The following is a 72,089-nucleotide window of genomic DNA, read 5'->3' on the forward strand; positions in this document are numbered from 1 at the left end:
GGATTTGGTACCCAGATTGTACTCTGAAATTACTTAATAAGAAAACCCTCAGATCGTTGCATCAGTTTTCCTACATTGGGTTTTCTCGGGGACATTGGTCCAAAAATAATGGTGTCATTTTGTGTGTTTGTATATGGTTCCTTCAGTTGATGATCTGTAATGTGTTGAGCATGCAATAGTGTTTATTTTAGTATTTACATTGTAAATAACTTGTTAAGTAACAAAACAAGTAGGTAGGAATAATCAGTAAAGTGCATGGAGGGTTTCTAACTGGTAGACTTAGAAACTTCAACAGTTAGAGTACATTTTGCATAAAACATTGCAAGGATTGTAAATTAGTCAAATTTTGAAAGATTTCATTGTAAAATTCTTAAGAGAAATTGACTAGAGCCAAGTGCAAAGCTCAGTCATTTTTCTTCTCCAACAACTATACAAGGGTCAAGGCCAAGCCCCAATTTGCGTGGCATGTTTCATGTGACGTGTTGTTCATCTCTTTCTTGTGCTTGATTCTTTTTGGTGCAAAGCTTCAAACCTACAATGTCGAAGTTACTTAATCATTTCTCTGATTCTGATAAGCTTGAAGGGGTAAAATCATACAAGATATGGAAACGTCTCATTGAAAGCACTCTAATATATAATGAATTGTTGCAAGACATATGTGATGGATACATTAAGCCTAATAAACCTACAGATGTAACTTCACTTGCAAAATGGGAAGTTAAAAATGTCAAGGCACTAGCTCTTATAAAGTCTTCAGTTAATGATGAGATGTATATTCATATTGAAAATGCCTTAGATGCATGGTTTGCTTTGCGTACTTTCAAAGATCTATTTGATACACAACCTGAATCAAAAAAGGTTGATCTACAACTTAAGTTGCTTAAAAAAAAACTAACTAAAGGAGGAGATGTCCTTGAGTATATCTCTAGGCTTTAAAATATTAAGAAAGAAATAGTAAAAGCCGGATTTCCAACAGTAGATGACAGTTTCATGACCACAATTCTAATTGCTAGATTGCCTTCTTCTTACACGCATTTTTTGGAAACTCTACAAGTGACCAGAAAGTTAGATAAATTAAAGTTTGATGAGCTAAGTGAGATGTTGGCTCAACATGACAAAACTTTTGGGAAGAAGAAACAAGGGGAAGATGTCTTCTTCACAGAGGCCAGCACAAGTAAATCATCAACTGACAATTCTAGAGGAAGAGGACATTTCAATCAACATCCAGCAGCACATAGTGGACAAGGTCGTGGAAGAAGCCAAAATAGAGGAAACTTTCAAGGAAGAGGAAACAGTCAAGGTAGAGGAAACTTTCAAAACAGAGGCAACTTTCAAGGTAGAGGAAACAATCAAGGAAGAGGTCAAAGTCAAGGCAGAGGGCAAACTCAAAGCAGAGGTCAAAGCAGAGGCAAAGGACAGTATCAAGGAAGAGGCAGAGACTTGAATCAAATTGTCTGTAGAAGATGTAACAGAGCGGCCATTTTGCAAAAGATTGTAGAACTTCCATTGATAAAATTACAAAGTTCCATCAAAACACAGCTCAATTTGCCACTGATCAAGACAATGATGGTTCAAAATATGTCTTCACATCAAGTCAAAGCTCAGAATCAGCAGCATTAGTTTCCACTTTTCTTAAAAGTGATTATGAAGATGCATGGATTTTAGATACAGGGGAAACTCAACACATGACTTTTCGACAAGACTTATTTTGGGACTTCCAACCATGCCACCTTAGTTCAATCTTTCTTGCTGATGATACAAAACATACTCCTTATGGAAAAGGTGTTGTTAAGGTTTATCTTCCTAACATTGGAGAAAGATTGATTTCAAATGTATGGTATGTACCCACCTTTAAAAAGAATTTGTTGTCTTTAGTCTTGATCCAACAAGCTAGACATCAAGTGGATTTGGAGGATGGCCTAGTTAAAATTAATTTAATCAAACAGAATATGAAAACAGTGATGACAGGATATGAAGATGGAAAACTGTTACGAATGAAAGGAACAGTTATTCCAAGGAATTCTGATTTTGCAGGGGCAACAAGCACAAACATTTCACCTACCAGATTATGACATGTGAGATATGAACATCTAAACTTTGACAATCTCTCTCAACTGCAAAAACAAGGAATGGTTAAGGGACTTCCTACCTTCAAGAAAGAAAATGCAAGATGTGAAGCTTGCATTTATGGAAAACAAAGTCGAGAGACTTTCCCGACAAGTTCATGGCGAGCAAACAGGCGTTTGCAATTAGTACATAGTGACATTTGTGGACCCTTGCAAGCTATTAAACTTTTCAGGAGGTTGCAAATATTTCTTACTCTTTATTGATGATTTCAGCAGAATGACATGGGTTTACTTCTTGAAGCATAAGTCAGAGGCATTTGAAAAGTTTAAAACTTTTCGTCAACTTGTTGAAAATGAAGTCAAAGAAAAGATTGGCACTCTTAGAACTGACAATGGAGGAGAATTCACTTCAAATGAATTCCAAAGTTATTGAAGAGACAATGGGATCAAACAACATCTTACAAATGTCTACACTCCACAACAAAATGGAGTAGTAGAAAGAATGAATCGCACTTTGTTAGGAATGGCGAGATCTATGTTAACTTTTAAAAAGTTAAGTCCTATTTATTGGGCAGAAGCAATCCATACAACTGTTTACTTAAGGAACAGGTCTCCCACTACTTCTTTGGATGGAATATATTACACCGTATGAAGCATGGTTTGGTTTCAACCTAAAGTTAAACACCTTAGAGTTTTTGGTTCCGTGTGTTATGCCTTAGTTCCAAAAGAAAAATGAGCTAAGCTTGACTCACAAAGTTTGAAATGCACAATGATTGGATATTTGGATGAGAAGAAAGGGTACATGCTTCTGTCAAATGGGAAATTTATTGTCAGCAGAGATGTAATTTTTGATGAAACTAAGAGTAAGAGTGCTGAAGAAATAGAACATCTTCTTCAAAAATTGGAAACAAAAGGAGATAAAAAGAAAGGAAACATTCAAAGTCAACCAAATTCACAAAATTGGTATGAACTTGATTTTCCATCCTCTGAAGATGATTCATCCAGTCCATCTACTTCACCAACATAGTTTGGGTCTTCTGGCAGTTCATCAGAATCTCCTAGTAGCAGTAGTTCTTCTGACAATGATTCTTTGCCCCCAGAATCTACAGTCGATCAATGTACCTCTCTTTACATTAATCCTCTTTATAATGATGCTGACTTTTCAAAATCTCAAACAAGTGAACATCAATTGCCAAAATGGGTTGTTCAACTTTTGAAAGATGTAAGGCTTGATGAGAAAAATAAAAAAGGAACAAAAGGGTCAACCGGGAATGAAGGAAATTTTGCCTTGATCACGAATGATTTTACTGAACCCTCCACGTACAAAGAGGCAGTAAAATATAAAGAATGGCAACAAGCTATGGTTGAAGAATATAAGGCAGTTCAAGACAACAATACTTGGAAAATTGTTGATTGTCCTCAAAGTGTTAAACCCATAGGATGCAAATGGGTTTACAGAATTAAGTACAACTAAAATGGAGAATACGACAAGTACAAAGCTAGACTTGTGGCTAAGGGTTTTGCGCAATAGGAAGGCATTGATTATGAGGAAACTTTTTCTCCTATAGCAAAATGGAACACCATCCACTTAACACTCGCATTAGCAGCACAAAAAGGATGGAAAGTTCATTAGATGGATGTAAAGAGTGCTTTCCTCAATGAAGATTTACAGGAAGATGTATATATGACACAACTGCCAGGTTTTGAAATTGAAGGGCAAGAACATAAAGTCTGTAAACTGATTAAGGCTTTATATGGGTTAAAACAAGCTCCACGAGCTTGGTATGCCAAAATGGATGAATACCTTTGGAAAGTTGGCTTTCAACGAAGTGAATCTGATGATACTTTGTATGTACGTCAATAGGGTAAAAATATGGTGATTCTTGTTATGTATGTAGATGATTTGATCATTACTAGAAACAATGATGATCATATTATACAGGTGAAAAAGGAGTTACATGCAGGATTTAAGATGACAAATTTGGGACTACTTCACTACTATCTTGGAGTTGAAGTATTCCAACGTCCACATCATATTTTCATTTCTCAGAGTAAGTATGTAGCAAAAGTTCTTCAACGATTTGGAATGCAGGATTGCAAGCTAGTTCTTACCCGCATATAAAAAAACTTGAATCCTTCAAAATTTGAAGGGGGGAAAGGTGGACAACACTAGTTATAGACAGTTGATTGGCAGCCTGATTTATCTGACAACGACTCGACTAGATCTATCTTATGCAGTTAGTATTCTTTCATGCTTTATGCAGGAACCACGAGACAACCACTGGAATGCAGCCAAAAGGGTTCTATGATATATCCAAGGAACAAAAGATTTTAGTCTTCTTTACAAACAGACTAAAAACTTTGTAGTTGGCAGATTTTCAGATGCAGACTTTGTTGGCAGTATTGATGATCGAGCATCAACCTGCGGTTATTTAATGCACATGGGGTCAGCTGCAGTATCTTGGAGTTGCAAGAAACAAGCTACATTGGCCACTTCTTCAGTCGAAGCAGAATACATATCAGCATGGGAAGCAGTGTGTGAAATAGTTTGGTTGCGCAAAGTTTTGCAGGATTTGAGCATTCCTCAAGCAGAAGCTACATCATTATTCATCAACAGCCAGTCAACCATAAAGCTTGCCAAGAATCCAGTTTTTCATTCCAAAACAAAACATGTGGACACCAAATATCATCACATTAGATCGGTCATTGCCAAGGACGTCATCAAGCCAATTTATTGTCCTTCAGAAGATCAGGTCTCCGATATTTTCACAAAACCACTTGGCAAGATCAAATTTACTAAGTTCAGAGATGAACTTGGTATTTGTTGTAATGTATCTTTGGATCATAGGGGGGAATGTTAAATGATCCAAAATACAAAATTCATAGTTCACAAAGTTAGGATAGAATATTTATTTATTTAGAATATTTAATTAAATATTGGAGACACTTAGAAATAGAATATTGTTGTAAAAGATATGACATCTAGAATAACGTCGTATCTTAGGCTCCAATTTAGGAGTAGAGTTAGTAGATTGGTTAGAATTGCATTTATTGTAAATGGATACTTGTTAATTTAATAAGTAGTCCATAACTAGAATAGGTTAGGAAATTAAGCTTATATATAGTTCATTCGCCTGATTGCAAGAGTGTTGGAGTGTGTGTGTAAACTCTTGCAAAATTATTATGTAATTTCTTTTCTGATTAATAAAATTGTGTTTCATTCGCCTGATTGCAAGAGTGTTGGAGTGTGTGTGTAAACTCTTGCAAAATTATTATGTAATTTCTTTTTTGATTAATAAAATTGTGTCTGAGGACACTTCTGCCATTAATTTCTTTCAGCTGTTGATCTGTAGATGGTTGAGACTGTATTGTGTCTATTTCAATGTTTTTATGGTTAAATAACTTGTTAGTAATTAAACAAGTAGGCGAAATAAAACAAAGAATATAGATAAAATTTCTAACAGGTAATACTTAGAAATTTCAACACGACCATTATCTAATCACAATAGATGGCTAAGATCATCTTGACCGATTCAAGTCACTTTTCTAGAAGTGACTAGAGAGAAATCGAGTTTTCTTAATTAATGCTGATTAATTAACACATTTCCCTAAGTTAGACTTGTGAAAATAATTAAAACTGGTTAATAAATCTAATTAAAACATTTTCCCTTCATAAAATATACTGCACTTGGAGATAATTAATCAATTTGTGTTCCTAGCCTCATAGAGACCACTTGAGACTAGAACACTTGTCCGAGCTACACAAACTAACAAGATATAGCCTGAAAATCCATCTTCCCTTATTTCATGATCCTTTGTAATAAAAGTTCCATTGGTGGATAATTATTTTTTTAAACAAAGCACATTCAGATTTCTAACATCGACACGTAAGCTTATCGCTTTGTTTTTATACCTTACAACTACAATATTAGGCACATAGGTTGGATGTTTCATGGGGGCAATAATATTGGTTGCCAGGATCTTTTGCAATTGCATTTGAATGAAAGGTGCCAATTTTGGATTTTTTGTCTTTTAACTGAAACTCTACTGTCTCCATATCCTTTTACTTAAAATTTCAACATTGTCATTAATTTCTTTAGGATATTTGGGAGTGGTCCCAACCTCATGGGATTTCATAGGGAGATAGTTGAATTTTAGATCCCATTCAGAATTCAGCAGAGTTAACAATTTTTAGGATTTCAGGATTGGCATGATTGCAATGTTTCCATTGGCTTTTGTCATGTATAAGGGTATGGAACTGGCATAAATCAGCAGCTCCAAGCCCTATATGTACCTTGATGTTGGTGGTATTGCTTGTTGTTCTCTTCTGTCATGACACTAGTAAAAATGTACCCTTCACTCAAACAAAATCATTGATTAGGCATGTTAAGTTTTTTTATGTTTTATTTTAATGTTTAGAGAGTGACACTGGTATTGAGGATCCCGACAGAGGCAATACTTTTGATGATATGTAGTTATTTGTTCTAGCATGTTGTTTTTGGACCCTAGAGATAATTTAGAACCTCTTTTGTTGATATATTTTGGTTCAGAGATGGATTGCACTTGGTTCTACTTTGGTTATATTCACCTTTGCTATATAGTATATACACGTGAAACTTTGCATATTTGTGTATAATGATTTGGATTCATATGGATGCACTTGAATATATATGTTTTTTTCAAGAATTGAATATTTTGTGTGTTTTTTGGTTAACTGGTTTTTTGGTCCATCTATTTTTTCTGGTTCCAGCCCGGTTCATGGTTTTGGGGCCCACCAGTCCTATTTTTTTTTAGTTTTTTTTGGTTCTGGTCCATTTCAGGTTTTTGGGGTCATCTGGTCCTGTCCAGTTTTGATAACATTAGTCCTGGGTACTCTCTGGAGGATGTCATAAGTCTTTCTGTTGCTTCCTTCACAATGATAGATGGAGACGAGGACACCTCGTCTCTCATCTTCCTCTACTTGTATTTCTAGTTATGACACTGATGTTGAGCTTGGGCCTCTTAGTGTTTTACTCCTTTTCTGTACCAAGATCTAGCTACTCTCTCTTTTGTGGTCAATTAAATTTTTTCTTTTTGTTAGCTTTCTAGCATCTAGGAGTGTTCTGGACACTCCCGTAATCTACTGGCACTGGTTGTACTCTATAGCCCTGTTGACGTATTTCTTGGTCATTATTAAAATTATCATGTCCACAACTAAGTGGTTAAGTATTAATACTTTAACTTCAATTCTGTGAGTACTATCTTTGTCAGAAGTTGGCTGTCTGGCAAGCTGTTAGTGCTTATATTTGGGTTGGGAAGGATGTTTCAGTGATAGCTGAAAGAGAACATTTATTTTATCTTATTGTTTCATTTGGTTTTCATATTAATTCTTAGCTTCTTAGTTAAATAGTTTTCATGACTACACAATGAGCTATTTTTTAGTTGATTGGCATATTTTCAATAATATTTTTTCAGCATCAAATTTTTGAATCATTATATTCCTCGTATTTTGATGTGCCAGTCTAGCAAATATTTCGAGAGGGTGGAAGGCTCCAGACTTACAAGTGAGGTACTATCAGGTCCTGTTGCTTGCTCTCAGGTTTCTTCTGAATTGGAAAATTTAGCAAGCATGCAAAGAAAGGAGGACGAAAGAAGACAGACACGAAAGAAGAAGACAGTTTGGCAGGTCTCATGTCAAAATGGCGAAGGTTTGGAAGTTCCTTGCCCTTCTGGCAAATGTGGCCAACTTTCAGGAGAGGTTTTACCTAGCAACAGGAGTGAGTTATGTAAAAGATCAGGAACTGATGATTTTTCTTTAGAGTGTAATGATGGAGTAATCAGCGCAATAAGTGTAGGGAATGGAGTGGAATCAATGTCAGATCTAGCAGATCAGAATGAAATAAAGCTGGCACCTACATTGAAGAAGGATGATATTGCCAGAGATAAATTGTCTCCTGCAGCAATAGATAGACAAATGGCAGAAGAAAGTCTTTCTGCTTCCATGAAAGGTAGGCAGAATTATAAGGTGACACTTGTGGAAGCAATTAGGGAAATTGAATTTTGGAAAGAGAAGGCATTAGCCGCTGAACTTGCACAGGAAGAGGCAAGCAATCTATCAAATATTGTTCATGCTGAAAATGTTAGGCTTGAACATGATCTGGCATTTCTCAAGGCAGTTCTGGAAGATACTCAAAAGGTATGGGAAACTATGATTCCATTAGAAAAATAATGAAATCTTTTTCCATGACTCTTTAGAAGCATTTTCTTTCTAACCTGTGACACTTCCCCTACAGGAACTGCATACAACAAGAGGTTTTCTTCAAGCGGATAGGAAGAGAGCATTTCAACTTCAGGTAACTTGATAATCATTTAGATTGACTTCTAATTTGATAGCCAGTGTAAACGTGTTATTTCATTAATGATTAATGGACATTGTTGAGGTAAACAGGGAAAATATTAAATCAATGGAGAGTTAACAGTGAGCAAGGCTTAATGATTGCAATGCAGGTTAGATTTCCTTCTTTTTCTATGCAGACAGGTCAAAGTTGAGCTTGAGTTCAACTTGCTGGATACTGTGTGGAATCTGTTTTGTATAACCTTTTCAAACATTGCAAGGCATGTCCATGGGAAAAGCAATGACTGTAATTGTTGTCAAAACTCAGAAAATCCTACTACATTGCTTTACAATTGATCTAATGAACCACATTGTACTCTTCGTGGGACTTGTCCCAGGCAATGATAAGACTTTTTTGTGTTCAAACTTCAGAGACTTTGAATATTGTTTAGGCTGTGTTATCACCAAAAGTGGGTGGCCCCTAGCAGAATTTTTTCTTCTATTCATCTCTTCCATCCTGCAGCCCCTGAGAGCCACCTTGTAGCCAATGTGACATGGCATTCATATCTCCGCCACCTGCATCAATCATATGTCTCTTTGCCCATTTACCAAGAGCAAATGTTGGAAGGTGGGCTTTTGATCAAAAGGTACTTTGTTCATTTTGCATTTGGGTGGTTATGCTTGTTTATATTTGGGCATTTTGGCATGGATTATGGGATAGCTTGGAAGAGAGAAGGGTCTTGGTTGTGTATTCAAAACCGGCCAGTTCGAACTGTAAAGCAGTCAAACCGGCCGGTTCATTAGCCTAGGCCATCAAACTGGTCGAAAAACCTGGTTATCTAAGAAGCCTCAGTTATTTTTTTGGTCTAACCAGCCGGTTTATTGCCAGGGCAGCGACAGACCCCACATAATGTAGTTTTGAAGCTGTTTTGAGGGAAATTTTGTGAAAATTTCAAAACTGAAATCCTATTACAGCAACTGGAATTTATTTTTCTAATTGTTAAGTATTTAACAATTTATCTACTATGACGAATATCAAATAAATCACACTGCAACTTTCACAAATAAAATACAGCAGAAATAATAGCGCTAGAAACTGAGAAAATACTAGCACACACAATAAATTGACACTGTTATTTTTGGACAATTGTACCCGAAAAAACCCAATCTGGTAAAACCGGTGCAACAACGAGGGTTTTATTATTATGCAATAGTGAAAATCTAAGTACAATCTTTGGATGCTGAACTGACAATCCAAACAGCAAGAAAATCTGGGCAAAATTATTTTAAGGGAATTACCCTTCTTCCACAAGCAATCCCGACACAACTTCCTTAAGAAAACTCAACCTCCTAGACCCTCTGTGTTTGCCTTTGTGTTGTTCTGCAGACCCTATGACGTCAAGCCTCCAACCTACCTTTGATGAAGTCGTTCTGCCTGTCTCTATTGAGGAAATCTCCTCTGTGGCACTCTAGACCCTCTGCCTGACCTTTGGAACTGAGAACGAATTTTTCTCCAATAAATTGAACTGCCTTTCTAAAGCAACTACACAGTCCTCTGCGTTGCCTCACTGGAATAACTCAGCCCTCTTGCTTCTGCCTCTCCGGATCTAGAAAACTTCATCCGGATCACTTTCTCTACCCCTCACTATCTCTGCCCCTCACTATCTTTGTTGCCTCACTGAAGCTCGAACTCTCTGGCAACTGACTATTGCTAATCTAGAAAATCGAATTCTCCAAGTGATTTTGGTGCATCCTCCATCACCACATCAATCCCTTCTTATATCCTCCTGTTGGGACTCCAATGACCAAGATTAAATCTTAACTGATGGATCAGATCATTTCTGGATCGATTCGTGTGAGCTTCTAGAGAATTCTCACCCTAACTTAATTAATTCTGACTAATTAGCCATATTCCCTAAGTTTAGACTTACGAAATATTTAAAAATTGGCTAATAATCTAATTAAGCCATCTCTAGGTGGAATTTCTAGAAACGATTTATGTTTTTTGGAGATCTCATGTATTCTAGCCTGTCCACCAAATTTCGTGGCTAGAACACATCTGATGCTACAAAAACTAATACTCCATCTTAGCGATGAATGTGTTCTGGTGCTGCACATCCTACCACAATACCCTATCTCTGTATCACCTCCTGTCACGTTGCTGATGTCTGGCTACTATGATTGCCTGCCACTGCCCACCAACCACTGCGCAACTCTAATGCTGCATCTGTGCTACTGCTGACCCTGCTGTACTATTGCCAACACTACATCTGCACTCCAACTTTGTTGTTGCTGCAATTGAAAAGCATCCAAAATAGTGAATCAACTGTGTTCAGTATGATATATTTTTCTCCCAAGTTCTGATTGCTACTAGCCTCTGCACTGTCTCCGAATAATCTGCGTTGCTGCTGACTCTGCACTACTGCTAACTCTGCATTGCGCTCTCCAACATCTGACTACAACTAGTCTACAACTGTCTTTATGGAATTCTAACTGCACCTTTGACACTGATCCATACTGCTACTGAATATTGTGGGCTCGTAGCCAAGTAATGATCCATGAGGTGGACTCCTCAAGGACCCTACCCAGTCTTTGTAGCTCTCTGTGTGAAAATTTCTGAATAGAAATCCAACTGCAGTGATTAATATTATTTCTTCTACTTATTAATTCAGAAATAAGTTATTCAAAGTGTTTCTACAACAAATATCGAAATAAATTCTACTGCAACCTTCATAATTAAAATATTGTTGAAAGTAAATGCAAGGAAAAATACAAGCACAAGTATAATCACAATGACAAAGTTATTTTTGGATAGTTGTCCCTGGAAAAACCCAATGTGGGAAAATTGGTGCAGCAAATGAGGGTTTCTTTATTGATCTTCTGCAAAAATCTCATGTACAAGATACAACTAGAATAATAGAAGAGGAATTTTTGTGATAAATTTTACAGACAATATTCTCACGCTTCTCGGCGAGATTCTGACTCTAGAGAGGACCTGCTTCCCCCTCTGCGTCTCACTGCATCAACTTCTGCGCAGGGACTGCGCAGTCCCAGCGTCACAGCCTTTGAGTTGCCTCTCCTTTGCTCTGCATCTTCTTTCTGCTCTTGCACTCCCGACTGATGTTGATGCCCTCTCTCCTTCTCACCTGCAACTCTCTCTTTGATTCGATTTTCTCTTACCGAACTGCGACCAGTGAGAAAATCGATCTTGCTTGGGTAACTGAGTATCTGCCTGGTGTGATTTCCAAATGCCCATTGAAGTCCTTCTATAATCCTCTAGTTGAGCAATCAACAACCCAGATTAGATTCTAATCAATGACCCAAATCATATTGACTTGATCCTCGTCTTCTTCTGGAAGTTTCACCCTCATTTTAATTAACGCACTTTTGGTGGTGGAATGAAGTCAATCCGACGAACGGTTTGCAAGATATCGATTGGCCTAGTTTGAAGTTGGAAACTGCTGAAACTGAAGCTGCAACTATAGAAGTAAAGATTGACCTGCGTGGCCTAGAAGATCTCCTCATCTGAACTGCGCTGTAGGTTCATCTGAACCTCCACTGAAAGCCGCAACTTTTGGTGGTGGAATGAAGTCAATCTGACGAACGATTTGCAAGATATCGACTGCCCTATTTTGAAGCCGGAAACTGCTGAAACTGAAGCTGCAACTGCAGAAGTAAAGATTGACTTGCGTGGCCTAGAAGATCTCCTCATCTGAACTACGTTGTAGGTTCATCTGAACCTCCTCTGGAAGCCACAACTTTTGGTGGTGGAATCATGCTGATTCGATGGTCGGTTTGTGAGATATCGTCTGCCCTAGTTTGATGATGAAGCCACTAATGCTGATGATACTGATCTAGGGTTTGCTACTGTTGATATAAATCAGATTTATTGTACTATTTCTCTCTGCTGAATTATTGAAGATAAAAGAATATTTGATCAAAGGGTTTCCCCACACATTGTGGGGTTTGTCCCTGGCTAGCCGCCACATCTTGTGTCTCTTGTCTTGGCTTGTTTTCTGTCGATCGTTTAATGTTCTATCTGCACTTTACTTTATGTACATGTGATTGCTAATCTGTGGAATATAATAAGAAAAAGAAGTAAACTGTTATAAGCATAGAACATACCATAACTTAACATACTGCCAAGGATATTCTCTGTTGGGTGAGCCATATTTGGCACCCTAGTTGTATTCAGGAAATTTGCTTAATAATGCAAACCCTCTATATGATCCAAATGGATCCAAGAACACTCTCTAAGTCTTGAAATCTCTTAAAATCATGCCAAAGATCAAAATAATCATGTATGAAGAACCCTTAGTATAGCGGAAAAACACTATCGGGAGGCCAAAAACACGTGAAAATAGAAAAAAACAGAGTATTGGAGGTTTGAACAAGTGAATGCACAGTAGCCGTCAGATCTGATCGATCAATGGTCCAGATCTGATCGGTGAATCACAATCGGCGGTGGCAATCAGTGGATATCGGCGCAGACTACATAACACTTGCAACAACGACCGACGAAGTTAACTAGGACCGTCGATCAAGCGCGCAGATCGACAGCCCATGTTGCATCGCAGGATCGCTATCGAAGATTACAAGAGCGCTTACAACGGCCCGGGGTTATCGCGATGTGCAATTGTGATCAATCGCATCGTGATATCGCAATCGGGGCTACATAGAGGAGTGGGCCTATAAACATACACATCTGCGATCTGATGAACCAGACTCGACGGATTTATAAATATTATTTCATAAGATTTGAGATCCGCAAAAAAGGCATTTTTAATGTATTTTGCGTATTTCGTTCATTAAACGAAATACATGGGGTGAAGCGCCGATGCGATAAGCCAGACCTGAAAGGGTTCCTTAAGGCTATTATATATTGTTTCAAGTCCGGAGAAAAGCCATTTCTAATGCATTTTCATAGTTTTAACGTATTTCTAAAATACAAAGGGGAACCTTGGAGCAAGGCCAAAGCGACTTGCGATAGTGATTGAGGATGGACCCGATAGAGGAATAGACCATATTTAAGGACTTTTGAAGTCCGAAATGAACTGTGTTTTGGCAGAATTTCACAGTCATGAATGCATTTTCCTGTGTTAGTAGAAAACGACCGCGTTTGGGATTCCGAAGGATTTCAAGGGCCCGAGGCACTCTTACGTTGCAGAATAGGTGGCCACCTCCCCTTTAGGCGTTATGCAATGATTGTGTAACGCTAGAAGAGGGATTCGAGCGGACAGAGGCCGGGGAGACAGAAAGCCGAGAAGGAGAAATGAACAGGCAGCCCAAATTTGCTTTAAAGCCATAGACAAAGAGCAAACAAAGGAAGTAGTATTGAAAGCAGTGCCGAGACAGAGCTAAGACAGAGACAGAGAGTGATTAGAGAGTCTGTGTACTCAGAGAAAGCTTGAGAGGTTCAAGTAAACTCTTACTGTTATATTTGTTGTGTATTGAGTCTCCATGTGAGCTCATACTGTTGTAAAAACTCTGCTTGAAAACATAATAGAGAGGCCACCACTGAAGGCTGGACCAGGAGTATTGGGTGAACTCCTCATTAAATTCGCTTTGTTGTGTGTTGTCTATTATGTTTTTGTTTACTGCTTCATTTTCTGTGTATTTCGCAATCTGATCGATCCATTGCATAAAATAACATAGGCAAATCCATGCACATGAGTCTATAATACCTTATTATTTGTCTTAGATCTCATTATCAGATCAAGTGGTATCGGAGCTTTAGGTTGCTAAGGTTAGACAAGCTTGTGCTGGATTGGTGAATGATAACTAGGTCAAAGCTAAAATTAGGAGAAGGAGAACTGATTGAAGCTAACCCAGAAATTGGTAGAGTCTATTCTAGGAGGAAAATGGTAGAAGAAAATCCCTTGGAATCAGACTCTTAGTTCATGGATAGTTTCATGACCATGAGAGCCATGGTAGAAGAGATGTACCGAGAATTTAAGAAAGGTAGAGGTGAAGATTCTTCAACCTCCAAAAAAGACAAAGGAACAGAAGAATCTCTTCTAGATTGCCATTCTGAAGGCAAAGGGAAAGGAAAAGAGGCTCCTCTATCCACGCCTCCTGATAGCCCTGAAAATAAAAGGAAGAAAACATCTTTGATTAAATTAGATGTTAAATTTGATTTTCCAATATATGATGGAGAATTAAATTCAGAGAAGTTAGATAACTGGATTAGACAGATTTATGTGTATTGTAGGGTGCAGAATATTGATTCAGACAGGAATAAAATTCAGCTGGCTAGCCTACACCTTGGAGGAACTGCCTTGGTATGGTGGGAACACAAGACACAAGCTGACTTGAAGAAGCATGGTAAAAGTCTTTCTGTCTGGAGTGAATTTGTTTCTGCAATTAAAAAACAATTCTATCCACTAACTTATATGTAGCAAGCTATGATGAATTGGCAAACTCTTCGCTAGTTAAAGGGGCAAAGTGTACAAAGCTACACCCAAGAATTTAGAAAAAGGGCTTTGATTCTAGGCATATCTTTAGACTCACCTGAAACTTTGCTGAAGTATATAGGTGGTCTACACAGCTATTTGAGGCACACCATTCTCATGTTTAACCCTACTAGCATAGATGAGGTATCTGTTCAGGTTACCCATCTAGAGGCTAGAGGCAAGAATGTGAACCCAGAGATTAGGGGATCATCAAAACCCACTGCAAGCAAGAACAAGGAAAATAGGAAGCAGAAATGGAAAGAGAGGAAGGCAATGCTGTACAAAAGGCCAAACCTTCATGCTCTCACTGCAATAAGGATGGACATGATGATGAACATTGCTGGTCTTTGCATTCGGAGCTGAAACCCAAGAAGTTCGATGGCAAGAAGAAGAAGGCTTCTGTTGCTGTACAAAAGGATTTGGGGTCAGACTCAGGTGATGAAATAACAATCGCAGCCACAGGTATAAAAGATAAAAATTCTGAAGCATCTACTAGTAATTCTGCACAAACTATTGATAGTGAAGAAAATGAGAGGAAAAGACATGAGCTTTTTCATATTAGAGTTATTTCCAAGCATCAAAAGATTGATACTTTGTTTGATAGTGGCTCACAAGTAAACTTAATTTCTGAAGCAATTGTAAAGAAGCTGGGATTACTAACCACACCTCACAAGAAGCCATATCCATTAGGTTGGGTATGTGATAAAGCAAAGCTACAAGTGACTAGACAATGTAAACTTAGGTTTGCCATTGGTTCAGCATTTGTAGATGAGGTTGAGTTAGATGTAATTCCCTTGGATATATGTGGAATTGTTTTAGGAAGTCCTTACTTGTATGATAGAAAAGCCATTTTCTATAGAGCAGAAAATAAGTAACAACTAACCAAAGATGGAATAGAATATATTGTAAGAGCTCACAAACTCAAAGATAATTATACTCTCATAAACTCAGGGCAGATGAAAAGGATTGTAAATTCATCCAAGCAATTTTTACTAATGGTTGTAAAGGAAAAGAGACTTGATAAAACCAATGTATTTGAGGGTTGTGATGTTAAACAGAAAGCTAATTTAGAAAGAGTTGTTTCAGAATATGATATCTTATTTCAAGAACCTAAAGGTCTACCACCAAAAAGGGAAATTGTACATGATATTCATTTGCAGCAAGATGCTCCATTGCCTAACATCGGAATGTACTGATTATCCGCTTTAGAGAATGCAAAAATCAAGAAGCAGGTACAAGAGCTGCTCAAAAAAGGGTTCATAAGACCAAGCACATCGCCATGCGGGTCTCCAATAGTGGAGAAAGAAGGATGGTCTGTGGAGGATGTGCATTGACTATAGAGCACTGAATAAAAATAATGATCAAGAATCGTTATCCCCTTCCTCGCATTGATGATCTATTGGATCAGCTGAAAGAGGTTGTTTACTTTTCCAAGTTGGACTTGCATAGTGGTTACCATTAGGTTAGAGTAGCAGAGCAAGATGCATGGAACACTACTTTCAAAACAAAGCAAGGGATGTATGAATGGCTAGTTATGCCTTTTGGCTTAACTAATGCTCCTGCCACTTTCATGAGAGTTATGAATGATGTACTCAGGCCTTTTACTGATGATTTTGTAATTGTATATCTAGATGACATTCCTGTATTCAATAAAACATGGGAACAACATTTAAAGCATGTAAAGCAGACTCTGGATGTTTTGAAAAAAGAAAATCTCTATGTTAAATTATCAAAATGTGAATTTGGCGAAACATCTTTGAATTATTTGGGTCATATTGTAGGGGGTGGTGAATTGGAAAATCTCTATGTTAAATTATCAAAATGTGAATTTGGAAAAACATATTTGAATTATTTGGGTCATATTGTAGGGGGTGGTGAATTGAAGATAGATCCCTCTAAGGTTGCAGTCATTGTAAACTGGCTTAAACCCAAGTCTGCTACAAAAGTTAGAAGCTTCCTAGGAGCAGCACAATATTGGAGAAAGTTTATTGCTAACTTTTCCTTAATTGCAGCTCCCTTACATGCTTTAACAGGATTGAACAAGGTGTTTTAGTGGGGAGGCAAATAGCAGAAAGCCTTCAACACCTTGAAAGAAAAAATTAGTACAACACTAATACTAGCATTGCCAAATCTTCAACAACCATTTGAGATCGAAACAAATCCCAGTGACTATGCCATGGGAGCAGTGTTGACGCAACATGGTAAACCCATATGCTACCATTTTGAGACTTTTAATTCTACAGTAGTTAATTACCCTACATATGATAAAGAATTGTATGCATTAGTCCAGAGTGTGAAAAAGTGGAAACATTACTTAATGGGCAAAGAAACAATCATACATACTGATCATCAGCCACTTCAGTATTTGCACTCACAAACTAAACTGCAACAATCAAGACACTATAGGTGGATGGGTTTCCTACAATAGTTTCATTTAGTCATTAGATATAAAAAGGGCATACACAATAAATTTGCAAATATTGTATCCAGACCAATTATAAATGCATATACTATACTTAAGAATAACTCAGTAATGCATGAAAGCTACATTGAACAGCATGCTCAAGATATAGACTTTAAAGATGTATATGCAGATTTAAGTAATGGAAAAAAGGTAGAAGAATTGGATTACTATGTTAAGGACCAACTCTTGTATCATTTGGGAAAGCTATGCATCCCACAAATTGAAAGAGTTAACATAATTAGGGAGGCACATACTTCTCTGATATCAGGTCATTTTGGTGTAAGTAAAACAGTTGCACAACTGCAAAGATACTGCTATTGGCCAAAAATGCATGAAACAGTTTCTAGATATGTAAGAGGGTATACCATGTGTGCCAAAAGCAAGCCCAGCAATAGAAAACTAGGCTTGTACACTCCACTTTCAGTTCCTTCTTGTCCTTGGGAAATTTTTTCCATGGACTTTGTTGGGGGATTGCCGAAATCTAGAAAAGGTCATGACTATTTATATGTTATTGTGGTCAGGTTCAACAAAATGTGTATTTTAATAATTTGTAATAAGTAGATTACAGCTGAAAAAACAACGAAATTGTTCTTTCAGCATGTCTAGGTACATTTTGGGTTACCCACTTCCATAGTATCTAATCGAGACTCCTGATTTGTTGGGAAGTTTTGGTTGAGTTTGTGGCAATTGATGGACACTAGACTGAAGAAGGGCACAACCTTTCATCCACAATAGATGGCCAAATAGAGGTAGTCAACAGGACAATGATCCAGTTGCTCAGGGGTTATTGCAGCAAGCATCCCAAGCTTTGGGACAAACATTTATGTTATGTGCAACATGCTTACAACCGTGCTAAACATTCTTCTACACAGAGATCTCTTTTTGAGACCTGTTTTGGTTTTATACCAAGGTATCCCTTGGATTTTGTCTTTGAAGAAGACATAGTAGTTGCTGGACACAGTGATGTGGACAAAGCAACCAAATTCATTGAACAGATCCAAGAAATTCACCAGGCAGTGCAGGAACATCTGGAAAAGAGCCAAGCCAGGTACAAGGCAAGGCATGATAAGCATCGGGTGGAGCACAGCTTCCGAGTTGGTGATCAAGTCTAGTTGTATATTAGCAAGGATAGAATGCAAGGTGAAGGAAAGAAGCTGAAGCCAATAAGGTATGGGCCTTTTAAGGTACTTAAGAAAATTGGTGAGAATGCTTTCCGCCTTGATTTGCCAGTTTACATGCACATCTATTTAGTAGTAAATGTAGAAAACTTAAGACTGTTTGAACCTTCATTAATTGAAGATCCCGAAGAGCAAAGTCAATTGCCTTCCATTGATGATCTGTTCCCTAAATACCTCAATGAGCTGTTGGAAGATACAGTTCTGGACAGGAAGGTGAGGACTACACGCAGAGGGGACATGGAGTACCTTAGGATCGGGCTCAAAGGTTCAAAACCCAACAGTGCAAAATGGATAGAGATTGGGCAAGTGAGGCAGCTATACCCTCACTTGAGCGATGCTTGAAAACCAAATTTTGGTGGCCCAAAAGCCTTTTTCAGTGGGAAGGCGTGATCCAAATGGATCCAAGAACACTCTCTAAGTCTTGAAATCTCTTAAAATCACGCCAAAGATCAAAATAATCATGTATGAAGAACCCTTAGTATAGCTGAAAAACACTATCGGGAGGCCAAAAACACGTGAAAACAATGAAAAACAAAGTATCAGAGGTCTGAACAAGTGAATGCACAGTAGCCGTCAGATTTAGCTGATCAACGGTCCAGATCTGATCGGCGAATCGCAATCGGTGGTGGCAATCAGCGGACATTGGCATAGAATACATAACACTTGCAATGATGACTGACGGAGTTAACTAGGACCGTCGATCAAGCGCGTAGATCGACGGCCCATGTTGCATTGCAGGATCACTATCGAAGATTACAAGAGCGCTTACAACAGCCCGGGTTATCGCGGTGTGCGATTGCGATCAATCGCATCGCGATATCGCAATCGGGGCTACACAGAGGAGCGAGCCTATACACATACACATCTGCGATCCAATGAACCGGACTCGACGGATTTATAAATATTATTTCATAAGATTTGAGATCCACAGAAAAGACATTTTTATTGTATTTTGTGTATTTCGTTCATTAAACGAAATACAAGGGGTGAAGCGTCAATGTGATAAGCCGGACCCGAACGGGTTCCTTAAGGCTATTATATATTGTTTCAAGTTGGGAGAAAAGCCATTTCTAATGCATTTTCGCAGTTTTAACGTATTTCTAAAATACAAAGGGGAACCTTAGAGCAAGGCCGAAGCAACTTGCAATAACGATGGAGGGTGGACCCGATAGATGAATAGACCATATTTAAGGACTTTTGAAGTCCGCAATGAATTGTGTTTTGGCATAATTTCACAGTCATGAATGAATTTTCTTGTGTTAGCAGAAAACGACCGTGTTTGGGATTTCGAAGGATTTCAAGGGCTCGAGGCACTCTTACATTGTAGAATAGGTGGCCACCTCCCCTTCAGGCATTATGCAATGATTGTGTAATGCTAGAAGAGGGATTCGAGCGGATAGAGGCTGGGGATACAGAAAGCTGAGAAGGAGAAACGAACGGGCAGCCCAGATTGGCTTTAAAGCCACAGACAGAGAGCAAACAAAGGAAGCAGTATTGAAGGCACTGTCGAGATAGAGCTAAGACAAAGACAGAGAGTGATTAGAGAGTCTGTGTACTCAAAGAAAGCTTGAGAGGTTCAAGCAAACTCTTACTATTATATCTGTTGTGTATTGAGTCTCCATGTGAGCTCATACTGTTGTAAAAACTCTGCTTGAAAAAATAATAGAGAGGCCACCACTAAAGGTTGGACCAGGAGACGTAGCCCAGGAGTATTGGGTGAACTCTTCATTAAATTTGCTATGTTATGTGTTATCTATTATGTTTTTGTTTATTGCTTCATTGTCTGTGTATTTCGCAATCTGATCGATCCATTGCATAAAATAACATAGGCAAATCCATGCACATGAGTCTGTAATACCTTATTATTTGTCTTAGATCTCATTATCAAATCACTATATGTTGCACCGGTTTTCCCGAATTGGGTTTCTCTGGGGATGATTGTCCAAAAATAATGGTGTCCCTTGCGTTATTGTCTCTATTTATTTCAATGCATGATCTGTAAATTTGTGAAGGCTGCAATAGTGTTTACTTCGATGTTTATGTAATTAAATAACTTATTAATGTAAAGAACAATTAAGAGATTGTAAACCAGTGATTGCAGTAGGGGTTTCTGATGTGTTAGATTTAGGAATTTTCACACAATATAGACACTACCTTTAAACCTCTTTGGTTAGCGACATTCCAAAGATCACATGCTATTGAAAACTCAAAGGAAGTTAATAATTCATTGACCTTTCTCATCCTTGCTTGTCTTAGTAATCACATTAAATGTAACGACCAAAATTCATATACGCAGCGGAAATATTAAAATTACTTCGTAGACAAAGACATCCATTGTAGGACAATAATTGTAAATTGTATATTGTATAAAGAATTGATGTAGGATGAGTACAAATGAGAATGAGGGTCCTGTATATATAGACAGGTAAGTACCCTTTCATGAACAGGCATGTCTCTAAGACATGTCTTTTCATTATTAACTAACTAACCATTAGTTAATTTACTTATTATTTATTATTATATTTATATTAATATGGTTATTATTTATTATCTATTTTTACATAATTTATGTTCATAACATTGCCTTTCCCTTCAAAAAGCTTTGTCCTCAATGCTTGTTGATGAAAGGGCTGGATCTCTTTTCTACCACAAATGTCTTCTTCTTGATCTCTTTTTCTGCTACAAATGCCTTCTCATCTCGAAACAATCATGTTTGTCGATACAAGCTAATATGATCCTTGGAGTGTGTTGGAATTTCTAAGTCTATCCATAAGAAATTCTTCCTGTACTATCTGATTTATTTTTTCCTACTTGTTCAGTTACTTAACAAGTTATTTACCATGTAAATACTGAAAATAAATACAAGTACAGTATCAACACATACAGTTCATAAACTGAAAGAAACAAACACACAAGTGACACCGTTTTTTTTGGACTAATGTCCTCGGAAAAACCCAATGCGGGAAAACCAGTGCAACTATTCAGAGGGTTTTATTATTATGCAGTTTCATAATACAACCTGGGTGCCAGAAATGGCTCACCCAACGGAGAATGCCTTTGATAGTAGTACCTCTCAGTCAGAGACAGATATTTCGGCTAAATCACCGGAAGAACAATCCCACAACAACAATACAACTTCTGCTGCTCTACATCACCCTATCCAGCTCTTCAGCTCCAATCTTCCTCACGAAATCTCCCAGCACTGCCTCTAGGCCCAACGTCAGCCTCTCTGGCTCTGCGTCAGCCTCTGGAGCCTCTGCGTCTCACACATTGGCCCTCCTTAGGCTCTGCGCAGCTCCTGGCTGCCTCTTCGTGGCCTTTGGCTGCCTTTGCGTGGCCTCTAGTTGGCTTTGCGTTAACCCTCTCCCGGCTTTTGCGCTGATGCTTCTGGTACTAACTCTGCCTCTCTACTATGTATTCACTACCCCTTAGCTGCAACTCTGATCACTCACTCAATTTCCTCAGCAAACCCTGCCCCAGAAAATCGAGTTCTTGATCTCTCTCGGTGTATTCTCCAATTGAGCCTCAAGCCTCTTCTTATACTTTTCTTGTTGGTCCTTCAATGGCCGAGATTAAATCTCTAATCAATGGCTAAGATTAGATCTAGCTTGATCCATCACTTTTGGAAACTTCTAACCCAGTTTTATATTAATATCCATTGATATTTTATTTTTCCTAAGTTTAGACTTAAGAACTCCATTAAAAATATTAATTATTTTGATATCTCCCAAACCGGGTACAATCTGTCCAAACCATTTCTGGGTCTTGGATATCTCATGTGCTTTAGCCTCTCTACCAACTTTCATGGCTAGAGTACATATGATGCTACCCCAAATCAACAAAGTGATATATAAAATTGTCGTACTGAGAACAGATCAGGCCATCCTAGATTAACCTTCTATGGAATCTTTTGATCACTGGAACTTTGTAACGAATTGTTATCAGTAGACTGAATTGAGCTCACTTCAATATTCTTCGGAACATAAGTTTGTTGTTTATGTTCTGTAGATTGATTAAGGTGTCTACTCTTGTGATTCAGATGTAGCTATGTTGCCAAGAAACGTGGGTGCGGGGACGGGGACGGGGACGACATTTTTGGAAACAGGGTGCGTGGGTTCGTCGGGTAATATAATAATATTAAATTTTAATAATTATATTTTATAAATTATAAATTTATAATTAATAATATCTATGAAATTTGAATTTGTATATTTTTTCAACTTTAAACAAGAAAACTTTAATGATAATCATTTAAACATGCACATCATTGAACATTCAACATTGACATTGAAATTTCAAAATTTATCACCAAAAAACTGTTCTTTTGAATCTTTTCCGTGTAACCATGACACTGTGACAACTATGTGAGAGAGCTCAAGGCTACTACTAAAACTGAAAATTCAAAATACATACTAGGATAAATGCTAGGCTTAGTTATTTTGGTGAAACTTGGGACAGATTTTGTCACACACAGGCTTTAAAATAACAATGCTTTGTTTCATTTGCAAGGATGCCTATCAATGAATCAGGCTGTGGTCGTACAGACCCTTCCTCCTACACAGCCAAGGAGTGTTAGCATTTCTGCCTCCTGCTCTAATTTCAAGACAACTTCTCTCCTTATTGAAATTGCTCATTCTGGCTGGAGCTTGAGTTTGTAACTTTGCTTTGAATGTTTAGTCTCTCCCATATAAAAACATAATTTTTTCATAGGAGATTCTTCTCAACCTGATAGTGGTCTAGAATTTTCTTGATGTCTAATCATCCATCTGCCCCATGCATGGTGCGCTCTGTGGTAAAGCAATCCCAAAAACAATGGCAACCTTACCCTTCCACAAAACATGCTTATCAGTGTTTGTTTCCCAATAAAATGCACAACAGCCATCTGATGGCTTGAGGGATAGTTTGTCTTTGAGTGCGAAGTTCTGCCTCAATATTAATTATCTAAACATAAAACATCTTCACAGTTTTTAGAGATTACTTGGTGTACAAGTCTGTAGAGACCATATATGATTTAGGCATATTTTCCTAGTTTTAATCTTAACATGATGTTATCAGAATGCTGTGAGAAATTGGTAGATTTTGATACTTAATTTAGCCATTGTCCAAAATAGCCCTTCGCTATTTAACAACATCAGTTGATTACAGCTTATGGCTGGTCTCAATCCTACTTTCTATTTGACCGAAAATGTCTGAACCTGTATGTGTGCATTTACAGTTTATAATTTGATGGTTATTTGGCTCGGGAATGAATGTTTCATTCCAAATTGATTTACAAGAATTCCTAAAAAACAAGACTTGTAAAAAACTTAAAAAACCGGGTGCGGGTACGCGTGCAACATAGATTTTGATGGTAAGGACCGTGGAAGAATGTTTCATTCCAAATTGATTTACAAGAATTGATTTAGGGTTTTTTAGGTTTTGTTATAAGTTTTACGTTTGTTACAAGTTATTTTTTAAATTTCAATAATAAAAAAATTATTTGAAAATTAAATTTTTAATATAGTTTTTTTTATGAAGAACCCGAAGAACCCAAAGAACCCAACCCGAAGAACCCAAGAACCCAAGCACCCGAAGAACCCAAGAACCCGTTAAAGGAAAAGAACCCAATTTTTTTTTTTGAAGAACCTGGTTCTTCATCGAAGAACTTGGTTCTTCTGGGTTCGTCTGGGAAGAACCCGTACCCGAATCCAGTACTTGGGTGCAAGAACACGGGACGGGTTCGAGAACCCCACCCCAGGTGCGGGTACCCATGCAACACAGAGATGTAGATAAGGAGTTTTTCATGTTTGCACTTCCTTTAATGTTTTTATGGCACTTTCCTGATTTCCTTCAGGCATTGTTGTTGTTGAATTGATTACTGAATTTGTCATTTGAACAACAACCTCTGAGTATGTCTTTACTTTAGTAGGATTTTGATTTGCCTAAATCGTGAGATTAGTGGGATCAATATTTGTTTCTTCTTCCCTAACTTGAACTAATACAACTAGCGATTTTGATGCTTCTTTTGCGACAATTTCTTCGAATATATTCATCAATGATTTCTTGTTGTCCTTACGTTTTTAAATCCATTTGGGTAGATTTTGGTTATGATTTCTGAGACGTAAGCATTCCTCATTCTCTGAGTCAACTTTATTTTGGCCTTCAAGCTTCTCGTCTTTTAAACACTTGATTTGTTATAATAATCTTTTGTTAAAGTCTTTTAAACATAAATTCTCCTCTTCTTTCTTTGATAGACTTTCGTTCGATTTTTTGTCAAAACTTTATTTTTCTTGTTCTAACTTGTGCTTCTTAGCTTTACATTTTCTCACTTGTGTAATTTTTTTTGATTATGCCCCTTCAAACACGAATTTTCTTTATTTTTGTTGGACATGACTTCTTCAAGTTCTTTTTTCGTCCTTGATATTGTTTTTGGAATCTCTTGAAACATTAGCTTTGAAATATCCTTAAGATCTTTTGATAAAGGCATTATCAGTTTTGATTTTGTTGTCATGTCTTGGAACGTCACCATCTTCCTCTTATAAGGGAACATCAAGAATTTTTTTTTCTTCTTCTATGTTTAAAATGAACATAACTAATTCTTTGAAACAAGGTTGACCGAGATTTACGTCAACCTCTTCGTCAAGCATAGTTACGACACTAAAGTGAGATATGTACTCATAATGATCAATTGTCACTTGTTCTTTCTCGCCAAAAATATCTGTTCTTTCTCCTATGTTTGACTTTGGAATTAATAGTTGATTTTTCAGATTAACATTGATGTAATTTTCCTCGCGACTTGTACTAATAGCGATATTAACTTTTTCCCCTTGGATAGTCCCTCTTAATGTAATTAACTTGTGATGTGTGATTAAAACACCCTTGTAGGAAAATCATCCTTCCTTCATCATTTCATAATTAGGCTCCATTCGGTTTTTCTTCAAAAAATGACTTCTTCTTTAAAATAAGTTCCCTTTTATTTGATAAACTTGAACACTTTTATAAATTCCCTTAACTTGTATTTTCCTCAATTATATATTTTTTTCCCACTTTAAAATAATTCATATAGCTCCACTATTTAAATAAACTGCACCTTATATTTATTATAATACTTTTAAAAAGTAATTTTCCTTTGTTGTAACTTGTTATCCTTGTGTCTCTTTATAGTTTTAGATTTAACACTTTATATACTATAATATATGGATATTTTAAGTAACCTTTTATAATAATACCCGCTTTGTACTTATATATATTTTCAATAATTTTATGACTTGAAATTTTCTTTAAAATACTCTTTTATAATGTAAAACTTCTCTTTACATATCTTTTATTTATAATCTTTTCTTTTTCTTTTTGAAAAGTTACAACCCTAGTGAAACATGGCTATTCACCTCTTTGGGGTATAATATAAAATATATGTCCACTTACGTGCCTTTGACTTCGTTAATTTTCTCTAGATACAAAGTAAAACTTATCATTAACATAAAGAATTTTCGTATTCCTCTTGTTTTTTCTTTACCTTGAAAATACCATGGGCGATTACCATGGGTTGCTAAAACCACGAGCTTGTAAACCACTTAATGAAGAATCAAGATAATACTATCTACTCTTCTTTCTCTTATGTATAGTTTTAAAGATATTTGGAAAGATTCCCTCTTAACTTGATCGTGCACCTTTTATCAATAATGTAGAACATTTTTATATATATGAATGTTTTCCTTCAAAATTTACATCGGACTATATTTTTTTTAATCTTTATATGTACTTCTTTTATTTTCTTTTTTCTTTTTTTCTTTGACTATCTTATTTTTTTCTTCCTTTTTTTTTTTGTTTAATGGCCAAAGCCCTGAATGATGAAACTGGCGAAACAGAGAAACTCCAACTTTGTGTAGCGAAACGCTTCAATTGTGATGACAACAAGGTTGACGAAGGATTAATGGCCAAAGGCCGGATCAAACTGGTTCTCTTCAGCGGTTGAGCATTCAGAGGATCAAACAACTCTGATACCAATTTAACGTCCAAAACTCGTATACGCATCAGAAATATTAAACTATTTCGTAGACAAAGACATCGATTGTAGGACAGTAATTGTAAATTGTATATTGTATAAAGAATTGATGTAGGATGAGCACAAATGAGAATGAAGGTCCTTTATATATGGCCAGGTAAGTCCTTCTCATGAACAAGCATGCCTCTAAGACATGCCTTTTCATTATTAACTATCTAACCATTAGTTAATTTACTTATTATTTATTATTATATTTATATTATTATGGTTATTATTTATTATCTATTTTTACATAATTTATGTTCATAACGTTGCCTTCCCTTTCAAAAATCTTTGTCTTCAAAGCTTGTTGATGAAAGTGCTTGATCATTTTTATGCTATGAATGTCTTCTACTTGATCTCTTTTTCTGCTACGAATGCCTTTTCGTCTCGGAACAATCATCTTTGTTGATACAATTTGATATGATCCTTGGAGTGATATATAAAATTGTCATACTAAGAACGGATCAAACCATCCTAGATTAACCTTCTGTGGAATGTTCTTAACAGAGTAGACTGAATTGAGCTCACTTCAGTATTCTTCGGAACAGAAGTTTGTTGTTTGTTTTGTAGATTGATTAAAGTGTCTACTCTTGTGATTTAGATGTAGATAAGGAGTTTTTCTTGTTTGAACTTCCTTTAACGTTTTTATGGCAGTTTCCTAATTTCCTTCAGGCATTGTTGTTGTTGAATTGATTACTGAATCCTCATTTGGAGTGTTCTTCATTTGAACAACAACCTCTGAGTATGTCTTTACTTCAGTAGGATTTGGATTTGCCTGAATTGTGAGATTAGTGGGATCGATGTTTGTTTCTTCTTCCCCAACTTGGACTACTACATCTAGTGATTTTGATGCTTCTTTTGCGACAATTTCTTCGAACCTATTCGTCAATGATTTCTTGTCGTCCTTAAGTCTTTTAATCTGTTTGAGCAGATTTTGGTTATGATTTTTGGGACGTGTTGTCACACAAAGTGTCTAGGCACCGTGACAACGCTTAAAGTAAGGGCTGTCACTCTAATCCTTTCTCACTCCATTTAGATTCTCTTAGACAAGTCAAGGGGGGTAGTCCCTAAGGTGAATGAATGGGAATAGCCTGTGAAACACAAGCTCTAAGAGACTTAAAGATGGACAACTTGATGAATTTATAACAAATCTTTGGTCAACTGAGATGGATAGATTAAACAATTAATAGAAATAAGACATAATCACAAGAAAAAATGATTTTAAACTAGCGCCTTTATATTCAATTAACCATAGACTAAATAAAAACAAGTTATCCAGAAAAATTTATAAATGTGGCAAAGCGACGAATAGTGATGATCATGAATGATTAAATGTGAATGCTCAAAACTTTAGTATGCAGGATATTTTAGATTTAAAAATAATTTTCTTCAATAGCTCCAAATCTAGAAAAAATAATCTCTCCTATAGTCAATGATTTTAAAACATTAATCGCTCTTGCCAATAGAAAAATCAATACCACGAAAATTAAAATTTTATACTTAGCATAAAAGACACCAAGGAACTTTAGATTTAGAATTTTAATTATCCGTTAGGTAAATGCTAAACGAATGTAGAAAATTTTAATGTGGTGAATGAAGAAATTAATTTTTTTATGTGACAAGAGTAAAACAAATCGAAAGGTTTAATAATTTGAAATTTTAATGGGCCATAGGCCACATTAAAATTTTTAATGTGAAAGTTTAAATACCACATTTGATTTATTTCATTACAAATTCCAAAGTCACTGGACAAATTTTTAAATTTTTAAGATTTTTTTTTAAATGTTTTTTGAACTTCTAAAATTTTTAGATTTTTAAATGTTTTTCTTTTTGATAGAATCAAAATAATCAAAAATAAAAAAACTCAAAACACAATGGTATACCAAAAAAAAAGAAAAAAGAATCAAATCAAAACGAAATCAAAAGGAAAAATAATATAAATCTAATGCAACCTAAACCAAGAGTAGATTTTTTAGCGTTTTTTAATTTTTTTTAAATTTTAAGAGTTTTAAATTTTTTAAAACAAAATCAAAAAGAAAAAAAAGAGTCATGAATTATAATTGAAAAACTAAAACAAAAAAGAAACAAAATAAAAAAGGAAATGAGAACAACCAAATAAAAAGAATTTCGAACTTTTAATAAAACTAAAACCTAACCCTAATCAAAACATAAACAAATAAATAAAAAAAAGTAAAGTTGAATGTTTGTTTCGCTGTGTGCAGGTTTGGAGAAGCTTGACGACGGCAAGTGGAAGAAGGGCTCGAACGGATGGCAAGAGGGACTTACGCAAGCCAGGAAGAGGATAAGTCTACACGGGCGAGGGAGAGGAGGCAACGGATGGTCGCAGGTATGCTTGCAGGTTGAAGTTTGGATGGCGGTAGATGGGTGAGGAACTCGATGAGACTCGTTGAAGGCAGGGAAATGGAGCTGCAAGAAGTGACAATGACAATGGGAGGAGAGACGACAACATAGAGGAGTGCAACTGCAGGATTTGGTGCGAGTAATGAAGACCGCGGGAGAAGAGGAGAACGCAGGTGAAGCCAACGAGGAGCTGCGGTTTTAATGGAGTTTCAAAAGCAGCGTGATGAGGACGAGGAGTATAGTAGATGCAACAAAGAAATTCAAAATTTTCTAGAGGCTCAATACGGCAGCAAACAGGAGAAAAATGGTAGCCAAAAACCTAAGAAAATTTCCCAGAAAATCTTATTTTAAAATGACATGCTTCTGCTTCAGATTTATCCATTAAACCCTTATGAAAATTTCCAAATTTAAAACTCTTTAAAACTTTGGACTGCAAAATTTGAATAATATCACTAGAAAAATATGTTGATAAACCCCCAGAAATTCAGATCTTACCCTCCAGGCCCTAGATCTGGACTCTACACAAATTTCTTTCTCAAATCTGTAGCTGCACGACAACAAGAAAACACCCAAACGATATATACAATGATAAAAACTAAAACCCAGAAAAACCCACGTTAGAAAAATAATTACAAAATTTACAAATTGCACAAGAATGGTAGATCTATCAGATCTGAGGAGTATGAGTCCAACTCCGCTCCTAGATCTAATAATCTAAGGCTCTCGACAGTTAGATCTATCAATTTCCCACACAAAAATTAAATTTTTAAATTTTAAGGAGGTGCTAACTCGAAACCCTTCGTGCATCACCAACAAAAAATCTTATGATAAGCCCGGGATTAATTTTACTGGGCTCCTCAGAAAACACGGATCAGGAGTTGGCTGGTCCAACTGAAAACTTCCCTTAACACCTGAGGATCTAAAATCAAGATTTCTCTGCAAAACTCGATCCAACCATTAAAAATAGAGCGAGAAAATAATAATAAAACTCAGACAAATAGAGATACCTGCTATTACGTTCAAAATTTAGATTATTATTCAAACCCCAGCAACTGAGCAAGATACCTGTACTCAAATCACTCTTTAGAAGCTATCATCAATGGCTTTAGAAAAAATTATGCATGAAAACAACACATATTACCATGAAGGCTAACACCAGCAAAACTTATCCCCAAAGTCATTCTTTATTATCCAGAAAAAGATTACACAAGAGCTTCTTGCGAAGCACACGACTCAAAGGTCGGATAGATTGACTGACAAATGACCTCCTATTTAAAGATAAATCCTCTAACGACTAGTTTGAGTGATCCTCATCAAAGCAATCTCGACTGTTTATGAAAATTAAAATTTCTTTTAATCTCATCTGTCAAAATATTTAATTCTTGAGGAAATTCGATTTTTTCAATTAAATGTTTTTTATTTAACTCAAAAATTAATTTTTTGAGTTAATTTCCCCAAAAATTTGACTTTGACTTTATCCTAGGGATCAAAGGTTTAAAATTTATCAAAATAATTAATTTACTTTAGTCCCGAGACCTTTTAAAATTTAATTTTTTAAGGACCGACGAATTTTGCCATTGGAGAATCAATTTGTAATCAGTACAATCTATTACTTCGAACTCCAATTTGTCTTATGTTTTTCCAGTTCAGGTGTTTGAAATACACTTTCTTCCCTACGAAGTGAATATCATACCCCTTATCTTGTAACTGGGATACTGAAATAAAGTTCATACCTAATCTTGGCACATGCAATACATCTGTAGCGCTGGTGCTTGCTTCGACTCCCTCCGAAAATCTATGGTACCTCTCCCTACTAGAGTACATTTTGTTTTGTTTCCCATAGTAATTTGGAAGTCCATATACTCCTTGTAGCTAGAGAAATATTCTCTAACCCCTGTCATGTGAGCTGATGCCCCACTGTCTATATGCCAAACACCTTGTGAAGCTGATCCTAATAAGCAAGAAAATTCGTCCTCCAATTCGGAAGACAAATCTGAACTCTCCTAAATGTTACTTCTGTCCATGGTTATACTGAAAAATTTATAGTGTGCTACTCCTCTTTTCCACCTTGAAGCTGGCTCTAATCTAGCAAACTACTACAAAAACCCTCTACGTCCAGCTAGAGATCTGCTCAAGGAGAAAATCTGAGCTGCTCTCTTTGCCTCTGGAATCACTTGCTCTGGAAGGATTGAATTTTTCTGCACCTCTTAGAAAAATCAGTCTTCCTCAAGCAATTCGACTTCCTGGCAAAAACACTGTGCTGCCCCTTGGGAATTTCACCCTGTTGCCCACACTGAACAACAAAATTCCTTCTTTTCGCTTCTCAGATCTCTAATTGATTAACTATGCAATGATACCATGTGAAATTTTTATCTATTGTAGCGACTGGAAATTATTCTTCTAACTGAAAATTTAATTATGCAGTTTATTTGCTACAACAAATGACAAATAAAATCACAACTGCATTTTCACCATAAAAATGCTGCGGAAAATAAAATACTGGAAATTAAGAAATTCTAGCACACACAAGAATTTTGACAGTTGTTGGAAATACTGAGAGGGGAGGTGAATCTGTATTTCTTTTCAATTGTTATTTTTACCAATTAAATCATGTATATTTAGAATAAAAAATGGACAATAGGAATAAATGCTTTTACTAATATAATCTTTACAATAAATCAGGTGCAATATATATAAAGCTCCAACCTGTTGCCAAGCACCAACTTGGTCTTTTGTGAGGCTCTAACCTCTAGGGTACCAAACCTATCTTCTCAAGGCACCAACCTTATGTTTACGAGCACCAACTCCAAGGACACCAATCCTTCCAATTTTGAGGCACCAACCCCAAGGGCTCTGACCCTATCTTGTCAAGGCACCAACCTTGGATTTAGGAGCACCAACTCCAAGGACACCAATCCTTTCAATTCTGAGGCACCAACCCCAAGAGCTCTGACCCTATCTTGTCAAGGAATATTTTGATTGTATTACACTGCTCTCAAAATCTTCTTCACTGTGTTTTTTCAATCTACAGCTTCACTGTTACATCAATGACAACCTGTCTTCATATGAAGGAGTCTTCACAATTCTTCATATTGCCCAACAGAGTCTGCAAAGTTTACCTCATGATGATTTCAACAATGCATCATGATCTTCAAGATCTGCTGATACTTATCAACAAGATATCTACGCTAGGCCTCAATGTCTTTTCAAAACAACTTTGTTTCGACCCTCTGTTCTTACTGTCACAGTAACTGCTTCGGGAGTGAGGCTTCAGGAGTAACTGCTTCAAGAATGACTTCTTCAGAGGAGTGACTGTCGCAGTTTCATATTGTGCGTTCAATTAAAAAACAACCTTGTTCATGCTCAGATAATCTTCTTAGATCCGCAGAGCATCCTTTTGAACTGTTATCTCAATCACTGTCAAACACAGGTCTGAGTCTTTCAATAAATAACCCAGCCAACAGAATGTTTGACCTTCGACTTTCTTCTTCTTCCGCTGGACCTTCGGCTTCCTTCTTCGCTTGCTTGACCTTCAGCGTCCACTTTTGTTTGCTCGACTTTTGGCTTCCTTTTTCGCTCGCTCGACCTTTCGACTTCTCGATCTTCGGCTTCCTCTGTCTCTTCAAGTTCACGAGTTGTGAACTGTTACTTCTTCTCTCTATTACATGCCTGAGATCGATTACCTGAAGTGAAGTGTTTCAACTTGTATATATGTGAGTTTTGCCAATAACCAAAAGACATGTTCATTGGGAGGAGAGGCTGACTTATGAGTTCGCATATTAAAATTATATCGAAGAGTCTTTCATCCATAGACTTGATTATTCACGAAAACCATATAAGAGAGGCTATACCCACAGGGAGGTCCCACATGCCACGTCACTACCTCAATCGCAATCACAATTTTCGGAGGTCTTTTACAAGTCATGCCCATAACATGGCCGATGACCGATTTCTCCTACTGGATGCGATATTATATTAAATTGTTTTGATAAACCCGTTGGGTCCACCACTTTATCATAATCGTAATTTCATAAGACTCCCGCAATTCAACTTTATGAAAATCCACATTAATAGAGGTCCCCACACGTCATGGCTTTAATCGCGCAATTGCAATTTTCGGAGGTTTGCACATAACATAGCGATTCCCCTACTGCCAACAGAGCGGATGCGATATGATCTTAAGCAGTTGTTAATAAACCCGTCGAGTCCACAACCTTATCGCAATCGACGGTTTGACATCCCTTAGAAACTAGCGATACTGCGGATGCGATATTGTATAAAGTCATGTTATAGTGGTGTAGCGGGTCCGCAATATGATATCACAATCAGAGGTTTTACGACATCCCTTTATAACTTGCGATATGAAAGTTGCAATAAGGCAGACGCGATATAACATAACAGTGTATTCTAATGGAGCGGTTGGGTCCGCATATCAATCGTAATCGGGGGTTTTGTGCAGTGACATATAATAGAATCCGCCGATATGATATGTTAACTCCTCCAATTTATGCGCTATGAACTTTTAAAAGGTTTCCACGGTTTATTCCTTCCTCCGATATTGCGCTTACTCTTGGCATATGCGATAGATCTGCTTCGTCTTGGCTTGTCGCTTCTATGGCTTCTCTTCACTCCTATGACTTCCGATACACTGCTCCGATAACTTTGTTTATGCTCCTCCGTTATTTTCTTCCTATCAGTTCTTCTTAGGCATATATTATATGCGATACTTCCAATATGGCTCCTCCAATGTTTTCTTCTTTACTCCTTTGATATCGTTGTTGCTCTTTGTTCTTCCGATAGCACTTACCCTTGGGCATATGCGATAACTTGCTTCCTTGATGGCTTCTGATGAACTCTTCCTCTTATTCTTTGGCTTCATGGCTTCTCCTCTTTACTCTTTCTCTTTCTGTTCTGATGGCTTCCGATATCTTTCCTCCTCAGTTCCATTGTTTCTATTATGTCTGTATTCAATCCTTGGATCCTCCATGAGCAGTATTATAATCAGTGGGCATCAATGGGAAACCACACATGTCACAAGAATTTTCATCACAAACACTGCCATATTGACATCAATGACAACCTAGATTAACAGTTATTTTTGGACAATTGTTCCCAGAAAAACCCAATGCGGGAAAACCAATGCAGCAAATGAGGGTTTATTATTATTCTTTAGCAACAATTTTGAGTACAATAATTTATATGCCCAACTAGTGATCTAATCTGAGGAAAATACTGGCAAAATCTACTAAGGAATTTTCTCTCACCCCACAACTATTTTCTGCCTCAAAAATTACCTCCATAGCCTCTGTGCTGAGCCCCTTACGTCACCCTTTGCGAAGAGCTTATGCTGGGCTTTAAGAACTTCGGCCTTCCTTCCTTTGCCTCTTCCGGAGACTAGAAACCTTCCTCCCAGAATGCTACTGCCCTCCTCTTTTACTTGCTACTCATCCTCTGGCTCTATCTTCCTTGTTGAGCTATTGCTATTGAGAAAATCGAACTGCCTGGGAAACTAAGTATCTGCACTGGTGTATTCTCCATCACCACATTGAAGAACTCTTATAATTCACCGTTGGAGCACCAACGACCAAGATTAAAACATAATCGATGGCTAGGATCATCTCTGGATCGATCCGTGTGAGTTTCCAGATGATTCTCACCTTATCTCAATTAATACTAGTTAATTAACCATATTCCTTAAGTTTAGACTTAGGAAATATTTAAAAATCGGTTAATAATCTAATTGAGACACTTCTAGGCGGAATTTCCAACAACTCTTTTTGGGTTTTGGAGATCTCATGTATTGTGGCCTCTCCACAAAATTCTGTGGCTAGAATACATCCAATGCTACAAAAACTAACAATGTGAACCGCTTCTCCTACACCATAGTGCAACCCAAAACACCACTACACAACTCCATGCTCCTTTGCATACTGTTGTGCACCACTGCATACCTCCATATACCCTTGGATATCAAGGTCTAACACTGAGTCCATAAGCATCATCCCACATCCTGTTAGGGTTGCGATCTCCACTATCACACATCCATAACCTCAGATGATTGGACCTCCCCTCTTAATCTTCTCGAGGAGATCTGACAGGAAAACCTCCCCAAGTGTTAGTGGCGGTGTCACTAAGGTGTTGCTTCTTTGTGACCTTTGCGTCCCACTTATCCGTGGAAAATACTCGTCCCCATACAATGCTCTATCTGGTGGTTGGCCTATGCTACCTCCTTCGATCAGCTCCTGTCGGAGTGTGTTGATCCTCCTACGATCCCATGTATGGCCAGCCTACCATGGCAAATCACAGAATCTTCCTACTCCCATGTCAATCAATCTCGTCAGTAGGGTTGTACGAAACTCTGATGTAAATCTGAAAGTGTGTATGTGCTCAAGCACTAGATCCATCACAAAGATTTTTTTATCACTGACCAAATCCCTGATGTGATGGGGGATCCCACCTAGATCCCAGTAATAGTCTGGCCCTGGAGCCCCTCTGGTAACCCACAACCCTTGCGAAACTATGTCCACTAATATATCCTGACACCTAACCCACTCCATGGGCTACCATCTGATAATCTCTCGCCATCCAACCCTAAGAGAGGAATCAAATGCACAAACTCCCATACAAAGAACAAGCCCTCCATCCTGTGAATGTTGCACTTTGTGCAACTCATTTCGCCTCATCTCACCATCCTAGTCAGCACATAAAATCTGTCGAGGTGACTCTGCCTCTCCCTCTCTAATGTGTAGAGGCAACCTACTAGTGCTATTATCCCCATCTATGTATGTCTGAAGAGAGTTGCTCCAACGCTCCAATGTGTACTCTAGCTGTACCATTAAGGAATCCAATTGTTTCCCAACGCGAGTTAGTGTGGTCGATTACTCGACACAAACCACTCTCATGCACTCCAACTCCTCGTTTCGCTGCAGAATGGCCTCTCATATTGTCATGGCCTTCTTTTTCAATGCTAGAAGGTTGGTCTGGAACTGATGAAACCACTGTGGGTGGCTATCATCTATAAAGTCGGTCATAGCTTTGGACCCCTCTGTGTCTTCTTGCACCTTGTGAACGACAGATATGTCTCTAGGCACCTCATCAATCTGATGTGGGCGATCATCATCTGAAAACTCGATCATAGTGCTAGGTGCCTCATCAATTGTTGGCACCTCATCCATGGGTGGCACCTCCTCAACAATTGGCCCTCTGAGTGTATGCTCTTCTCTCTCCACTAAGGTGCCAACTAGAGCTAGCAAGGGGATCTCCAACAAGGGTGACTCCCTCATCTCACTGGGTATATCTACATGCTCCTCACACTCATGCGTGTCCATTGCCTCATGCTCAACGTCCTCCTCAGGCTCCTGATATCTAAAGCCAAATCTCCACCAACAGAAGCGCCCCCTGGTCTCACCCTCTAATTGCTTGTCCTGTCCACTCCTTTAGAGGAGGTCTGGTGCCCTGATTCTGTTGACTTTCCCCACATGGTGTGAATGGTTGCACCCCCATGGCTTGCAGACTTCTAGTGTCCCTGATGTAAGGATGAGGATGGATCTGGTCTGTCATCTTCCTCAACTGGGCCAACCTCTTATCGTTCCAGTGGATTCCACCCCAGAATTCCTACACTGAGTACATACTAAATCTTCCTTGAGCCGTGGGTTTTTCTATGGTTTCACCTGTCACTGTCCATACCAGTGTTGCACTAATCGCGATAAAATCGTAAAATCACGATTTTTTAAAAATCACGATTTAATCGCCTGATAAAAATGTAATTTTTTTTTGGGCCGATTTTTATGAAAAAATCGTGATTTTTTGAAAAAATTGCGATTTTTATGGAAAAAATCGTGGCTATGGCGGACAACACGATTTATAATTAAAAAAACACGATTTTTTTTCTCATTTGGACAACAGACAGGTGCGCGATGGGGGTTTGGAGTCTTGGAGTGAGCTCTTGGTCATTTGGGAGCTGAATCTGCTAACTGGAGGAGAAAAACGAAGTGTGAGCTAAGGAGGAGACAAATTTTCTCCATAAAACCGGTATGGGCACCAACGTTTTGTGTTTTGTAACTTTGTTTTGGTTTTTTTCTATGTTTTTGGTTGGGTTTGGAATCTGGATAACCCATTGTTTATCAAAAGAATTCAATGGGTTATCAAATATTTTTGAATTGATTTGAATCTTGATGGGGTTTTTGACATTTGTCCAATGTCATTTGATTTTTCATTTTGTTTGTTAAAACTTAAAATTTCTTAAATTGTATGTAATTTTTGTTTTAGTTTTTGTACAATGTAAATTGTAAGTTTGTAACTTGTAAATTGTAATCCTTATTTTGCCATAGGTTCACCGAATCACCATTCAAGTTTTCAACTTCAAAGTTCAAAGTTCAAAACTTCAAGTTCAAAGTCAAACATGCCAAGGAAATTGGACCCTCTGTGGGAATTTGGTGAACCTGATGGAGGGAATGATAGAATAAACTTGTCTTGCAAGTTGTGTGGGCACCATATGTCTGGGGGGGTGTACAGATTGAAGTATCACCTTGCACAAATCCCTGGATTTGATGTAGGGCCTTGCACAAATACAAATCTTGAAATCATCCGAAAAGCCATGAGATCATTGGAAAATTTAGACCACACTAGAGAGGCCAAAGCAGAAATGAAGAGGCAACTAACAAAGTCAGTTGAACAAGGAAGTGGCAGTGGTTCTACTGCAACATCAACCAACCCGGTAGCTGCCTCATCATTTTTTGTTCCTCGAACCACACCTAGTTCATAGCCATCTATCACTTCAATGCTTAAAAAAATTGAGAAAGAACAAGCTGACAAGTTGTTGGCCAAATTTCTCCTTTGGAGTGATATTCCTTTCAGCATTGTAAGGAATAATCCATTTTTCCAGCCTGCTGTTGATGTTATTGCAACTGTTGGTCCAGGGTACAAAATCCCTTCTTATCATGACATTAGAGGTCGGATTCTTCAAAATGAAAAGCTTGACTGCACCAAAAGATTAGAGGATTTTAGGGAATCATGGGCACAAACAAGATGCATTGTGATGTCAAATGGTTGGACTGACCAAAAGGGGAGAACCCTTATAAACTTCTTGGTTAGTTGTCCCAAGGGGACTATGTTTATCAAATCTGTTTATGCATCTGCACAAATCAAAGGTGCAAAAAACTTTATGTGATTTGTTGGATGTGTTTATTTTGGAGGTGGGTGCAGAAAATGTTGTCCAAATCATAACGGACAATGCTGCAAATTATGTTGCTGCTAGCAGGATGCTTATGGACAGGCATCCTACTTTATTTTGGACACCTTGTGTCGCACATTGTATTGATTTGATGTTGGAGGACATAGGGAAAATTTCCTTTGTCAAAGATATTGTTGAGTCATCAAAAAGCATTACAAAATTTATATATAATCATACATCTGTGCTTAGCTTAATGAGAAAATTCACCAACAACAAAGAGTTGGTGCGCCTCGCCATTACACGGTTTGCCACTAGTTTCATATCTCTTCAATCTCTCTTGAATTCTATGTGGGATGTGAAGAGAATGTTTCTTTTAGAGGAGTGGCGTGCTTTGACAATGAGTCGCAAACCAGAGGGAGAGGCCACATGCAGACTAGTTTCATACCAGGAAGACTTCTGGGCAGGAGTGCAGGAGGTGTGCGCTGTTACTGAACCTTTGGTAAAGATTCTTCGATTAGTTGATGGTGAGAAGCTCGCAATGGGCTATTTGTATGAGGTTAAGTTGCAGGAAACATTGGAGAAGGGTCTGTTTCCGGCCGGAAACGAATAAATTCGTACCGTACCGCCTGGGAACGCGTTTCCGGCCATACTGGCTCGTTTCTTGAGGAGGAAACGTGGCCAATACAACCGGACACACCTTTCCAGGCCGTACGATGGAGTTTCCTCTTCTAACTTGACTTTTTCTTGTAATTTTTTTTAGTTCGCTTCTAATTTTTTATTGGGCGACTAAATATCTTCTAGATGCCTCTCAAGTTATAAAAAAGAGGATTTTTTTGAGTGGGGCAGCCTAATGTTCAAGCCTATGGCCCTAGTGTTGATATGTAGTTCAGGGTAATGTTGAATTCTTAAAGTAAAAGTGACATTCTCCTTTATTTTTCATTTTCATATTTTTACTTAAATTTTTAACAGTACCATGAAATGACTCAGGATGTTTGAGGGTGGTTTCGCCCTCATTGGATTTCATATGGAGAAAGTAGAATTTTAGATCTCACTCAAAATCCAGTAGATTTATTTGTTTTTCGGGATTGGGGGGATTGCAATGTTTCCATTGGATTTTGTCATGTACTAGGGTATGGAACTTGTATCTAATCAAGAGAACCAAGCCCTCTATGCAAGGGAGACTCCCAATAATCAAGAGCACGTAGGATACTAGGATATGGAATTTGTATTTAATCAAGAGCACTAAGGTCGTTCGACTATGTAGGAGGAGACTCCCAATCAAGCATCAGACAAGAAATTAGAAATTTCTCGTGGCTGATTTTGGATATTGTTATTTTCATTATGTGATCATTCATGAGTAAATGTGATGTAAATTTAGAGACTTATAGTTTGTGCATTGACAATTGACAATTTAATCATAATGTAATAAATTAGAATGTATCATATATGCTTTATGATTGCACATATTTCTTAAATGTCCTAATATATGTATTTGTGTATATATATATATTGTGTTTCCCCATTTCCAAAATTTGGGGGGGGTCACTTTTCGTACCTGTGCTCGTTTTGGAAACTCGTACCCATTTCCATGTTTCGTGCAACTTAGGTATGAGGCCATGGACAGGGTCACAGGGCAAAAGAATCCATCGGGCCTACTATGACGATAAGAGAAATGAGGGGTTTCAAAGACAACTCCTCCTATGGGGAGTGATTGATGAACGATGGAACAAAACACTCGATCGTCCCATTTATGCTGCAGAGATCTACCTGAACCCCACATTTTCTTAGGCATGTGGGTTCATATTTGATGCTGAGATCATAGATGGATTCTTAACCTGTATCCATAGGATGGTGCGATCTCCAGCAGAACGTACAGAAATCTCTAAAGAAACTGAGACATATAGGATGGCAAGTGGCACATTTGGCTTTGACATGGCTATGACTGATAGGATGATTAAAATGCCAGGTATTTTTTAGTTTGTTTCAAATTTCGTTGTCTTTTCAAATTCCATTTTTTTCTTATGTTTATAAAAAAATTTATTTGTAATTTTGTTGTAGATGCATGGTGGAGAATGTATGGTGCCAGGGTACTCCTTTTGCAAAAGCTTGCCATTCGAATCCTCGGCCAAACATGTAACTCCTCAAGATGTGAGCGCAACTGGAGTGTATTTGAAAAAATACACAACAAGAAGCACAACAGGTTAACACTTAAAAATTTAAAATATTGCAAATTTCCAAATAATTTTTTGAATTCATTAAACAATATTTTTTTTATAATTATTATTTCATGATCTTTGTACACGTTGGAGTCCCAATGACTTAATGACATGGTCTACGTCTATTACAATCTTCGATTGTGGGTGATGCAACTTGAGAGGACACCTGATATGGAGGCCATTTGACACCACTGCTGCATGGAGGGTTGAGGCCGAGAGGCCTCTCATGGAGTCTGTTGATGATTGGTTAGTGCAGGAGGTAGTGGAGGGGGAGGAGGGGGAGGCAAAGCAACAGGAGGAGGAGGTGACACCACCTACCCGGGCTACCCCTGCCATCAGTAGAGGACGTGGTCTACCTCCTATAGCTCCTACTCCTAGTTTTTCAGCTTCTAGAGCATAGCAGAGTCCACTGCCAACTCCACCAGCATCTACATCTAGAGGGAAAGGGAAAGTTATGGCATTTTCTCGCAAGAGGGGTAGAGGAAATCAATAGTATTAGACTTTAGTTATTTTGTTCATTTCATTGTATATGACATTATGAATCATGAGATACATTATTATATTTTTTGTTGATATTTTGAGGCTGAGTTGGGACTCAGGAGTCAAGGCTTACTACTCAGGACATGATTCACTGTTATGTGTGATGTAGCACTAGAAATGATATTAAACATCTTATATATTAGTTCTTTTATCATATTCATGAGTCAATGTATCTATTTTATGTTGTAGATGGTTTAGATATTAAAAAAATTGAAAAAAATGAATATTTTTGTATGTTACGATTTTTTCCCGATTATTACTGATTTTTTCCCGATTTTTACGATTTTTTCCCACGCCGAAATTATCCCGATAATGATTAGTGCAACATTGGTCCATACATGCCCAATACCTTCATGATCTTGCTAGCTTCCCCACAACTAGCTGAGATCATGCTCTGATGCCACTGTAATATTCCTAATTGGAATTTAACAACTAATACCAAGCAATGGACTAGGAATAATAACTAAACTGGAACTCATACACAATAATTAAAACACCAAAATGTCTAGCAACACAATCTGAGCCATTTCATTAATTTTATGATAAAAGAGTACATAAAATGAGCTGAAATTTTGGAACTTGGGCTTGCTATGCAAGTTGAGCAGAACCCAGAAAATTGTCCCGGACCCAAGTGGTAGGAATGGTCCTAGAGTTATTTGCGCACTACCCATAAATAATTTGTTGTTGGCAGTTGGATGGAATGCTGATCTCAGGGCTGAATACTCCACGAAATAATTAGAAAATTTAGCTCTGAACTCTTATCCCAAAACCCAACAAATCCTAGAAATGATTTGGGCCAAACCCAGATGATGAAGAAGCCCTCCAAAATGGTGCAAATGGCTCTTTGACTGGCTATACGTCCTACTAGGTTTCTGCCCTGTATATCACTCAAAGAATTCTGAAAAGATAACCCTAATCTCTACACACCAATCCCAACAAAACCCAAAAAGGGTTTGGCCTAGTTCTAGCGGACCCGAATAACCCCAAAAAGTGCAAATGGCTTTGCCAAGTAGATTCTGGGCACTGCTGAAAATGCTCTGCTCAAATCTGTTCCAAACAACTGCTGAATAGCCACCCAAACTCCACACAAATTCTCATCTAAAAATAGGCTTTCTCTCCAACCCTAATCTCTCTCGGATTCTGTTGCTCTTCTCTTTTGCGCAAACAACTCTAGGCACCGTATAAATGAGAGAAATTCGGTCTTGGAGATTCCCCCAATCTCTTCCCTTCAAAATGCCAACAAACTCCTGCTACAACCAAGGGAAAGCTCTCTCCAAAAGCCCAGAATCTCTAACCCACAACTGCTGCTCCAAAATCTGTACCATGAACTCCTCCTGCGCCTAGGAAATGCGCATTGCCGATCTTCTTGCAATAAGCTCAAGGGAAACTCTAAATTGGACTCCCAAATTACCTCTTTAGGGAAACACTCAAAGTTTTCTGAAACAAGGGTGGAATTCTTGGTGCTAAACAATACTCTGGTCCCTGTACTAAAAAACTCCAAGAGAAAATGAAATATGAAGTGTAATAGCCAAAAGATAATCCACAAAATGAGTTCATCCTCTTTTTATAATTTATCTTCATGCCTCTAGACTCCTTTTTTAAATTATTTTGTTAGTGGGGCCATTTTCCACTAAGTTACTTTTGCCACCATTTAATAAAATAATAATTTGCCACTATTCTCCAATAAAATAATACTAGCGACCTTTCTCCAATAATGTTTGCCCCTTTTTAATTAATATTACTAAAATTGGGCAAAATTCCCTAGTGACTCCCATGCTCAGAAAATTGGGGATATTACATTGTAAATGATTCATTGCTTCTGCTTTTAACTATTTATTTTGTGTTAAAATCTCAGCTGTTCTTTTTATTCAGTAGATCTGTGTAATAGTTTGTTAGGAAATAATTAGTCAGGTTGCTGGGGTTGGAAATGTGAAGGAAATTTTTATTTTTCATAGTTTGCATTACGTGCAGAATGCATCTGTTTACTCAACATTGTAACTTTTATCGAGTGAAAGATTTGCTGCTCAAAGAGCTTCCAACCAACTGAAATGATAGATTCTGCTTTTTAGCCATATATATATTACACGTATGTTTGTTTTACATGTATGTTTGTTTCTTCTTCTTTGGGATTCTTTTATTAATTTATTAAGCCATTGTGTCATAGAGTTTGTGTTCACCTATGTGCAGGTGGAAGTTTTCCAGCTCAGGCAAAAATTACAGTCAGCAGAGTGTCGAGCATCCACTCCCAAGAGATCTCAGTAACGTTAGTACAGGGCAGTATGGTTTGAATATAAATATTGATGTGATCTTTCTGTTGTGACTAATTATATGAATTGCATTATCCTCTGACAATTATCTTGTCAACGAGAAATAGTTGTGCACTTGCAAACAAAAGTCCTAAAATCTGTGAAGTCCAACCTTGGCACCTGGTCCATCTATCCAAAACTCAGCACACACTGTCTTTAAGTTTGCTCTTTTCCCCTCTGCCTGTTGTTCATTGTTGACTGATAATAAATATATTTGCTCATATTTGGATGAACAATAAAAGTTCTGCAATAATCACTATTGGATTGTATCAATTATCTGGTGTCTTCCTGGCTCTGGACCACCTGGGTCCTGAACATGACAGAATGAATTTTCTTCCAGCATGTTGCAATGTCATGTATTGTTTCCTTAATGAGTCAATTTATTGATTGGAACAATTATGGGGCTTTGCAAAGGTTATAGAATTGTAAATAGTGCTCATTGCAATTGATACCAAGCCTTTTTGTAATAAGATTGCATAGGACTCTACTATAGCTAAAAGAATGCATGACGACCTTTAAAGAAAAGGATTTCTGTATCTGTTATATCCTCAAAAAATTAGACTATTAATGTCGATACAGCAAAGGAGCACCTCATGTAAAGTTTGTTAATGACAATTTACATGCACATAGTCATAATGTGGTCATAGCTTTAGCCATGCAGTTTTCATCTATTAAAACATCTAGCGAGGAACTGTGACCTTGAGAAAATATGAGCAGAGTTCTTGACCTTGAGTTAAAAACCTTATTTGTGACTGTAATAGCAAATAATTTGAAACTGTGACAAGAAGCTCCCTAATCACTAGGAAGAAAAAATGTACATTTTCATCTAAAATAGGCACTCGATCAACGACTTGATTATTTGGATTGAATAGTGCCCTCAACAAGGACTTACAGATTTTGTGAGCCTATTACAAATATATGCCATTGAAATAATGACATATATCAACCAAAATAGTAAATACTGACCAGGTAAGCTACTCCTTCAATGCGTTGAGCTAGATTTTGCAACATAGCTTGCCACTACTGCAGCAATACATTTTTCATTCATAGCCCTTAAATTAACAACCCATAGAGATAGTATTGGTAAGCATATTAGGGAATCTTGGCCTGTATTTGAAGCATAAATTGCCATTGGTTTTTCAAGTCTTTAAGAATGAATATTGAGGTCGCAATTTTCTAGATAATATGATTGTACTTTGGGACTATAGAAGATCTAAATTACAACTTATGTAGCCACTACAAGAGATTCTTTTCTTGCAACCAATTTTGCTACCAAATTTTTCTCCCAATTTTCTAAATATTGGCCTTTCCTTTTCCTAAATTTGAATACATTAAGCAACATGATAGTGAACCCCATAATGAGTTTATTTGGGATGTGCTAGATTTTTCATCATGACTTGCCAGTAGATTTAGCATCCTTCTATTCATCTAAAATAGGTGCTTGAATGTCAACCTGAAAAGTTACTTTTGTAGTGATGTGATTATTGGCTTTGAGATTGCAATTTAATGTCCCCAATTACTTGATCATGGAGACATATATTGAAATTTCTAGGGCAAACAACCTAGAACACTTTTCTTCCACAGATAACTACTTCCAATGATCAGTTTAGAATTAATTTCACATATTATTCATCCAATATCAATAAGAAGTTATACGCAAGAAAATTCAACCATTAATCATGAAAGAGCAGTAGAAAAGTAGCCATGAAATCATGAGACAAGAGACACGGAAATTAGGCCTGAGGCCAGAGCAAAACCCACAAGGGGAAAACCCATAAATTTCTTTCCTTATGAGAGAGAGAGAGATTTCAATTAATCATTATAACAGAACCAGCCATATCAAGATAATTGCCAAACCATTAACTAGTAATCAAGATCAAATGTCAAGCCAAGTGCCATGCCCTCTAGATTTTCGGCCTTCTTCCTTCTGCTCCCAACTTCGCTAAATCAGAGCACATCAAGAGATAGATTGATGATTCAAAATGAGGAGACATGCTTTCCTATAAATAAACTTCTGTTAATTTTAGGTAGGTTTTAAGCTAGAGCAATTTATTTTAATTTTCACAGTTAGCTCAATATCTTTTCCAAATTAGCAATCACATTAGCATTAAAGTAAAATGCAGATAGAACATAAATATAAATCGCAGAAGGCAAGCCAAGACAAGAGGACACTAGATGTGGCGCTAGCTAGGGACAAACCCCAATGTGGGGAAACCCTTGATCAATTCCTCTTACATGTTCTTGAATAGTTTAGCAGAGAGAGAGAGGGAGATATAGTACATTTACAACAGAAGTCAACACTTTGACTTATCTAGATAAGAGCATAGATCATCTCTAAGAAGATGATACGTGAGATCAGTTGAAGACATGCCGCTTCAACTGATTCTTTAAGGTGACTCCTCACCTATCATTGTGCTACATATCGTCATCATGCTGCACCTCACCATGCTGCACCCATCATCACAATGCTGCACCTCATGCTGTTGTTGTCCCAGTGTTTATCACTGCTATACCTAGTGCCACGGCTGCACCATGCTGTCACCCATGTGCTTGCTACACCATTGCTGCTTTGTGTCCTTACTGCACCAAGTACTATATTGCTGTCCCAATGTACTTGCAGCACTATGCTTACTGATGTCCATGCTTTACCATGTTACTGCTATCCATTCTTCACCATGCTTGCAGCTGTCCCATGTATTAGGTTGTTGTCCCTTGCATTGATTGTTGTTGTCCAACTGCTGCATCTAAACATGTTGTTCCATGCACCTTACTGCACCATGCTGCTGCAATATACCATACTGTTGCATCCATCACATCACGTTGCACTCCTTTGGGGTATTCAACACTCCATGTTAACCCAACACGTGGCTCCCATAGGCTGCTTCGAATCTGATCCAAATCTGGTCAATATCCTTGACCCAATGCACCTCTAACACTGCTCCAAATCTGCTTGTCGCTTTGTTGTTCCTAACTGTTTTGGTTAGGGCACTTGGGCAGCCCTAAACTCCTCTCAACAATCCTTGAACAACCCTCCAAGTCTGCTTGTTACGTTGTTGTTCCTAACTGTTCTGGTTAGGGCACTTGGGCAGCCCTAAACTCCTCTCAATAGTCCTCGAACAACCCTCCAAATATGCTTGTCACTTTGTTGTTCCTAACTGTTCTGGTTAGGGCACTTGGGCAACCCTAAACTCCTCTCAACAGTCCTCGAACAACCCTCCAAATCTGCTTGTCACTTTGCTGTTCCTAATTGTTCTGGTTAGGGCACTTGGGCAGCCCTAAACTCCTCTCAATAGTCCTCGAACAACCCTCCAAATCTGCTTGTCACTTTGCTATTCCTAACTGTTTTGATTAAGACACTTGGGCAACCCTAAACTCCTCTCAACAGTCCTCGAACAACCCTCCAAATATGCTTGTCACTTTGTTGTTCCTAATTGTTCTGGTTAGGGCACTTGGGCAGCCTCAACATGACTTTGTCTTAGGCAACTTCACCATGACAACGTCCTAGATCTAGGGCACATAGAGCTAGGGCATCATCTTCTAGGAGCTACGTAGATCCTTCTTCCCTATGGCAGTGTCTAGGGCAACATATCTCTTAGGATCTATCCTCCCACCAAAACCCAAAGACAAGTGGAGAGGAAGAGATCACAAGAAGAGTGTGTGCAAATGACTAGCAAGCCACCTCTTTTTATACTAAAACATTGAGCACATGTGGGTGTTATTTAGTTGATGGCCGACCTTGACGAATTTTCTTATAACACAAATAAATTCATAACTCCATGAATACTTATTGGATGATCTTTAGATCAATCCTACACCTCTCGACGAGAGGGATCCAAGAAAAATATCAGCTTCCATAAATAAGATGACCCACATGGAGTTTGGCCCTAGTTGCCAATTTTAACACTCCCAGTCAACTAGGGAGAAGTCCATTTGCTGATTCATATGTCCGCCTATACTATCTCTGCCATTAGTGCCCTGCAATGCTCTACTTTGCTCTGCTGAGCTCTGCTTTGCTAAGCTCTGCTTTCTGCTTTGTTGAGCTTTGCTCTACTGAACAATGAAGAAGAAGAATTAATCGAGAATGTCTCACACCATTATGTACAGACCCGAAGTCAGTTTCATCTGAAGAGAGTGTGTCATATCACTCTTATTGACTCGTAGTCAATTTTATTGATCTCAGATCAATATCACAAGAGAGTGTCTCAAACCACTCATACTGATCCCAGATCAGTTGCAGGGCATCCTAGCATAGGGAGTACGGTAGATACAACGATGCGTCCATTGATAGTACTACTATGGTCCGTAACCCCATTTCCCTACTCATTGATCAGATGAGAGGTACTTCCGATGAGTCCCAGACTGCATGGGTAGGATGCCTCAATAGGAGAACTAATCATCCTGTCCCACAGGAGAACGAATCATACTATCCAACAATCACCATAGGAGAACCAATCATCCTGGCCCACAGGAGAACTAATCATCCTGTCCAACAGTCGCCATAGGAGAACTAATCATCCTGGCCCACAGGAGAACTAATCATCCTGTCCAACAGTCGCCATAGAAGAACTAATCACCCTGGCCCACAGGAGAACTAATCGTCCTATCCCAAAGTCGTCACGAGGTATCACAGGGGAAGGTTGAACCTTTCACTATGCACATAGCACACCACCAGGGGAGGGTGAGTCACCCTGTGGTCATATGTCACTCCAGTAAGTACCCCAAGCCCCCTAGAGCTCCCAGAGCTCAGTGCATGCAACATGCAGGACCCTTATAAGAAGGTCTCTCATTACTCCAAGTCGTTCGGGAAATTCATAGATTTGACCTTTCCTCGGGGCTTAGACAAAATGTTTGCGACCTATACATCAGTCTCAATGCAATGGAGCCTTCTCGCTCATCGACTTAACATATCCTAGATAAGGTAGTATCTGATGTCTATCTACTGGAGCAATCATCAAATACGAGATTCCTCAACAATTGAATCCCCCCTGGTTGTCATAGAGGATATGGTGGTATTCATCATGTGCACAAACAACTCATTGAAGAGCTTCCACAACCAGATAGCTTCATACGAGATCATACTCATGGATATGTATTCGGTCTCGGCGGTGCTTATATCAACTGACTTCTGCTTCTTGCTCATCCATGATATCGAAGCAGAACGCAAAAAGAACCAGCATTGAGAAGTTCTCTAGTGATCCTCCACACTACTTGCCCAGTCAACATAATCATGCAACTTCGTTTTTCCGACAGTGTATCTCAATCCATGAGAGATTGTGCCCCGCAGATATCTTAGAAGATTCTTGGCACCAATCCAGTGAGGCTCAACCAAATATGAGCTCACCATGCTAACTGCAAAACATATATCTGGACGGAAGTTCACCAAGAACATCAATGCAAATGAGTTTATGAAACTCAGAGGCATTTCCCAAATCTGGTCCGGCATCACCACCATATAACTTCTGAAAGTTAAGATCCTCGAGGTAGTCACAAGCTTGCAGTTTACCATTCCACATCCGGAATCCAACTCCCTCTTACTTCTGCAAGTGAGAGGGTCTGCATCTGTCAGAAATAGGTCGTTCTCAGAAGGTGCCGGTATGAGAGGTCCATCATCCACAACCTTCAAACAATGGTTTGGATCTGCTTCATTCTTCAGCTTCATTTGACAACTATCAATCCTCTCATATCAAACTCAGGGTGATTTTCTTCAAGCCATAGAGGGATTTCTTCCACCTGCACACATGAGATTCTCGATCATGAATCTCAAACCTTCTCGGGTTGTTCCAAACCTGTGGACCTACTACATGAGGGGAATGGTCCCCTTGTAAGATTTTCCTTTGGTACATCTCAGACATGTACCTTCATGCTCCTTTTGAATTCAGGCATCCCTGTCATCATCTGACTCGCAGACCTCCGATGTTATGTGTCAACTGACATGGTCCCTAATGGACTTCTTGCAACTTGATACAAATTGACAACCCTGAACCCATGAGTAAAAGCATCTTTGAAAATTCTGTTTTCAAACACATACCTTTCCATCAATGAATGCCACCCTGTAACCTTTGATTTCCATTGCCGAAATGGACACCAGGTTCTTCTTGCGATCAGATACATAAAAGAGATTTTGTAAATGAATCGAGTTACCCTCATTCAATTGAGGGGTAACACCCTTTCTGGGATAGGTGGCATCGGCTCCAAGTATAATCCCACGAATGTTCTCATCTGTACCAAATTAGAGAGAGAACTCTTTTATCTGATGGAGTGCCTAGGGTTCCTTGCTTTCTTGAAGAGTCAACCATTTCCTTGATGACCTGCACTGTCATTCTTTTAATCAATGAAGATGTCCCTGGAGTGATTGTTATCATCATCAAGTGATGTGTTCTTGCCATTTGGACACTCCTTCGCATAATGGCCGAACTTATTGCAACCAAGGCATCTGCCTTTCCTTCCACCTGTAGATCCAGACTTCCCAATGAAGTGATCTTTAGGTAGGCCATCAAAAGCTTCCGCTGTGCCATTCTGATAATATACTCTGCTTCGACTTCACCCTTGGTGAATTTGAAGAGGGATGAGGAATCCATTGATCCTTTTGTCCTTTCCCAACTGTCTTCGATGATTGCTCTTTCACTCTTGCTTGGGCTTTGTCTTCACCTCAGCTCTGATACCATGTTAATTTTAGGTATGTTCTATGCTAGAGAAATTTATTTCAATTTTCATAGTTAGCTCAATATCTTTTCCAGATTAGCAATCACATCAGCATTAAAGTAAACTGCAGATAGAACATAAATATAAATTGCAGAAGACAAGACAAGACAAGAGGACACAAGATGTGGCACTAGCTAGGGACAAACCCCAATGTGGGGAAACCCTTGTTCAATTCTTCTTACATGTTCTTCAATAGTTCAACAAAGAGAGAGAGAGACGATACTTTTACAACAGAATTCAACACTTTGACTTATCTAGATAAGAGCATAGATCATCTCTAGGAAGATGATACGCTAGATCAGTGGAAAACATGCTGCTTCAACTGATTCTCTAAGGTGACTCCTTCACCTATCATTGTGCTACATCTTGTCATCATGTTTCACCTCACCGTGCGACACCATGCTGCACCCATCATCACAATGTTGGACCTCATGCTGTTGTTGTCCCAATGTTTAGCACTAATGTACCTAGTGCCACAGCTGCACCATGCTGTCACCCATGTGCTTGCTGCACCATTGCTGCTTTGTGTCCTTGCTGCACCAAGTACTATATTGCTAGCCCAATGTACTTGCAGCACTGTGCTTGCTGCTGTACATGCTTTACCATGTTGTTGTTGTCCATGCTTCTCGCTGTTGTCCATGCTTCACCATGCTTGCAGCTATCCCATGTATTAGCTTGTTGTCCCTTGCATTGCTTGCTGCTATCCAACTACTGCATCTAAACATCTTGTTCCATGCACCTTACTGCACCATGCTGCTGCAATATACCATACTGCTGCATCCATCACATCATGTTGCACTCCTTTGGGGTATTCAACACTCCATGTTAGCCCAACACGTGGCTCCCACAGGCTGCTCTGAATCTGATCCAAATCTCGTCAATATCCTTGACCCAACACACCTCTAACACTGCTCCAAATATGCTTGTCACTTTATTGTTCCTAACTATTCTGGTTAGGGCACTTGGGCATCCCTAAATTCCTCTCAACAGTCCTTGAACAACCCACCAAATCTGCTTGTCACTTTGTTGTTCCTAACTGTTCTGGTTAGGGCACTTGGGCAACCCTAAACTCCTGTCAACAGTCCTCGAACAGTGCTCCAAATTTGCTTGTCACTTTGTTGTTCCTAATTGTTCTGGTTAGGGCACTTGGGCAGCCCTAAACTCCTCTCAACAGTCCTCGAACAACCCCCCAAATCTGCTTGTCAATTTGTTGTTCCTAACTGTTCTGGTTAGGGCACTTGGGCAACCCTAAACTCCGCTCAACAGTCCTTGAACAACCCTCCAAATCTGCTTGTCACTTTATTGTTCCTAACTGTTCTGATTAGGGCACTTGGGTAGCCCTAAACTCCTCTCAACAGTCCTCGAACAACCCTCCAAATATGCTTGTCGCTTTGTTGTTCCTAACTGTTCTGGTTAGGGCACTTGGGCAACCTCAACATGACTTTGTCTTAGGAAGCTTCACCATGACAACGTTCTAGATCTAGGGCACATAGAGCCAGGGCATCATCTTCTAGGAGTTGCGTAGATCCTTCTTCCCCATGGCAGCATCTAGGGTAGCTCTTCTTAGGGCAGCATATCTCTTAGGATCTTTCCTCCCACCAAAACTCAAAGACAACTGGAGAGGAAGAGATCACAAGAAGAGTGTGTGCAAATGACTAGCAAGCCACCTCCTTTTATACTAAAACATTGAGCACATGTGGGTGTTATTTAGTTGTTGTCCGACCTTGACGAATTGTCTTATAACACAAATAAATTCATAACTCCATGAATACTTTTCAGAATTGGATGATCTTTAGATCAATCCTACACCTCTCAATGAGAGGGATCCAAGAAAAATATCAGCTGCCATAAATAAGATGACCCACATGGAGTTTGGCCCTAGTTGCCAATTTTAACAACTTCAAATGGGGTCGAATGGGGTAACTTTAGGGGCCTAGCCGACTTGAAATAATAGAAGGCTGACTTAAATTAATTTTGGAGGCAAAAGTTTAAATTCAAAATTTACGTTTTTCACATGATGAAAATGTCGACCATGGCTACCATATTTCCAACACTCCCTCTTAGCCTAGGAGGAATTTTTCATTCTCTCTCTCAAGATCAATCTCTCTGACCAATCTGTAGGTCTCCCGGCCCACAACTTAAGGGAGAGATCATTGTTAGTTTTTGTAACATCAGATGGTGTTCTGGTCCCAAACTTTGTGGAGAGGCTAAAACACAGGATATTTCCAAAGCCTAGAAATCGTTTCTAGAAATTCAACCTAGAGACAACTCAATTAAATTATTTGATTGATAATTAAAAAATGCCTTAGTCTAACTTAGATAAATCGATTAATTAATAGTAATTAATTGAGAAAGGTGAGAATTATTTAGACACTCACACGAATCGACTTGAAGATGATCCCAACCATCGATTAATTTTTAACCATAGCTGTTGAAGACTCAATTGGAAATTATAAGACGAGGTCGATGGATAGATGGAGAAACAAACATAGAGTGAGAGCCAAAAGTGCGGGTTCCTTGGAAAGTCAAGCTATCCAACTTCATAAGTCAAGCAGAGGAAGAGAGTTCAAGCCAAAAGGGATGCAGAGGGGAAAAGACAGTGATTCCTAAAGAGGATTCCAATTTGGATGAGTCAAGAGAGGAGGTTGAGTTATTTCTCCAGGAGGCTACGTAGGGCCTGTTACCCACCATTTTGTGAGTGATATCCCTAGGAGAAATTTTTATTTCTCCAAGATGGTCCTCAGTTGGCAGCCAACAGGCCCTTGCAGTCACCAACTAGCTCATTGTGCCATTTCTCCGCCACCTGAGCCAACCATGTGGTCCATCACCCACCTGCAATGATCGTACGTTTGAAGGTGGGCCTCCTGAACCTAAAGGTATGCCTTGTCATTTGGTAGTTGAGTACTGTAGTTTGCTTAGCATTGACACTTCTGGTAATGGATTAATGGGTGGATTCAACGGAAAGAATGGGCTAGGTTTGTGCACTTGTCCCCTAGTCCCCTTTGGATGATTAACCTTGGATTCTAGTCCCGTGGGATCTCTTTTACTAAACATTTGGCTTTAGGGATGGTATTTCACGGGAAAATCTGACTTTGGTTGTGTGGGTCCACTCCCTCATCCACATATATTACCCCCTTTCCACTCATTATTACCCCATTCATCATTTCTACCACCTGGGTCCACATAGGGCTAGCTCTCCCCTTCCCCTCCCCCACACCTTGGGTCAGGCTTGGAATGATACCTTGTTAAAATTGGCAACCAAGGAAAAACTTCATGTGGGTCATCTTATTCATGGCTAATAATATTTTTATTAGATTCCTCTCATCGAGAGGTGTAGGATTAATATAAAGATCATCCAATTTCGATAAGTATTCATGGAGATATGAATTTATTTTGATTATGGAATTATTATCAAGCCGACCTACAACTCATATAGGCTCAGAAGCCCAACAGTCGCATCTATTCACCCATCAACGTTGTGTATAAATATAAGAGGACTTTTCCTCATTTAGACTCACTCATCTCATCACATCTCTCTCTCTCTACTGCGCAGATATGAGTCTCTTCTCTACTGCGCTGAAATGGGTCTCTCTCTCTCACACATGTGAAGCCGGAAGCTATTGAAATTGAAGCTGCAACTGCAGAAGTAAAGATTGACTTGCGTGGCCTAGAAGATCTCCTCTTTGGAACTGCGCTGTAAGTTCATCTGAACCTCCGCTGAAAGCCGCAACTTTTGGTGGTGGAATGAAGTCAATCCGACGAACGGTTTGCAAGATATCGACTGCCCTAGTTTGAAGCCGGAAACTGCTAAAACTGAAGCTGCAACTGCAGAAGCAAAGATTGACTTGCGTGGCCTAGAATATCTCCTCATCTGAACTGCGCTGTAGGTTCATCTGAACCTCCTTTGAAAGCCGCAACTTTTGGTGGTGGAATGAAGTCAATCCGACGAACGGTTTGCAAGATATCGACTGCCCTTGTTTGAAGCCGGAAACTGCTGAAACTGAAGCTGCAACTGCAGAAGCAAAGATTGACTTGCGTGGCCTAGAAGATCTCCTCATCTGAACTGCACTGTAGGTTCATCTGAACCTCCTTTGGAAGTCGAAACTTTTGGTGGTGGAATGAAGTCAATCCGACTGTCGGTTTGTGAGATATGGTCTGCCCTAGTTTGATAATGAAGCCGCTAATGTTGATGCTACTGATCTAGGGTTTGCTACTGCTGATATAAATCAGATTTATTTACTATTTCTCTCTGCTGAATTATTGAAGATAAAAGAAGATTTGATCAAAGGGTTTCCCCACACATTGTGGGGTTTGTCCCTGGCTAGCTGCCACATCTTGTGTCTCTTGTCTTGGCTTGTTTTCTGTCGATCGTTTAAAGTTCTATCTGCACTTTACTTTATGTACATGTGATTGCTAATCGGTGGAATATAATAAGAAAAAGAAGTAAACTGCTATAAGCATAGAACATACCATAACTTAACATGGTATCAGAGCTGAGGTGAAGACAAAGCCCAAGCAAGAGCAAGAGCAATCATTGAAGAGAAGATTGGCAAGGCTATCCTAAAAGAACTATGGGGTCCTCAACACTCTTGCCTGTCGAAGACAAGCTCCGTGAGAAAGCTGACTATCACGGATGGAAGATGTCTATCGATCTAACCCTTGATGATCAAGGAGTGCTGGACCATGTAAGAGGCAATATTGTTGAGCCTTCATCAAATGCATCTGCTGCTGCCTGGAAAAAATGGAAAAATGGAGAAGTCAAATCAAAGAAGATCATCCGGGACTATCGACAAGCGCTTGGTGGCCTACGTCTCTGATCTAGACACCTCCAAGGAAATCTACGACAGACTGGTGAGTTTATTTAAAGTTAATGATGCAAATCAAGTTTTGTTTCTTAGAAATAAGTTGAGGGAAATCAAGAAGGGTAAAGATGAAAGAATCACTGAGATCAAGAACGATCTCCTATCTATTGGGGAAACCATTACTGACAGAGAAATGGCACTCACAACTCTCGGAGGATTACCATCTGAATGGTATGTGTTCAGGACTACTCTTCTGAACTATAATGTAATTCCTGGTTTCGAGGACTTAATGGCTAGATGCATTCAAGAAGAAACAAGGGAAGAAGTGCAAGAAATGCCCATGTCTAAAGGTCCTCCTGCTGCCTTTTCTTCTCATGCAAAGAGAAGAAAGGACTCACACCGGGACGATGATCAAAATCCCTCTGATGGCAAATCAAAGGAATGACAAATTCAACAACAAAGGTAAGAGGAGAGCTGGGAATCAAGGAAGAGGACAAGCATTCAAGAAGGCTAGAAATTCTAGGATGTATTAAATGCACCTGACCTCAAAAAGAACCTAGTGTCCATCTCGGCAACGGAAGACAAAGGCTACAAGGTAACCTTTAATGATGGCAAGGTACGTATATGGAAAAATAATGTTAAAGATGCCTTTACTCTTGGGTTTAGTGTTGATTCATTATATCAGGTCGATGGAAGTTTGCTAGGTGTCATGTCTTATGACACATCTCTTCAGTCTGATCTTTGGCATTAGAGGTTCCCCCCTTCATTATAAAGCTATACTCGGTGTAAGACAAATGGTGATAGGGATGCCCGAATTCTGAGTAGAGAAAGAAGGTGTATGTCCAGGATGTGCTGAAGGAAAGCTCAAAAGGGGACCATTCCCCTCAAGCCAAAGCAAGACCTCTGATATATTACAATTGGTTCACTCAGGCATACCTGAGGTTGGCATTAAGAGGGAGACTACTACACCACATACTCCTGAGCAGAATGGTGTGGTGGGAAGGAAGAACCACACGATGATGGAAGCTGTCCGGGCCATGATCAAAGACTTCTGAAGTTTCTATGGGCTGAAACTACAATCACCGTCGTATATGTACAAAATTGATGCCCTCATCAAGCATTGGGTTCCAAGACTCCTGAAGAAAAGTTCACCGCAAGGTGAACAATCTTCCGACTTTGAGGAGCTCTCAAGAAGCCGACACCAGGGAACCGAAAGAAAAGGATGATGAATCAATGCCTGATGTAGAAGAACCCATGGATCTGATTGATTCTCATCCACATGAGCCTTCCTCTTCTAGGAAGAGGCCTTCATGGCTTAGGGGGATACTTGATGATGCTGAAGGACATGCTGCACCCTGAGGAACCTTCCGTCAAAGTAAGAAACTTAACAGGTATCAGGGATACTTGACCATCATGAGCACAATCATACAAGATGAGCCTTCATCATTCTCAGATGTCATCAAGCATTAACTATGGTAGGATGCTATGACCATAGAATATGAGTCTATTATGGAGAATGATGTCTCGGAAGTAGTTCCCAGACCCTGGACAAGACAATTGTTACTTCAAAATGGCTTTACAAGATAAAGCATGCAGCATATGGAGATATACGACCATCCGCTCGATCACAGCCCTTGCCGCTTCACAAGAATGGAACCTACATCAGATGGATGCCAAGACTGCATTCTTGCATGGCTCGATCAAAGAAGAGGTCTACGTGGAGCAACCCGAAGGATTTGAGATTTATGATCGAAAATCTCATGTATGCAGGTTGAAGAAAGCTCTCTATGGGCTGAAGTAAGCACCCCGAGCATGGTATGAGAGGATCGATAGCTACTTGATGAAGCTGGGATTCACTGGGAGTGAAGCCGATCCTAACCTTTACTTTAAGGTTGAAGATGACAAGCCTCTCATACTGGTGTTGTATGTGGATGACCTCTTTCTAACAGGTGCAAACCCTCTCATTCACAAATGTAAGAGGGAGATGGATTCTGAATTTGAAATGAAGGACCAAGGACTTGAAGTGTGGCAGAAGCCAAGGGAAATTTTCCTATCTCAAGGAAAATATGTGGTAAAGATATTGGAAAGATTCGGAATGGTGGACTGCAAGCTTGTAACTACTCCGATGGAGCTTGACTTCAAGAAGTTAAGCAGTAGTGCTGCTGGACCTGTTTTACGAAATGCTACCGAGTATCGGCAACTCGTCGGAGCATTAATGTTCTTAGTGAAATCCCGTTCAGACATATGCTTTGCAGTCAACACGTTGAGCCAACATATGGTTGAACCCCACCACATACACTGGATTGGTGCCAAGAATATGCTGAGATATCTTTGTGGCACTATCACTTATGGGTTAAGATACATTGCCAGAGATGTGAGACTATTTGGATACACAGATGTTGATTGGGCAGGTAGTGTGGTGGACCGTAAGAGCACTTCCGAGTGTTGTTTCACCTTGGGATCTGCTTCGATATCCTGGATGAGCAGGAAGCAGAAGTCGGTGACTTTGAGCACCACTGAAGCAGGATATATTGTTGCTAGCATGACCTCATGTGAGGCAGTCTGGTTGCGAAAGCTCTTCAGTGAGCTGTTTGGATTTACATTGGATACCACTGTGATTCTCTATAACAACCAGAGGTGGGATTCGATTATTGAGGAATCCCGTATTCGTCGATTGCTCCAGCAGATAGACATCATCTGGGATATGGTAAGTTGATGAGCAAGGAGGCTCCATCACATTAAGATGATGTACAGGTTGATACACCTTGTCAAAGCCCCGAGGAAAGATCTAATCTGTGATTTTCCCAAACGACTTGGAGTCAGTAAGAAACCCTTGTACAGGGGTCCTGCATGTTGCATACATTGAGCTCTGGGAGCTCTGAGGGCTTGCGGTTATTACTGGAGCAACATACGACCACAGGGTGACTCACCCTCCCCTGGTGGTGCACACTGGAACAAGATGATTCGCTCTCTTGTGGGACAAGATGATTCGATCTCTTGTGGAACAGGATGATTCACTCTCCTGCGTAGCAAGATGATTAGTTCTCCTATGAGGCCTGGATTGATGTGTTCTCCATGGCAATTGTAGCAGGATTGATGTGTTCTCCTGTGAGGCCTGGATTGATGTGTTCTCCATGGCGATTGTAGCAGGATTGATGTGTTCTCCTGTGAGGCCTGGATTGATGTGTTCTCCATGGCAATTGTAGCAGGATTGATGTGTTCTCCTGTGAGGCCTGGATTGATGTGTTCTCCATGGCAATTGTAGCAGGATTGATGTGTTCTCCTGTGAGGACAGGATTGATTAGTTCTCCTGTCGAGGCATCCTACCCATGCAGTCTGGGACTCATGGGAAGTACCTCTCATCTAATCAATGAGCAGGGAAATGAAGTTAGGGACCATAGTAGTACCGATGGACGCATCGTTGTAACTACCGTACTCCCTACGCTAGGATGACCTCCACTGATCTGGGATCAATGATACTGGTTTGGGACCAGTGGTAGGAGTTGTACCATACTATGACAATGACTTCGGGTCGGTTGAGACTGGTCTGGGATCAGTGGTACATACTCTGATACTGAATTTGAGTCAGTGGAGGATGATATTGGTCTGGGACCATTGGAGTTGTACTCACTATGACGCTGACTTTGGGTTGGTTGAGACTGGTCTGGGACCAGTGGTACATACCCTGAGACTGACTTTGAGTCAGTATGACACATCCTCGATCATTTCTTCTTCTTCATAATTCAGACAAAAGCAGAGTAGAACAAAACAATGCAAGAGCAGAGCAGAACAGAACAAAACAGTACAGATCAGTGCAAGGCAGAACAAGACAAAGCAGAATAGGCAAAATAGAGCAGAGCAGGGCAAGGGTCAGGCTGTACAAGGCAGTGCATTTGATGGATGAATAGTAACGACCGATAGACAGATTGCAGATGAAGTTCTCCATGGTTGAGAGGGAGTGTTAAAATTGGAAACTAGGGCAAAACTTCATGTGGGTCATCTTATTCATGGCTAATAATATTTTTATTAGATTCCTCTCATCGAGAGGTGTAGGATTGATATAAAGATCATCCAATTCCGATAAGTATTCATGGAGATATGAATTTATTTTGATTATGGAATTATTATCAAGCCGACCTACAACTCATGTAGGCTCAGAAGCCCAACGGTGGCATCTATTCACCCACCAACGTTGTGTATACATATAAAAGGAATTTTCCTCATTTAGACTCACTCATCTCATCACATCTCTCTCTCTCTCTACTGCGCAGATATGAGTCTCTTCTCTACTGCGCTGAAATGGGTCTCTCTCTCTCACACATGTGAAGCCGGAAGCTGTTGAAATTGAAGCTGCAACTGCAGAAGTAAAGATTGAATTGCGTGGCCTAGAAGATCTCCTCTTTGGAACTGCGCTGTAGGTTCAACTGAACCTCCTTTGAAAGCCGCAACTTTTGGTGGTGGAATGAAGTCAATCCGACGAACGGTTTGCAAGATATCGACTGCCCTAGTTTGAAGCCGGAAACTGCTGCAACTGCAGAAGCAAAGATTGACTTGCGTGGACTAGAATATCTCCTCATCTGAACTGCGTTGTAGGTTCATCTGAACCTCCTCTGAAAGCCGCAACTTTTGGTGGTGGAATGAAGTCAATCCGACGAACGGTTTGCAAGATATCGACTGCCCTAGTTTGAAGCCGGAAACTGCTGAAACTGAAGTTGCAACTACAGAAGAAAAGATTGACTTGCGTGGCCTAGAAGATCTCCTCATCTGAACTACGCTGTAGGTTCATTTGAACCTCCTCTGGAAGTCGAAACTTTTGGTGGTGGAATGAAGTCAATCCGACTGTCGGTTTGTGAGATATGGTCTGCCCTAGTTTGATAATGAAGCCGCTAATGCTGATGCTACTGATCTAGGGTTTGCTACTGCTGATATAAATCAGATTTATTGTACTATTTCTCTCTGCTGAATTATTGAAGATAAAAGAAGATTTGATCAAAGGGTTTCCCCACACATTGTGGGGTTTGTCCCTGGCTAGCCGCCACATCTTGTGTCTCTTGTCTTGGCTTGTTTTCTGTCGATCGTTTAATGTTCTATCTGCACTTTACTTTATGTACATGTGATTGCTAATCGGTGGAATATAATAAGAAAAAGAAGTAAACTGTTATAAGAATAGAACATACCATAACTTAACATACCTGGAGGTTGATGTACCTAGAAGGAAAAGCAAAAGCAAAATTGGCCACACTCAACAGGAAAATGTACCACAAAATGCAAAAGATCGTCGGGACAAACACATTTAGCACGTGGGAAAAAGCCAACACGTGAGCTCTACCCTATCATCATGGCCATCACCTTGGTTCCTACAGGTTCTATGAACCTCCTTCATCATATAGGACTCCATGATTGTCCCAACCCCTGGTGGGCCACGAACCGCCCTACCTTAAAAGGGGATATCCATTGTTATCTCTCACATATCATGCTCTTACCCCTTGAGTCCCGAGTAGTTAATTAAAGAAAAATCATAAAAAGGCAAAATACATATAAAGAATGGTGGAAAAATCAAGGTCGGGGCACTTCATGTACCACGATTGCTCCCTCTTATACATTATACACCCAAATGTGGGCTTCCCTTCTACTAGCTACCCTTGTACCCCAACATGTGGCCTAGGCCTGCCCCTTCTCACCCCTTACTCCATTCACCTCTTTATCACATACCACCACCTTTTAAAGGATCTACCTTGGACGTATTATCCCCTTTAGAAGTAGAAACCACCTAATGGGATACTTGGTTAACCCCATTTGGAGTTTAGAGACATCAGCACATGCCAAAGCCCATTATGGAAGGGCAAGCCATTATGAGGTCCCCATTTTTGGTCCATGGTTTGTAAGTTATTTTACTTGACTTCCTTGATGACTTGTTGTACTCGAAGGCTAGGGGACGAATTCAATCTTATTGCAGGATTGCATGTGGTCTCCATCTTGGGTTTGGTCTCCCTATACGAGGTCCTAACCCTCCAAAGGGCTACATTAGCACATGTAGGGTGTGTGTTGAGAGCAATGGGCCTACACAACAATATAAAACCCTCTGTGGATCCCTAGAGATGTTCAAATATTGGCTCGATATCCACCTGTTGGACGAGGAAGTTGCTCTGGGTTCACTTTTACCCAACCAGCCCCACATATATACTATGCACTTGGCAGCTGACCCAAAACTTGTAGGATGATGTGGCATCACCTACACCATCATCTGAGCCCTTACAGATGGTCTACACGCATCTTCTACTCATTTGGAGACCCATGAGGTTATTATTGTGCCCCCACACTCACTAGGAACACCACAGGTTTATTGTTTGGAGAACAAGGGGCCACCCCCTTGTCCATCACTTTTGAGTGTCCCATTCTTCATTATGGCACCTATGGACGTCATCATGCCTATTGGAGTGCCCTACGACATGTATTGTTTATTATTTGACCTCTTGAGAGGCTTATTATTTCATTTATGAGCTAGTTTGGTGTGCGTGACACCAAAAGTTAGGTTATTAACACGTTATTTTATTTTTGGGGCATATGTAGGCCTAAGAGACTAATTCGAACTCCTAATTAGTGTATAAATACAGGTGAGATGAGTTCATTTTGTCATCATCACTTTGAATTGGATCACTCCTCTTTAGAGAATTTCACACTTTTTGTGGGATGAAGAATTGGAGCATGGATGAATTTTGATATTTGGATTGGAGTATTTTATCTTGGAGCTTCTTTATTGTCAAATTATTGATGGTTGGATATGTTCTATTACATGTAAGTACACACTCTTAATGTTATTCTTGCTTTAGTTTTGTCATATGCATTGAATGGGATTTTCGCTATAATAAGGCTAATTGCTGCATTACATAATTGCAAATTTGTGGAATTATTGTTTCTATATATCATATGACAATGTTTGGGCCATGTATGTGAATGAAATCTCCTAGGGATAATTCCACCGGTGAATTTATCTTGATAAGCCATCTGTTTTTCCAAGCGAAGTATAAAAGCTTTTGAGGTCTCTTCTTGCCCTAAGGGCTAAGCGAAATAGTCCTTAAAGCCTCCTTGACTAAAATACAAGTTCCTTTCTCATCATTCTCCTAGACTCCATTCTACCCAAGGGAGTAAGGCACTAGTTCTCTAATAGATGATGAATCAAAGAACATTTTTCTCCACTTCTCCCTCTCTCTTCTAGGTCTAGCCAAGTTGGGTCACCTAGGGCATCACTTTCCCGAAGAAATAGCCCAAGACAAAGTTCTATCTCCTAGCCTCTACTACGCTAGTGTGTCCTCAAGGCCTCCAATTTTGAAGCCATTCCGACGGTGGATTTGTGGGATAACCTAAGCCCTAGCTCTAAGATCAAACTTTGCTCTAGTATTCCTTAGGCTAACACCTCATAGGATCAATTTGATACTTTTAATTGGAAATTCTTGCTTTAATCTTTTACCCACCCTTGTTTGGGTTAAGAACATCATTGGTTGCTAGATTTTCCCCTTAACCTACGCTGGGTCCACTTGGTTCCGTGTGGTCCCATGCCTTTGAAAGGTCAATTCTTTAAGAACCATTTAGGAAGTCAAGTTTAATAAGGATTTTCGGATTGGGAAACTCATTTACAAGGCATATTCCTCTAATCTAACCCTCAAATCCTCGCCTCCTTATCCTAGAAGTCTTTGTACCTTGCTTAAAAAGCAAGTAAGCTCTATTCTTAACCTCCCATTCTAGGAAAGGATTATTAAGGTCACTTCACATCCATTGGTTATTTCATCCTTCATAAGTGACTTTCTATATACTAGGTATCCTCCCATTGGTTAAAGTCCGTAAAGAGTAGGGAGTCTTATCTGAGATGACAATGGGCTAAGCTTCTATTTTTGCCCTTGATCTAGCAGTTGTCCCTTTAGGAGTCCCTTTTATGCCCCCTGCTAGTTTGAGTGGTAACATGCTCTGCACAAACCCTCAAAGAGGTAGTTCGATTTAGTTGAGCTAGAGGTAGATTTAGTGGCCAGAGACCGGGAAAATTTCCAAAAGGCCAAGAGGATTGTTTCCAGAGTAGCAGCACACAGAGCGACTTGAGTAGTAGTATTTTCGGGTTGAGCATGTGATAGGATGCGTAGAGGTGATGATAAACTTGCGTAGAGGGCTTGGATCACTGGAGTTGTCAAATTATGTCAGGATTGTTTGTAGAGGAGGGTAGTTTCCTTAAGTTGATTTCGTTAGTATTTCTCTTAGATAGAAATGCCAGTTTGGCATCATTTTACTATACTCAAAGTTTCACTGTTGCATCATAATAAAAACCCTTAGCCGTTGCACCAATTTTCCCGCTTAGATTTTTCTGGGGACAATTGTCCAAAAATAATTGTCATTTTTATGTGTGTGTGCTAGCATATTTCTCAGTTTCTAGCATTTTATTTTTTGCAATGTTTTTATGGTGAAAATTGCAGTTGTGATTTTATTCGTTTTCCTAGAAAATAAACTGCATAATTAAATTTACAATTAGAAGAATAATTTCCAGTTGATGCATTAGAGTTGGAATTTTTACATGTTATCAGAGCAAGTTTGACAGACAAGAGGCACAAAGGCTTAGAGGGAGCAACGACATGAATTTCCCAAGGGTTGCACAATGCCTAGCCAGGTAGTGCGAATTACTAGACATAGTTCAATTTTCTAGTTGTAGGGGGTAGGAAAGTTCGATTTGTTCGAGGAAGTGATTCCAACAAGCAGAGGTGAGCAACAAAATCATTTTTCACAGAGCAAAGTTATTGTCTGGGTGTAGTAGGTTTTGCAGCGATTTGCAGTAGCAGAACCAATTCTGGGTAGAAGAGATATAACACACAAAATTATACTCAAGATATCTCCAATAGTTTTTCCAGAATCTTCCAGTATGGCCATAGACAAATTTGAGATTCAGGGGGCTACAAAATTGTTTTCCAGGTTGGAAGACCAATTTTCTTGCATGACTAGCTCAACTTCACATGGAGTTTGGTATATAGACAGTGGAGCATCAACTCATTTGAAAGGAGTTAGAGAATATTTCTCTAGTTACAATGAGGAGAAAATGGACTTCTAGATAATAATGGGAAATCAGATTAAATGAACTCCAATTGGAAGAGATACCATTGACATAGACAGGGAGTCAGGAACAAGCACTAGTGTTACAAATGTATTGCATGTGCCAGTAATGGGTATGAACTTGATTTTAGTAGGATAGGGGATATGATGTCCACTTTGTAGGGAAGAAGGTGTACATAAAACATCTGAACTGGAATAAGGTGAAAGAAATTGGGGTAAGAAGAAACAGATTATACAAGTTGCGTTCGAATCTCCAATTGCACTAGTCAATAGTAGCAGTGACAGTGACAAAAACTGAATGACTGATGGCATAGGAGGATGGGACACTTACACCATGGATCTCTTAGGATGCTCATGAGACAGTGACAGGTGTTCCAAAATTAGGCATGAAACACGATGATGTGTGCAAGGGGTGCATGCTTGGGATATATACTAAGGCAACATTCCCAAGGAGTGACAACAACGCAGATGGTGTGTTGCAGCTTATACACTCAGAAATTTTTGACCCTATGTCCATTAGATCCATAGGAGAGTATGAATATTCTGTTACCTTCATTGGTGACCATTCCAGGAAAACCTAGATCTATTTCTTGAAGACCAAGGATGAGGTCTTCAATCGCTTGAAGGAGTTTAAGGCTCTGGTGGAGAATGCGACAGGGAAAAAGATCAGGACACTTCACTTAGACAACAAAGGTGAGTACACATATAGTGACTTCACAGGGTTCTGTGTGAAGGAAGTCATCAGAAGGGAGTGGACAACACCATACAATCCGCAACAAAAGGGGGTAGCAAAGCAGAAGAACAAATCTATAGTCGGGGCAGTAAAGGCAATGCCATATGACCATGATTTTCACAGGTTCTTATGGGCAGAGGCATGTAACATGACTGTGTATATTCAAAACATGATTACTCACAAGGCTTTGGGGAAGATAACACCTGAAGAAGTCTTCTCAGGGAAGAAGCTATGAGTCAGACATTTCAGAACCTTTAGTAGCATAGCTTGTTGTCATGTACCAAATGAGAAACGCACCAAGTTGGATCAGACTGTACAAAGAGGTTATTTCATAGGATATAGCGAGACTTATAAGGCATACATGATCTATGTTCCTAGTAGTAGGAAGATCATAGTGAGATGGGATGTGAAGTTTATGGAGGACAGAGCCTTCAAGAAGTCTCGAGAAATTCTAGCAGGTGATCAGAGTGAGCCAACAAAAGCTCCATTGGTCCAGCCACAGGGGCAGTCAGTGGGACTGCCAATAGAACAGTCACAGTTATCCAATACAATTACTAGTTGTAGGATATCTAGTGAGTTCACAAAAGACACAGCAGTAGAGGTAGGATGAGGAGCTGGTTGAACCTCCCACCACTATTGGTCAAACCAGCAGGGAAGTTCGTCAGACATTGAGAGATGCAGAGGAGTTTATTGGAGCTCCTAGGACGAACAAGAGAGTGGGAAGACAACCTGACAAGTGCCAAGATTTGGTGGCATAGGTTGTAGAACCTTCCAGCTATCAAGAGGTCGCACAACATCAAGTGTGGATAGATGCCATGGTAGAGGAGTACAGTTCTATCATGACAAACGATGTTTGGGAGGTGATGTCGAGGCCTGAGGATATATCAGTTGTAGGTTCTCGATGGATCTACAAGATCAAGTATGTTGCAAATGGCAACATGGAGAAGTACAAGGCTAGGTTTGTGGAAAAGGGGTATGCACAAAAGGAAGGTATAAATTACGAGGAGACCTTCACCCCAGTTGTTAGATACGCTTCTATTCGGTCAGTTATATCCCTAGTAGCATAGATGATATGGTAGATTCACCAAATGGACGTCAAGACAACCTCTTGAAGTAGGTGATAGAGGAGGAGGTGTACATAGAACAACCAAAGGGCTTTAAGACAAATGAGAGGCGCACACATCTGTGCAAGCTGAAGAAAGCATTATATGGGCTCAAGTAGACTCCCAATGCGTGGTTTGGTCGAATTGACAGCTACTTGTAGCAGATGGGATTCGTTAAGAGTGACACAGATCCCAACCTTTACTACTTAATGGTGTTGAAATATGTAACTAGGTTTGGTATTCGTAATGACATATGTAATCATGATTCTATGTATTTGATGTAAAGAGAAAAATAAAATTATTATTGTCATTCTTGAGGCATGGGTTTCATGCTCAAGGTTATTTGATTTATAGGTCAAGCACCCATTGAGTGCTTCTAGGGCTTGTCATTGAGTCAACAAGTCAATTGAGTCATTGTCATGTATGGAAGACCCCTTTTGGGCATGTTGTATATTGTAAAGAAAATTTACTTGAGTCAAAATTAGAGTCAAAGACCCTCCAAGACCTTGTCATAGTGCTACAACAAGTTAACCTTCAAAAGATGACAAGTTAGCCTACCAAGAGGAACAAGTTGGCCTATTAGGGCACTCAAAGAAGCCTATAAATAGAAGCACTCAGCCTCATTCAAAGGACAATCAATCAAGAAACAAGAAGTTTGATCAAAGGAAGGAAAAGTGACCTAAATCCAATGAAGAAAGGGAAGACTTCAAGGAAGGAGAATCCAAATTTTTAAGGATTGTTTTTAGGGCTGAAATTCCTCACACATGTGAAAAAGTCTGGGTATCATGTATTGTAGCAGAGACAAAAATATTGTAGTCACAATAAGAGGCCGAAAATAAGTGAAAGAGGAATACAGAGAAGTTGGGTGACACATAAAATTTTGTTGCTTGGGATATTAGGTTGGAAGTGATATTGGATGATAATGATGTCCTGGAATATGTGGAAGGAAAAGAACTCGAGCCACCAGAAAATGCTCATGTCGTTGCCAAGTCCAAATATAAGAAAGGTGAGCTGAAAGCTAATAAAATCATTATTGATTCTTTGAAAGATCATTTGCTTACGTTAGTTAGGGCATCATTTACTATTGTTGACTGATATTGAATTGACCATATTTGACTTGTTGACCAGATTAAACTTTTGGGCTCATCTCTTGGATATTGGTTAGTGGATTGTTGGATAAGTCAAAGAATTGGCTTTGTCTCTTTATTGTTTTATTTGAACATTGTATCTCTCTGTTGAATATTTGGTGACAATTTAATAAAAGAAGAATTTGAAAATATTTTCCCCCTTGTGGGGTTTTTCCCCAAGCCTTGATCAAATCTTGTGTCTCTTGTTATTTCTCGTGGTTGTCTTCTATTTTACATTGAATTTATTGTTCTATTTACAATTGATCATTGTTATTGGATTATTTATTTATTTATTTAGAAAGTTATTGTTAATTGAAGAAACAATTGGGCTATGTGATTGTTCCAAGCATAGAACTGTGAAGGATTAACATGGTATCAATGCTGAGGTGAAGACAAGCCCAAGGAGACAAGAGAGTAAAGTAATCACCTTTGACAAAATCTATTTGGAAGACGCTTCTCGGTCAAGATGTCTACATCTTACTTAAAGTATACAAAGAATCTAGGTGACTCATCAAATTGTGTTGCTTGGAAGACCAGGTTGGAAGGGATATTAGATTATAATGATGTCTTGGAGTATGTGGAAGGAAAAGTACCCAACCACCAGAAAATGCTCTTATTTCTACCAAGTCCAAATACAAGAAAGGTAAGAAAAATCTTATTGATTATTTGAAAGATAATTTGCTTACATTGGTTAGGTCATCATTTATTGCTTTTGAATTTGACCATATTTTAAAAGAATATCGAATGAATTAATTAGAAATGAGCCAACAGCTCAATGATAATACAAAGATATTTACAATAATAGAAACATCAGGTTTCTATGTAGAATATGGAAACAAACAGTTTCATCTAAGAAACTGCTAAAAGAATAAAAATAGCAACAGCTAAAAGACTGAGCATTAAATACTAAATAGGAATATTCTAATACCCTCCCTTAATGCTCAATCTATTTACAACACCAATAGACCCTCGAAATTTTACAAATTTATCAGGACCAAGAGGCTTAGTGAAAATGTCGGCGGGCTGCTCTGTTGTGGGAACATATTGCAACTCAACTGAGCCGTCTTCAACCAGCTGGCGAATGTAGTGGAAATGAGTTTCCACATGCTTTGTTCGTTCATGAAAGACTAGATTCTTGGCAAGTTTGAGCACTCCCTGATTATCACAAAACAAAGAAGTAGGCCCTGTCTGGAAAACATGCATATCTGCAAGCATACGACGAAGCCAAACTGCCTCACAGGATGCCTTAACTGCTCCCCGATACTCTGCTTCTGTTGAGGAGAGAGCCACTGCCTGTTGCTTCTTACTAGTCCAAGTAACAACACCAGATCCTAGACTAAACACATACCCAGCTGTAGATTTACGGTCATCAACCGAACCGGCCCAGTCAGAGTCAGTGTAGCCACTGAGAATAGGATTGGAGCTGCGAGTATATAAGAGGCCATAATCAGAAGTACCACCCACATATCGTAGCACCCGCTTTGCTGCTATCTAATGATCAGCTTTAGGAGCTGACATAAAGCGAGAAATGTAGCTTACTGCAAAACTGATGTCAGGTCTGGTAGCAGTAAGATAGATGAGACTGCCCACTAATTGCCTGAATAAAGTTTCATCCACAAGGGGAGAGGATGACGGTGCTGAAAGTTTGAGCCCTGGTTCCATAGGAGTCGTGGCCGGTTCGCAATCCTGCATTCTGAACCGTTCCACAAGATTTTTGGCATACTTGGACTGAGAGAGAAAGATCTGATTTTCAGTCTGCCAAACTTCAACCCCTAGACAGTAATGAAGAAGTCCCAAGTCTGTCATCTCAAAAGTTCTGCATAGATCTTGTTTGATCCCATGGATCAAATGTGCAGAGCTGCCAGTAATGATAAGGTCATCCACATAGACAACCACAAACAAGATATCATCACCAGTATACTTGATATACAGGTTTGCATCAGATGGACTCCGCTGAAAACCCTGATCTGTCAGGTACTGATCAATTTTCATGTACCAAGCCCGAGGAGCTTGTTTCAATCCATAGATTGCTTTAGCTAACCGACACACTTTCTGTTCTTGACCAGCAACCTTGAATCCTGGGGGCTGCGTCATGTAGACTTCTTCTTGAAGATCACCATTTAGGAAAGCACTCTTTACATCCATCTGATGAACTTTCCAATTGAACTGAGCTGCTAGGGCAAGGACAAGCCTTATGGTACTCATCTTGGCTGTAGGAGCAAAAGTCTCCTCATAATCGATGCCTTCCTTCTGTGAGAACCCTCGAGCCACAAGACGAGCTTTATACTTGTCTATGGTTCCATCAGCTTTGTATTTCACTTTATACACCCATTTGCAGCCTATGGGCTTTTTTTCGGCAGGAAGATCAGAAAGTGTCCAGGTGTGATTCTTCTGAAGACTCTGGAATTTGGCTTCCATAGCCTGCTCCCACTCAGATGTACCCTTATCCTCTGAATAGGTTTGAGGCTCAAAAATACTGTGGAGGTTAGCCATAAGAGCAAAATTGACTGTAGACTGTTGTCTGTTCTTATGTCTAGAAGTTCTACCTTCAAGGAGCTCATCATCCCGGAGATCACCAATGGTTTTAGCCCACCATTTAGGCCGAAGAGAAGAAGAACCAATATCAGGAGTAGAGGAACCAATATCAGGAGGAGATGGAGAAGACTCAAGAGCAATAGGAGCAACAAGAGGAGGGTTAGCTTCTGGAGAAAGCTCAGATAGAGTATTATCAAATAATACTGATGCTACATCATCCCTCCCATCAGGTGGACCGACCGGAAGAAGAACACTGTGAGACTGATCCTCAAAACGCTGCTCAGAAGAAGAAGACTGAAAGAATCCTCTGTCTTCATCAAATACTACATCTCGACTGAAGCTAAGACGACCAGTGGCTATATCTATCAGCCTATAGGCCTTGTGATGATCATTGTAACCTGTCATCATGAGTTTCTGGCTTTTGGAATCCAACTTAGAGCGCTTAGCAGATGGAATCCAAACATATGCAACTGAGCCAAATACTTTGAGGTGACTGATATTAGGCTTACGACCAGACCAAACTTCTTCAGGAGTCTTCCCTTTAACAACCTGAGTAGGTGATCGGTTAAGAAGGTAAACAACAGTAAATACTGCTTCAGCCCAGAATTTGTTTGGAACACTCCTGTGTTGTAACATGGAACGAGCCATTTCAACAACCGTGCGGTTGCGACGCTCGACAACACTGTTCTGCTGGGGAGTGTAAGGGGTGGTTAATTGACGTTTGATGCCATGAATATCACAGAAGTTGGCAAAAGCTGAGGAACAAAATTCCCCCCCATTGTCGGTCCTAAGGGTCATGATATTACAACCAGATTCTTTTTCAACTAAGGTTTTAAACTTCTGAAAGGTACTAAGAGCATCAAATTATTTTTTTAAAAATACACCCACATTTTTCCACTGAAGTCATCTACAATAAGTAAAAAATATTTGCAAGCAGTGATAGAAGCTGTATTCATAGGACCACAAATATCAGCATGAAGTAACTGAAGTACCTTAGATGCGCGCCAAGATTCTCCATTTGTGAATGAAGACCGATGTTGCTTTCTTGCTTGACAGGCGCTGCATACCCCCAACTGCTGAGTCTGAATATCAGGTAATCCTGACACAAGTCCCTCCCGAGAGAGCTGAGAGAGATACTGCATATTTAGATGCCCATATCGCTGATGCCATAGAGTGCTGATGGGAGAGACACGTGCTGCTAGAGCCACTTTTGGAGAGTCATCGGTGTCAAGTAGCCTGTATAGACCATGGTCCTCTAGCCCAACATCAACTGTTAGACTGGTCTCCCTGTCAATGATGGAGCACTTGTGTGCACTAAACACAACATCAAGCTGAGGAGAATTGCTCATAATCTGGCTAACAGATAGCAGATTAATCTCCATACCAGGAACATAGTATACATTCAGAAATATGAGTGTGCGTCCACCAGACTGAATTTGAACTGTACCCCTGCCAGCTACAGTGTACTTTTCACCTCCACCAAATACCACGGAATCACTGAATGGTGAGAAGTCAATAAACCAGTCACGCCTGTGAGAGAAGTGGCGTGATGCACCAAAATCAATGTACCATGCAGAGGAAGGAACATGTTCTGAAGACCTTTTAGCCATAAAGGCGTAAAAGGCAGAATCTGTCTGCTCGGAATGTTCTGCAACATTGGCTATCTGATGTGGCCCTCCCTGTTTCTTCTGTTCAGAAGCAATCCTCTGTCGGCAATCTTTCTTCATGTGACGGAACCTGTGACAGTAATTACACTGCACACTTTTCTTCCTAGCAGAATCCAAAGACTGAGAAGAGCCTTTCTGCTGAAAGGACTGGTATTTTGCAGTGAATGCATTTTCTGAGGACACTGATGAAGCACCACTACCAAACTGCTGTTTCCACCGATTCTGCTGCAGAAGTTTGGTACATAAATCTGGAAACTTCAGATCAACATTTGTGGTCGTAATGTTGAGAGTTTCTATGAAGTGTTCATAAGATTTTGGTAGACTTTTCAGAGTAATGACTACCATATCTTCTTCCTCCATGGTCCGACCAATGGCTTCGAGTTGATCTCGAATGTCTTTAATTTTGTTGAGATGTTCCTGTAAAGACATATGTTCATCCATCATGATGGAGAACAACTGATTTTTGAGAAAAAATGCTCTGCTTTTGTCAGATGTCTCGTGCAGTTCTTTCAATTGTTGCCAGATTTCGGCAGTGGTCTTGCCAGAAGGAATCTGAGGTAACAGATCATCAGCGACAGAGAGCTTGAGAAGCATAACAGCTTCTCGATTTCGATCATCAAATTTATCTTGATCGGTACCAGCTGTACTGGGACGAGACTCTTTGCCCAAAATGAGCTGATCAAGACGCCTGTATTAAAAAATGGTCAGCATTCTTTGTTTCCAAATGTTATAGTTGCTGCCATTAAAGCGTTGATTTCCTTCTAACATCAGATTGGTGAGCGTGGCCATTTTCCCAAAGACAATACAGAAGACTGAAAAAAATAATGTAGCTGTCTGCTTAAAATCCCTCTTTCAGAATGACTGTACCAAACCTTAACAAATTCTGATTTGAAAGAAAATAGGCTTTCACAATAACTCAGATCTGTACCAGATCAACACACCAGACCAAGAGGTCACATGTATCGATATACACGCTGATGATATATACGTTGTTCTGTTCAGATTATATATATATGCGTAGACTGAATGCGTGATATATATATGCTGTTATATATGCGTGATATATATACGCTGAACTGGAGAAAGCCGTCACTATAATCTGGAACTGATATATATGCGTGATAGCCGTCACTGGAACTGGAGAAAGCCGTCACGTGATATATATGCGTGATAGAATCTGAACTGAACTGGAAAAAAATGCCGTCACTGTAATCTGGGAAATGCGTGATACCTTTTGAA

The 72,089-nt window shown here is 39.2% G+C and overlaps 1 protein-coding gene across 1 annotated transcript; it reads left to right on the plus strand.

Moving 5' to 3' along the window:
* Positions 1-537: 537 nt before the first annotated feature.
* On the plus strand, positions 538-43,588 carry LOC149200505 (uncharacterized). The gene is made up of 6 exons (XM_089400963.1): positions 538-858; positions 7,317-7,373; positions 7,567-8,241; positions 8,339-8,398; positions 40,091-40,232; positions 42,976-43,588. Exons 1-6 carry the CDS (start codon positions 538-540, stop codon positions 43,074-43,076), a joined length of 1,356 nt encoding a protein of 451 aa, XP_089257089.1. The 3' UTR covers positions 43,077-43,588.
* Positions 43,589-72,089: the final 28,501 nt, after the last annotated feature.

Source organism: Pinus tabuliformis, chromosome 2_1 (genome assembly GCF_031772625.1).
Source record: "Pinus tabuliformis cultivar Carrire ecotype Pingquan chromosome 2_1, CPIR1, whole genome shotgun sequence".
Taxonomy (NCBI): Eukaryota; Viridiplantae; Streptophyta; class Pinopsida; order Pinales; family Pinaceae; genus Pinus; species Pinus tabuliformis.

Bases quoted from the DNA above. Each gene is read 5' to 3' on its own strand.
- LOC149200505 (XM_089400963.1), top strand. From the start codon at position 538: ATGTCGAAGTTACTTAATCATTTCTCTGATTCTGATAAGCTTGAAGGG. The intron at 7,374-7,566 runs GTGATAGCTGAA...TTGATGTGCCAG, and splicing joins GGGTTGGGAAGGATGTTTCA to TCTAGCAAATATTTCGAGAG. The intron at 8,242-8,338 runs GTATGGGAAACT...CTTCCCCTACAG, and splicing joins TTCTGGAAGATACTCAAAAG to GAACTGCATACAACAAGAGG.